Source organism: Garra rufa, chromosome 13 (genome assembly GCF_049309525.1).
Source record: "Garra rufa chromosome 13, GarRuf1.0, whole genome shotgun sequence".
Taxonomy (NCBI): domain Eukaryota; kingdom Metazoa; phylum Chordata; class Actinopteri; order Cypriniformes; family Cyprinidae; genus Garra; species Garra rufa.
The window spans coordinates 6,648,203-6,720,291 of NC_133373.1; the positions used below are offsets into that span (position 1 = coordinate 6,648,203).

The 72,089-nt window shown below is 35.2% G+C and overlaps 2 protein-coding genes across 3 annotated transcripts in view; both read right to left on the minus strand.

Annotated features, from left to right (window-relative positions):
- The window catches only part of rd3l (RD3 like), a 7,177-nt gene extending 5,714 nt beyond the window's left edge, over positions 1–1,463 (minus strand). The window contains exon 1 of the mRNA XM_073816814.1: positions 1,158–1,463. Coding sequence (XP_073672915.1) covers positions 1,158–1,201 — 44 coding nt within the window. The 5' untranslated portion in view covers positions 1,202–1,463. The remainder of the gene's footprint in view (positions 1–1,157) is intronic.
- Positions 1,464–14,941: 13,478 nt separating this feature from the next.
- On the minus strand, positions 14,942–60,098 carry rtn1b (reticulon 1b). Of its 2 annotated transcripts, XM_073852919.1 has the most exons (9): positions 59,601–60,098; positions 41,767–42,498; positions 38,956–39,744; positions 20,141–20,348; positions 19,926–20,064; positions 18,031–18,100; positions 17,858–17,904; positions 17,702–17,760; positions 14,942–15,994 (listed from the first exon to the last, which is right to left on the minus strand). In XM_073852919.1, the coding sequence occupies exons 1-9, from the start codon at positions 59,821–59,823 to the stop codon at positions 15,952–15,954; spliced, it is 2,310 nt and encodes a 769-aa protein (XP_073709020.1). In that variant the 5' UTR covers positions 59,824–60,098; the 3' UTR covers positions 14,942–15,951. The 2 variants fall into 2 exon arrangements, with proteins under 2 accessions (XP_073709020.1, XP_073709021.1); XM_073852920.1 differs by lacking the exons at positions 38,956–39,744; positions 41,767–42,498; positions 59,601–60,098 and adding an exon at positions 31,333–31,533.
- Positions 60,099–72,089: the final 11,991 nt, after the last annotated feature.

Consider the following 72,089-nt stretch of genomic DNA (forward strand, 5'->3'; position numbering starts at 1 on the left):
GTTTTTATATATTTACGGTAGGAAATTTACAACATATCTTAATGGGACATGATCTTTACTTAATATCCTAATGATTTTTGGCATAAAAGAAAAAATAATTATTTTGACCCATACAGTGTATTTTTGGTTGTTGTTACAAATGTACCTGTGCTACTTAAGACTGGTTTTGTGGTCCAGGGTCACAAATAAACTAAGTTGCATTTTGGAAAATGGTAGATGGTTTCAAGCTGGGCTGTTCATTAAAGGTAAGGCTAAAAAAAAGTAAGGTTAGCTGACTGACCAGTCATCTTATTTCAAAAACAAGCTTAACCAAGGTGGTTTGACCAACTGTAGATGATTTGTTGGTGGTCCAAGATATTTTAAGATATTTTGTAAATTTCCTACCACAAATCTATCGAAACACAATTTTTGATTAGTAATATGCTTTGATAAGAACTTCATTTGGACAACTTTAAAGGCAATTTTCTCAGTATTTAGATGTTTTTGCACCTTTGATGTTTTTGATTCCAGAGGATTTTTCAGAAAAATCTGAAAGTTTGTTTATTCAGCGTTCATAAATAAAAAAATAAAATAAATAAATAAAAGAAAACTGACCCTTATGACTACTTTTGTGGTCCAGGGTCACATATACACTACCAGTCAAAAGTTTTTGAACAGTAAGATTATTTTTAAAAAAAAATCTCTTTTGGTTACCAAGCCTGCATTTATTTGATCCAAAGTACAGCAAACACTGTACATTTTCTAAATATTTATACTATTTATTAAAATAGTTTAACAAATCGCTGCTCAAGAAACATCAAAAGTGATGATAAAGATATTTATTATGTTACAAAAGATTTCCGTTTCAGATAAATGCTGTTCTTCAAACTTAATATTCATAAAAGAAACCTGAAAAAATTCTGGCATATCAGCTAGATTTAACCAACTAAATGAAATGAGAAAAGTCAAAATGGACAGATATAGACCGAAATGGTGCTCTGAGGAAAAAAGCTGGGCAAATTGAAAATAGAAACAGCAGGAGACAGACAGAGAGGTGATGGATAGAGCAGAATTTAAAGGAAATGATTCACCACAAAAGGATATAGGTAAAGTTTGGCAACAGAGGTGAATAATACAATGGAAATTACGAAAACAGACATTTAAAAGGACAGTTTTACCTTGTGGGTCTTAGAGGTCGAGGTCCATGATGCCTTGACTCCATCTGGTATCACCAAATTGCATTAGGTTATGCAAATAAAATACGTAAATAAAGCCAGACTGTCAGACGTAGAATGAAAGATGGAAAATGCAACCTAAAGAAACATCTATTCTGCTAGAAGAGATTAAGAGAGACTAAAATAAGGTTTTCAAACTAGAAGAATGAATGAAGAAAAGCAAACAATAAAAGTAGAGAGAGTGTGTGCCAGTGACTGCGATGGGCAAAGTTGAGATGAAGAATGTGATTTCCTCCCCTGTCCACCGCAAACTGCCTTCTGTCTCTCTGCTCTGATAACCCAGCCCACTCTGACTCGCATGCCCTCAAACATGCATTTACACACACACACACGCACACACACACACACACACACACACACACACACACACACACACACACACACACACACACACACACACACACACACACACACACACACACACACACACACACACAGAGCATTTCAGCTCATATAACCGAAATAACACTCAACACTAACACTGACAGATATGGTTTGAAGTATGCATTCTGCTTTCCATCTTTCAATACACTGTCACACATCCTACAGTCTTAAATTCAGCTTAAATTTCATGCTTCAAAATCTGCCTAGGGTAAATCAGTCTGGGGTTCTTGTTGTCTACAGTAAATGCTTAATGCAGTGTGGCAGTCTGAGTAAAATTATCTCAAAAAATGCACCCTGTGTCAGCGTGTAATGTGACCCAGTGCCAAGGGGAATTATGTCAGGATACAAGAGAACAAAATGAGAGTTCCTGGTTTGCTCAACAATGTGATGTGCAGATGAATACTTGCGCACTTGCATCAAAGAAAAATCTTTATAGCCTAGGATAAATAAACATATGAATCCCAACTGTATTAACTACATTTGGTACAAGCATGGTATGTGGTTGAAAAGTGATTGTGCTCATAAGCATTTGTCACAGATTGCAGTTGGTGTCCATATGGAGGCCTCTGGGAAGGCTGCAGGCTGGACGGTCTTCTGAGACTCATAATCACAGCCCAGCACCTGGTTCTGCTTCTGGGTCAGGTCAGGGTAAAGCACCAGACTGCTGGTCATGCCACCTGCCCTATGAACATGCCATAATCCCAAAACACATCAAGATTACGTGTGTAATACTAAAGTAGTCAAACATAAGCAACACTGTTGGCAGCAAGTACAATCACAGATACAGTGCTTTGTATTCATACCCCTAATTTTTTTCACATTTTGTTTTGTTGCAGCATTATGTTAAACTGCTTTAAATTATTTTTCCCCACATCAGTTTACACTCCATACACCATAATAATGACAAAGCAAAAACCAGATTTGCAAATTTTGCAAATTTATTAAAAATAAAACACTGAAATAAGTACATTGCATAAGTATGCATACCCTTAACTCAGTAGTTGAAGCACCTTTACAGCCTCAAGTCTTTTTGGGTATGATGTGACAAGCTTTGCGCATCTGCATTTGGCAATTATCTGCCATTCTTTGCCTCACCTTTTCACCTCTCAAGCTCTGTCAGCTTGGATGGGGGCTGGCAGACATTTTCTAGAGTCCTAGTTGTTCCAGTCGTCTTCCATTATGGATAATGGAGGCTACATGCTTCTGTGATCCTTCAATGCAGCTGATTTTTTTCTGAACTCTTCCCTAGATCATTGCCTTAATGCAAGTCTGTCACTGAGCTCTACAGGCAGTTATCTTGACCTCTGCTCTGATATGCATTTTCAGCTGTTAGACCTTTTCTGAGAGGTGTGTGCCTTTCTAAATCATACTCATTCATTTGCCACAGTTGAACTCCACTCGAAGTGTAGTAACATCTAGAAGCAATATGAATGCTCCTGAGCTAAATTTCGAGTGTCCCAGAAAAGGGTATGAATACTTATGCAACGGGATCTTTTCAATTTTTTATTTTTAATAAATTTGCACAAATGCTAAAATTTTTTTTGCTTTGCCATTATGGAGTAGGGAGTGTAGATTGATATGGGGGGAAAAGTAATTTAAAGTAGTTTAACATAAGGCAACAACATAACAAAATGTGAAAAAAAAAATGAAGGGGTATGAATAATTTCGCAAGGCACTGTATTTTGACTCATTTTGCAAAGTGCTTCGAAAATGCATGTGAGAAATGATTCCAGTTTTTTCCAGAATAAAACAATGATAAATAAACAAACTGTTCAATCAGATTTATTATATATGTGACCCTGGACCACAAAACCAGTCTTAAGTAGCATGGGTATATTTACATTGTATAGGTCAAAATTATAGATTTTTCTTTTATGCCAAAATTCCATGTTCCATGAAGATATTTTGTACATTTCCTACCATAAATATATTAAAACGTAATGTTTGATTAGTAATATGCATTAAGAACTTAATTTGGGCAACTTTAAAGGTGATTTTCTTTATTTTGAATTTTTTGCACCCTCAGATTCTAGATTTTAATAAATAAGAAAGATTATTTAGTCAGCTTTCATATGATGTATACACCTCAATTTCAAAAAAATGACTCCTGTAAATGGTTTTGTGGTCCTACCAGTCAAAGATTTTTAATGTTTTTTTTTTTTTTAAAGAAGTCCGTTCTGCTCACCAAGCCAAATGAATTTATTTCAGTAAGTTTTGAAATATGTTTACTATTTAAAACTGATTTCTATTTGAATATATTATAAAATTTAATTTATTCCTGTGATCTGATTTTTTAGCATCATTACTCCAGTCTTTAGTGTCACATGATCCTTCAGAAATCATTCTAGTCTGATTTGCTGCTCAAGAAACAATTATTAATTATAATAATTATTATAATAGAAGCTTAGAGTTGTTTGTTTTTTGGGGAGAAAAATGATACAAACTAGTACTGTTATTTAGCAAGGATCCTTTAAATTAATCAAAAGTGATGATAAAGACATTTATGTTACAAAAGATTTCCATTTCAGATAAATGCTGTTCTTCTGAACTTTTTATTCATCAAAGAAACCTTACAAAATTCTACTCAGCTGTTTTCAACATAATGATAATAATAAATGTTTTTTGAGGAGCAGAATATTAAAATGATTTCTGAAGAATAATGTGACTAGAGTAACGGTGCTACAAATTCATCTTTGAAATCACAGGAATAAATTACATTTTAAAATATAACCAAATAAAAAACAGTTATATTAAATAGTAAAAATATTTCAGAATTTTGCAGTTTTTGCTGTTCTTTAAATCAAATAAATGCAGGCTTGGTGAGAAGAAGAGACTTCTTTAAAAACATAAAACATCTTGACTGGTATTTTAAATTCATTTTTAAATATATATCATTTGTTTATTTTTATTTTTGCAGGTAAATATGGCACAATATCCTACACTGCTACAAATAGTTGTTTGCTATACTTCAACATTCCCACTCCTAAGATGTGCACATGTGTGAGTTGCAATGCAATTTGTAGCTCTTCCTCACAGCCTAAGTATGAAAAAGTAGTCCATGCAGGCAAAACACTTCATATCGGATCATTGTCCAGTTATTCCTCTACTGCAGACTCAGACCTTAAGACATGACATCACCTGATGTCCAATTATTTCTGTCCACTGTGTCATGTTGTATTATTTTCATGGAGCGTAGGACTCACAGGCTTTCTTTATTTCACTTTGTTCCTCTGTCTTGCAACAAAACACACGGGCCGAGTTTTGGAATAGCTAGAAACTCACTGTACATGAACTTTCAAAGACATTTTTGCGGCATTGTTTGAACAATTCCCAACTGTGTATCTTCCCTTAGTACAAATGGAGAAAGAAATTCACTGGAAATGGCACAGGACCTTTCACTGCCCTCTCTAAAAAACCCTCTGTACCCAGAGGAGATTCAGGCCATCGTTGCAGTCAGACAGTCTCAAGTCGTCAGATGGAGTGAATGTAGCAGCCCTGTCACACATACCCACATAGAACGAGGCTAATTGTGAGTGTCAGTCTGTGTTTTGAGGTGGGTGATGTCATTGCCACTGGCAGGGCGCCTGTTCAGGGACAGGGATGATTTGGGACGTGACTGGTGTGCACACATCCATACACCAGAGGGCAGTGCGCATGCTTACATAAAAAGCTTTATATTCTTTTATATTTGATGAAATTTCTTTATTTCATAATTTACAAACATTCAGTGAAAACACCTCAAACATGCATCTACAAACCACAGTGTAACATAAATATTAATCAAAGAATCCTGATAAGAATGTATCATACACTGTAAAAAGTTTTCACCAGATTCAACTTAAAACGTAAGTCATTTGAACTCAAATTAAATAAAATGAGTTGATTTAACTTATGAGCTGAAATGACTTAAGTTGATTTAACTTAAATTTTTAAGTTAAAACTGGTAAAAACTTTTTACAGTGTAGCTTCCACGAAAATATTACGAAACAACTGTTTTAAACATTTATAATAAGAAGAAATGTTTTATGAGCAGCAAATCAGCATTTTAATGATTTCTGAAGGGGAATTTGGGATTTCTGAAGGGGAAAATTATAATTTAAAATATATTTAAATGGAAAACAGCTATTTGAAATTGTAGTAATATTCCACAACATTGCTGTTTTTACTGTGTTTTCAACCAAATGAATGCAGCCTCTGTGAGCATTAGAGACTTCTTTCAAAAACATTTAGATCTTACTGACCCCAAACCTTTGAATGCTCTTTTGTAGGCTCAACTGTCTTGCTAAAAGGCCGCAAGTCTCTTTTTCATCTCAATCTAATCAGTGTTTTGACAGTGATGGAGTTCGCACTAAATCATTAGCCAAAAAGCGTTAGGATATTAAGTAAAGATCATGTTCCATGAAAATATCTACTGTTAATATATCCAAACTTAATTTTGGATTAGTAATATGCATTGCTAAGAACTTCATTTGGGCAACTTTAAAGGTGATTTTCTCAATATTTGATTTCTCTGATTTCAGATTTTCAAATAGTTGTATCTTGGGCCAAATATTGTCCTATACTAACAAACCATACATCAATGGAAGCTTATTTATTTAGCTTTTAGATGATGTATAGATCTCAATTCAAAAGAATTTACCCTTATGACTGGCTTTGTGGTTTAGGGTCACAATTAAGCCTTTCTATAAACGTGCAAACCAGACTTAAAACTAGCTCAGACACTTAAAAAGAATTAATTTTAGCTTGATTTTTACACATTTTACTCACTAGCGAGGGGTTAAAAGAAAGGGTGTCAAATTGAAGTACTTTTGTGATATGTCCTGCAAGTTTGTCATTTTATCAAAAAGACAGGATGTTACAGTCAGATAAACTAATTATTACCACAAAACCGTGCAGAATGAAATATATTCATTGCTAACACTTACTAATGTTTGTGCTGCTGTTTTCCTTCCAAAGTAATGTCACTTCCTGAAGGACGACATGAAATGCAATAGTGATTCTTGAAATATCTATAATTGTTCCTCAAAAGCCTGATTTATCACTGATACTCACATTTTAATATTATTTTTCTACAAATAATTAGGGATGCACCGGTTGACCGGCCATAAATCGAAACCGGCCGGTTTTTGCATCTAACGCGCGATCGGCAACCGGCCGGTTTTCGTTTTTATCCCGGCCGGTTTTTTTCCGGGAGTGTGTACGCGGGCCGCGGCATTCGATTCATTCAGAAACATGTCACTTGTGTGGAGGTTTTTCGAAATCTGTGAGCAGGACGTGAAGATTGCAATCTGCAATGTCTGCAAAGGACAGCCGCTTTTCTGTGCTCGCTGAAGTTGCGCGAGCGTACCTGTCCTCGCCCTGCACAAGCGCAGACAGCGAACGTTTGTTCAGCTCAGCTTCTCACGTGACAGATGAAAAAAGAAACAGACTCACTTGTGACAAAGCTGAGATGCTTATTTTTGTAAAAACAAAAAAAAAAACAAGCATTACTTTACTTTTGAAAAGCCAAAAATAAAAGTCTGTTCTGTTAAGAATGATTATTATTATTTTACATTAAAATGCCTGTTGGCTTACTGTTTTACTTTACTAAAAGCATGTTTTGCTTATTAAACTGTATTTAATTTCATATTTTTTATTTATTATTTAATTTCAGATGTCAGATGCTATTGATTCAATAGCCAAAGCCAGTTTGGCCTGTTAAATACTAAATAAACATGTTGTTTATGTTGTTTACTTGCATAACTTCTTGTTTTTGAAAAAATCGGAAATCGGTATCGGAATCGGCCAGCTTGCTTGTAAAAAATCGGTATCGGAATCGGCCATGAAAAATCATGATCGGTGCATCCCTACAAATAATGTCAAGTTACTTCATTCCAGTATGTGTTCATCTTGAAATATGTGACCTTTGACCACAAAACCAGTCATAAAGGTCAATTTTTGAAATCGAGATTTATACGTTATCTGAAAACTCAATAAATAAGCTTTCCATTGATATATGGTTTGTAAGGATAGGAAAATATTCTGGGATAAACAACTATTTAAAATTCTGGAATCTGAGGATGCAAAAAAATCTAAATATTGAGAAAATCGCCTTTAAAGTTGTCCAAATGAAGTTCTAGTAATGCATATATTACCAAAGACTATAGAATACCCAGAGCCATATAAAAAGAGAGTTGCGACACGCTTTGATCTCGCCGCCGCACGGTCACGTGGTTCATGGAGCTCTCAATAGTTCCAAACAGCTCCGCGCTGTCAATGTGTTTGAATGGAGTTAAATAGGATAGACAGCAGTTTTACTATATTTGCAGCAATTTCGAGTAATTATTAACACATAATGTGCATTGATTGTGTATTGATAACTTCTCTGAATACGCTTTACAATCGCATTTTATTCTGGGGAGTGATAAAGAGACATAATTAATATGTTCTCATACTCTTTGGCAGTCAAATGTGACCAAACACCTTAAGTGTAACTTTTATTCAATTAAATAACTGTAATATATATAGTTAAGTTCTATTTAGTAAATATTTTGAGGAGGTTTTTTGTACTTAATATGTGCAATAATGATCCTGACCATTTAAAAGATAACATTTTCTAATATAGTATTTAGATTACAGTTAGTGTAATATTTAAGGTTAAATACATCTGCATGTGTATTTGGACATGATCAAACACTCTTTTTTTATACAGTATGTTTCGATTTAATTATTTAATGTTAAATTAAAAAAAAAGTAATTTACTCTTGTTTTATGATATTCAAATATACAACATAAGTGAATATTATAAAAGGCAAGCAAAAATGGCATTTAACATAATAGAAAATATGAAAATAATGTTTAAAAAAACACAAGGCAACGAATTGCATTCAGCATACATTTTTATCGTGTTTCTTGAATGCAGTCTTTACTGAAACTCATTCAACCTCCTACAGGGAGAGAAAGATTGCAGAAAGACTAAAAACATAAAAATATGACAACTAGTATCTGGTTATGGTCGCTATTACGGTGTTTCTCACGTTATCCAGCTGCATTTACAGTTTAACTGTTTATTTTTTAACGATAAAGTGGTCAGAGAGAGGTCAACTGATGCGTTAAAATGTAAAGAAATGCAGTAATTTCTTCAATATACTTGCGACTGTGCTTGAGAAGCGCTGAAATGAATGGGCTTCAATGGAGGAGCTATTGGTTGTTTGGAACTATTGACCGCTCCATGACACGCTTTACTTCCGCATTCCTCAGTTCCTATGGAAGCCTATGGGAGTGTCGCAACTCTCTTTTTATATGGCTCTGAGAATACCCAAGACATGTCACTCGTATAGTTTTGAATGGGGAAAAATGCAACGCTCATTATGGCCGCGAAGCCCCGCCTTCTTAATGAAAGAGCCAATCGTTGATTAGTAAAGTCAGCGCGTCACTGCAGCTGCCGTTAGAAGTCCCGGTTGCTATAGAAACGATCGGCGCTCTAAGACGTGCGCTCAGTACTGCGCATGCGCACTGGCTCATTTAGCAGGAAAAATAAGCGTTTTTTAACGCTATTGGAGCTCAAGGAACCATATTTATGAGGCAGTTCTTGTTGGATTTCGTTGGAGATTTAAAATATGAAATTTAATCGTAAGCTTGGTGAACAGTTTTGGAGAATTTGATGTTTCCCCATTCAAACAGATAGGAGCTGCACTTGAATGCCCGAGAGGCGTTTCAAAGATGGCCGCCGAGTGACATGACTTGCCTTAAAGCAAAGAACTTAAAGGGACTTTGATATTACTAATCAAAAATTAAGTTTTGATATATTTATGATAGGAAATTTACAAAATATCTTCCTGGAACATAATCTTTGATTTTGGCATAAAAGAAAAATCAATAATTTTGACCCATACAATATATTTATGACTATTGCTACAAATATACCTGTGCTACTTAAGACTGGTTTTGTGGTCCAGGGTCACTCACTTTGATAATTTGGAGGCCTTAGTAATCTGTATATCAAATTTATTGTATTCTTATGCTTTTCAAAATCTTTTGGTTTGTGAAAGGCACAAAAGAAACCAAATCTACTCTTATTGCTATTGGAATGGGCAGTGGTCATTTAGACAGAGAGAGCCAGAGGGTGTGCGTGAGTGAGACAGAGTGAATCCATTAGGCCTGTCTGACTGACTGACAGCCGCATGTCCTCAGGTGAACAGGGAGGTAAGAATGTGCATTAAGAGTTTTATCTCTGACATCTCCGCTGGCTCTTTTATGATTACTAACTATTATGCCCAACATTTTTCACTTCAAAGTTTCTTTCAAACAGCCCTTTATTTCTACCTTTCTCTAGCCATTTCTGTTTAAAATAGTTTTAAATCTAATTGAAACTAACTAACCAAAGAAATACACTATTTTTACACTATACAAAGTTACAGATGAATGTTAAATGTTACTCTGACTCTGCTACATTTTTAAGCACTTTAGAATAGTTTTAGGCACTGTTGTTTTTTTCACCCTGTCTTAGGGTGTTTCTGACAAGGAGACATTGGTCAGTCATGTCAGCTTTTGGCAGTTTGTGTTTATGAGGGCACAGTTGACCTTTGCTGAGGTAGAATGTGTTCCTGACATACAGGCAGGCACCTCAAGGCCGTCTCGCTAAACGTCACTGCAACGCACTGTGAGCAAGGTGAGAGAAAGGTCTTGAGATTTTAGACATGAAAATAAAACCAAATAAATATGGATTGTTTATTTATTTAGCAAATACAGTAGCTCCAAAGGCCACATGGAATTTCATCTTTAATTTGTCGACTTTAAATTTGGTTAAAATCTGAAAGCATGTTGTTGAACCCTAGTAAAAAAGTAATATATTTAAAATACAAGTACGGTTCAAATCTATTAACATATTAACTGACATATAGCTCAAGACTTACTGATATAAAAAAACTGATTTAAACTTTATTTGGAGTACTATTTGTGCACAATGCACATTTATTAATATTAAGCCTAAAATGTGTTTATCTCTGAATAATATTGGTCTCTAAATGCATATTTAAATCGTTCCTAAAGCATACTTGCAATAGTTCCACTAAAGCACAATCAAACATACTTTAGCATATCTTTAGTTATACTTAAGTGCTACTTCCGCACAATTAATGTGCATTAAGTACAAAATTAGTTCCAATTTAGCAGACTTTAAGTGTACCAGTTTAGTACACCAAAAGTATGAACGGAACTCTTGCTGCTGAAAATGAAAATAGAAATCAAATTAATTTTAACATTTACCAGTATTATTATTGATTTTGGTGTATTTTTGATTAAATAAATAAAAGACATGTTTCATAAAAATATTTCAATACTTTTAAATTGACTTTTACATTTAAATTGACTTGAACTCTCAGAAATCATGTAGTAAATACATTTTTTTTTTCCACCAAATTGCTTTTTGAAATAATCCAGAAATGCCCCTATAAATATCACTTTCACATATTGGGCAGCAGAGGGCACCCCTTGCTCAGATTAGTCTTTTCACTTCTCAATTATGTGCATTTATAGGACCTTTAACATCTTTTGGCTTCTATGTTTCTCAAATTAATGAACTATAGACCCAATTGGGGCAGCACTGGACTGCAAAATGAAAAATCTCTTCCTCAGTATATTGTATACTATTTTGTATATGTATAGTATTGTAAATGTATAGTAGTTTTTATAGTATATTCAGGTGAAGAGTTCGTTTGCAAAAACAGATAACACCGTTTTTAACAGTTTTCAAAAATTATGTTTTTTTCATTGTGCATTCCTGTTAATCTCCATCAAACTGCAGTAAGGTATTTTTATATATATATATATATAAAAACACAGCTAACCCAATAAACACATGACAACATAAACACAATTTTGAAAATTAAAAGTCTGTTTTATCTGTTTTTGCAAATAAACTCGTAAAGTACAAATAAATAAAAAGACATAGGCTTACTAGAAAAGAAAAATGCGAACATGTAATCTTGTTTTCCGCGATATTTCTGTATTCAAAAATTAAGTGAGTTCTTGCTTAAAGCAACTGTATTTACGATTTTTTTTTTTTACCTTCACATATTAGTTTCAAAGACATTCTGATGGCTTCTGTTGACTCAATTGGTAGGCTAGATTTGATTTTTTTCGTACATAAAATACGAAAAGATTACTAATGATAGGCTAATTTATATTCTCATAAATAGCCTTGATATATTTATAAGAAAACAAGACTTAATAAATCTTATGTCATCTTGCTTGTCAAGTAGTTAAATGTGTTAAATGTTAAGAAAATCCCATTTAGCAAAATATTGATCTTGTCTACATTGTCTTGTTTTATAAACCCAGTGTATATGTACTGAAATGTATAATTAGAGAAACATATTAACTATTTACTAACGTTATATGATGATATGTCAACCGTTAATAGGTTTTTATCAGATTTGCACATTATTTACAAACAAAGAACCCATTGAAAAGCAATAATTTACTGTTTTGGTAATCACAAGTCTTCGGATGCTGAGCACCACACCCACTGTCAGCAAATTCACAATGGTCCTCCTACCTCACCCTCCCGTTTCGCCTTTATTTCCGAGTGCGACACTGCCTCCTCTGAGCTGCAGTTCTCTGTCTCACCAGAAGAGGGCGAGGTGAGTACGCGCATGTATCAACAAAGCCTCAAACTCATCTTTACTCCATCAGCTGTTATTGTTCTCCTGAGTAATTCAGAATCAACCGCACAAGACAGAATTGTGGATAATAATGATTTTTAAAGTATTAAGAAAATCGTGTATTTTCTAAGTATTAACTAAATCTCCCTAAAATGTTCCTAAATTTCCCTTTTAGGGTCGTCCTCATTTGTAAAAACAATTATAAAGTTTTTTTTACTGTAAAAATGTTCTGCTAGCGTTAGCTTACTGTATTTATAATTAGCTTATAAAAACATAAGTCTATGCAGTGTCTCTTAGATAGCAAAAGCATTTGTGTGTGTGTTGCAAGTCATCATGCCTGCGAGCGGAAACAGCGCTGTTGTCCAAGTCCATCCCACCTGTTCCTGGGGCGAAAATGCTGCATTTGGACAATAGACAGGTACACTGGACACACCCAACGGTGCCCGCTGACAGATGGGGAGCGTCCTAATTTAACACATTCATTATTCATATATCATATACGTAACACAACAAACATCACTGACTGGTACATTTTTCACTTCTTACCTCTTCCTTGGCTTTATATGTTCCATATATTTCCTGTTTTTACATATATATTTATGTATGTGTGTGTGTGTATGTAATCCTTTTACTTTAATTAGATGGAAAAAATTCAGAGCGTTGGTATTAGTAGTAGCATTCATAATGTTGATTCTGGCCTGATATAAAAACTTTGTAAAAAAAAAATGCTATTTAATAATATAGCTATTACCGGGGCGGGGTTTAAGCACTTAAAGGAGTAGTTCACATTCAGAACAAAGATGTACAGATAATGTACTCACCCTCTTGTCATCCAAGATGTTCATATCTTTCTTTCTTCAGTCTTAAAGAAATGGTGTTTTCTGAGGAAAACATTTCAGGATTTCTCTTCATATAATGGACTTCTAGGGCGCCCCAGAGTTTGAACTTCCAAAATGCAGTAGTTTTCATCGGCTTCATTATTTAGAGCCCTTTGACGCTGCATTTTGGAAGTTCAAACTCGGGGGCACCATAGAAGTCCATTATATGGAGAGAAATCCTGAAATGTTTTTCTCAAAAAACATCATTTCTTTACAACTGAAGAAAGAAAGACATGAACATCTTGGATGACAAGGGGGTGAGTAATTTATCTGTAAACTACTACTTTAAGGTATTTAAGCACATAAGGAAAAAGACATTGTGCTAACATGGCTTTAACCACCTAAATCAATTATGTAAAAAAGACTTTTTGGCAAATCCAATATTTTTTGATAATTATGTATCTAGGGTCCAGAGAATTGTACTGAGATTGAGCAAAAAACCTAGGACTAGTTCGCAGTAGCCTTTTTAAATAATGTTGAATATATAATGAACAGTTTGATTGACACCAGTGGTCTTAGAGGCAAAGTAGTTAAGAATGAGGAGATGTATCACATGATATGACGATTTAGTGTATATGTGAACATATGAACATTTTATTGCAATTTGAGGTCATTTAAAATAGAAATATGAGGTTTCTGACACCTTTTTAACTGTTATAGTGAAGTTTTTAGTTTTTGCACAGGGTTTATAAGGTTTTAGGTATCCTTGGCCACTCCCCTTTTATAAATAACCCTGTTATAGCTACCCAAAGGACAAAATTCAACATCTTTTTGATAATTATTGATCTAGAGGGTCCAGAGAATTGCGCCCTAGTGGTTTGATCGAGATTGAGCGAAAAACCTTAGACTAGATCGCAAAAGTAGGTTTTTTTTTAACATAATTGTGAAAATTTCATGAATGGGTTGATTGACAGCAATGGTTCTTGAAGCAAGGTTTCTCAGTATAAGCAAATCTATCAAATGCTATGCATATTATGTGGATGTGTGAAACACCACGTGATTACAAAGGCATAAAACTCGTTAGCGCCAACTAGTGGCCAATTTCTTTAAAAATTCTTACAGACCTTTAGGGCCATGAGTCGAACATGCCCAGTGAGTTTCTTTCCGATTTGCCTCCATTAAGGTTGTCTAATAGGTGCTAAAAATTCTTTGGCCAATGGCGTCCATGATTTTTGAGATACGCAAATGTCCTCATAGACAATTGTGACACTTTGGACAAAGACACTGCATACAAATTTTCAAGTTGTTCAGAACAGATAGCTGTTTTTATGTTTTTTTCTATATTATAGCGAAAACCAAGTGGTAAAGCTTTGCATTTTTTTAATTGACCAAAGATTAAGTCTATACACATGTGTACCAAGTTTGGTGAAGATATCCCATTCTGTCCAAAAGTTATAGCCATTTTAGTAAAATTGGTCCTGCCTATGTTCTTCAGATGTTAAAGGTTCTTTATGGAACCATTTAGACAAAAAAGGTTCTTCTATAGCATCGTGAAGCACCTTTATTTTTAAGAGTGTATGCGACAGCGAAATTCTCTTTTCTTTGATAATTATTGATATTCATTGCCCAGGGAACATTTCTGCACTGGTTTAGTTCCAATTGGGTGAAAAACCTAGGACTAGTTAGCAATAGTAAGTTGAAACTGAACGGACTTCGTAGAGCGAGTCCGTCGGAAGGCCGTTTTTTCCAAAAATATAAAATATTTAAAACACTGTGTGCTTGAACCTCTACTTATTTACAAATGCAATCATACTATTTTGTAATGTCATTAATATGGTTGGTTATGACAATATTAGAAGGTAAAAGATGAGCAATGCAGAAGTACATTTAAGAACATTTATTTTCGCATTCAGTATTGAGTACATCTTAAGTGCAAATAGTTAAGAGTCAATGGCTAAAAGAATGAACAACACTAAACATAGCACAAAGATCGACAGATTCTAGCTGGCAATCACTCACTGACGCTTCCTTCTCCTCCCTCTCTTTTGTTTTGTATCATTTTCAAAAAAAAAAAAAAAGATCAATGACAGCCCCTAAAAACATGAATCTCTGTAGCGGAGTCCTACGAAAAAGAAACATACTGTAATGCTACGAGTGAGCTGACCATATCTAATCAGAACATCGCTAAATAGTTGCGTTTGTGCCCAGATATCATGAACCTCAGCAGATCCATGCGTATAGCTGACAATGAGTTATGTTAATTGTGTTGTGTACTTGTACAGATATAGTGATGAAAGAGGAAAAGCCCCACCCAACGCCCAATACACAAAAAAGCTTTTTTTTCTTTTTTTTTTTTTCCCAAGAAGAGAGTGTCACTGGAGAGCAATAAAGCTGGAGAGATCCTTCACAAACTACAGAGATTTTCAGCACAGCTGAGAAAGCACACAAACTTAAAAGATAAAAAGAGAATTCATCAGCACTTAAGACTCTTGACTTCATGCACTTTTTGAGCAACACATACAAAAAAAAAAATCACATCTAGTCATCTTGCCAGATTTGAATAATATGTTTCAAGGTTACTTCTACAATTCATTGAGTAGTTGTACTTTTGACTAGATCCTGATTTGAGAGACAGCACACTTTGCTTTTTTTCTTTATTTTTTTTCTATGGTTACAAGGCGCGGATGGGACTTCTCCTGCACAGCTCGGCCATTGCTCTAGACGTCACAATGTGTACAAAGTGGAACTATGTTCCAGTGATGTTTATTTGTGTCTGATGTCAGTGTGTGTGTGTATGTGAGTGCACAAAGAGGAACCTTCGCTCATCATTCAGCTCTCTCTGTAATAAGACGTTCAGGAGCTCACAACCTCCTCCAGTGGGCCCTGTGAGGCCTATTCAGCCTTTCGTTTGGCCCCAGGAATCTTCTCCTGGATTCTATATCAAAACACACATTCATATTATACAGTATGTCACAAAAGTAAGTATACACCTCTTACATTTCAGCAGCCATTTTAGTATATCTTCTCAAGGGACAATACTATAGAAATGAAACTTCGATATATTTTAGAGTAGTCAATGTGCTGCTTGTATAGCAGTATAGATTTACTGTCCTCTGAAAATAACTCAACATACAGCCATTATTGTCAAAAAAGCTGGCAACAAAAGTGAGTACACCCTAAGTGAACTTGTCCAAAGTGTCAGTATATTGTGTTAGCACCATTGTTATCTGGCACTGCCTTAATTATCCTGGGCATGGAATTGACCAGAGCTTCACTGGTTGTTGCTGGGATCCTCTTCCACTCCTCACGGAGCTGCTGGACGTTAGACACATGGTGCTTCTCCACCTTACGCTTGAGGATGCCTCACAGGTGCTTAATAGGGTTCAGGTCTGGAGACATACTTGACCACCCCATCACCTTCAGCTTCAGCTTCCTCAGCAAGGCAGTTGTCATCTTGGTGGTGTGTTTGGGGTCGTTATCATGTTGGAAAACTGCCTAGTTTCTGGAGGGAAGGCATGTTCTACTTCAGAATGTACAGTACATAATGGAATCCATGTTTCCCTCAATGAACTGCAGCCCAGTACCAGCAGCACTCATGCAGCCCCAGACCTTGATGCTACCACCACCATGCTTGACTGTAGGCAAGACACATTTTCTTGGTACTCCTCACTAGGGCATCGCCACACATGCTGGACACCATCTGAGCCAATCAAGTTTATCTTATAGTCTCATCAGACCACAGGACATGGTTCCAGTAATTCATGCTCTTGGATTGGTTGTCTTCAGCAAACTGTTTGCGGGCTTTCTTGTGAGCCAGCTTCAAATGAGGCTTCCTATTGGGATGACACCTATGTAAACCGACTTGTTGCAGTGTGCGGCGTATGGTCTGAGCACTGACAAGCTGACCTTCTACTTCTGCAACCTTTAAAGCAATGCTGGCAGCACTCATGCATCTGTTTTTTTAAGCCAGGTTCTGCACCTGACACACAGAGCGAGGGCTCAACTTCGTTGATCGACCCTTGCTAGGTCTGTTTCGAATGGAACCCATCTTGGAAAACCTTCGTATGACCCTGACCACTGTAGTGTAACTCGGTTTCAGGGTGTTACTGAACCTCTAATAGGCCATTTTTGTGGAGACCAACAATTCTAATTCTCTAATCCTCAGAGAGTTATTTGCCATGAGATGCCATGTTGAACATCCAGTGGTCAGTATAAGAGAATTGTACTTAAAGCACCTAATTTTAACTGCTCTAATACAAGATACACAACATTGTTTGGTCCTGTCAAGCAGACAAAACCATAAACATGATGAGTAGGACATGTGGCTTTGCATGGTTAAACAACATACTGCTGTTATCACTTAGGGTGTACTCACTTTTGTTGCCAGCTATTTTGACAATAACGGCTGTATGTTGAGTAATTTTCAGGGGACAATAAATCTATACCGCTATACAAGCTGCATATTGACTACTCTAAAATATATCCAAGTTTCATTTCTATAGTATTGTCCATTGAGAAAATATACTAAAATGGTTGCTGAAATATGAGGGGTGTACTTACTTTTGTGAAATTCTGTATATTATCACATTATAAATTATTATATTATATGATATTATAATAAATGCTTAAAGGGAGTACTTACTTTCCTACCACAGAGTTGACTTGGGTTCTTATTAGGTCCACATACTGATCAATCTGTGCCTAGAGATGTAAATGTAAAATGTAAAAAGTGAGTCATCGTAGTCATAGTGCTTATGAATTATACATGTAGTCATGGTTACAACTGTATCACTCTGACCTGGTATTTCTCATAGACCACAGGCATCGAGAACATGGACACCACCACTGAAACAGAATGAGATGCAAATTGCAGTAAATAATCAGTACATGCAGTAGCCTGCCATTCAGAAAGCATACGTTCATCTGCATGTCAAATTACAGGTGCATATGGAACCTAAAAAAGATGCTCACCCATAATAAGAAGAGTTAGACCATTGAAGAGAGCTCCCACATAGGTCAGCAACCACATTAGCACTGCAAACTGCAGTCAAACAAACACACACAAGAAGTTCATACACACACATATACCATATGCAGGTATCATATGATTTATGCATTTCTGTGCCAGGACTGTGACAAGCTAAACTGTGACCCTGGAAGTTTTTCATTTATGTATGGTTTCTTAGGATAGGACAATATTTGAAAATCTGGAATCTGAGGGTGCAAAAAATCTAAATATTGAGAAAATCGCCTTTACATTTGTCCAAATAAAGTTCTTAGCAATGCACATTACTAATCAAAAATAAAGTTTTGATATATTTACAGAAATTTACAAAATACCTGGAACATGGAATGGAACATGACCTTTACCTAATATCCTAATGATTTTTGGCATAAAAGAAAAAGCAACAATTTCGACCCATTCAATGCATTGATGGCTATTGCTACAAATATACCTGTGCTACTTAAGTAGTCTGGTTTTGTGGTCCAAGGTCACAATTAAACTAAAAGATAAACTGGAGCATTGTAGAAGTTCATAAAGTGTTAAACTGCCCTAAATTTCTGTATATTAATTATTGTTTATGCAGATCATAGGTCACCAATAAGCAATTCATTATGCACTCTTATACTCACGATGATGCATTTCATACTTAAACAAAATTTTGTAAATGACAACCTGAAAATTTAAGTAGCACAACTGTGCTAATAGAAAATAAGCAATTCTTGAGCAAATCGTCATATTAGAGTGATTTCTGAAGGATTATGTGACACTGAAGACTGGAGTAATGATGCTGGAAATTTAGCTTTGCCATTACAGGTATAAATTACATTTTTAAATAATTATTATTGGTTAAATTTAATTTAAATAATTTGAAATAATACTATAATAATTCACAATATTATTGTGATTATTTATTGTATTTTTGATCAAATAAATGCAGACTGAGTGATCTTTAAAATTAATAAATAGCCTAGAAAGTAGTGTAAATGCTTTGTCATGTGTGCTGGCATCTGTTCAAATCTCTTTAAAGTATTTTCTTGATCACCTCTCATCATTTCTTTACTGTCCTACTAATTATCAATTTAAGGAAAAATTGACAGACAACCATGAAAGCCTGTTTCTGCCACTGAATAAAAAGTTTAAAAAGTTTGTGACTTTTTATCTCACAATTTGCCTTTTTTCAGAATTGCAAGATATAAACTCACAATTCTGACTTTTCCTCAAATTTGCTTGATACAAACTTGCAATTCTGACCTTTTTTCTCTGAATTGTAAAACATAAACTTGCAATTGCAAGTTATAAAGTCAGAATTGCAATTGACTTTCTAGCAATTGTGAGTTTGCATCTAACTATTCTGACTTTTTTTTTATATATATTACGATTCAGATTTTTTCACAATTGCTATTTTGAGGGGGGGGGGGGGGACTGTTATGTTCTCAGAATATAATATATATCTCACAGTTCTTCCTTAACTCACAATTCTGCCACACTTGCGAGATATAAACTCACAACTCTGAGAAAAAAAGTCAGAATTGTGAGTTTATCTCACAATTCTGACTTTATTTCTCATGATTGCTATTTTGTTTTTCAGAATTATTTGGCAGAATTGCAAGTTTGTCATGCAATTCTTACAATATAATTTGCAATTGTGAGTTTATATCACGCAATTCTGAGAGAAAATGTCAGATTTGTGAGTTTATATCTCGTAATTCTGACTTTATAACTCACGATTCAGAGTTTATATCTCACAATTGTGAGATAAAAAGTTGCTATTACCTTTTGTTATTATTTATTTAGTGGCAGAAACAGGCTTCCATAGATAACTAAATGACCCTGCTGTAGATTAAATGGAACAAAGGGTCACCTTTAGTGAGTCCACCAGATCCTGCACCAGAAACAGTCTGCGCAGTTCTTTCAGTGTGGTGTTGATATAGCGCTGGGCGTTTTCTGCGTACTTCTGCATCTGATCATGGGACAGTGACATCTCCACCTCCAGATATGATCTGCATCCGCAATAAAACATTGTTAGTAACTCACTAAGTGACACCCACAGTCTGTGCACACACAGAGCAGGCTTACTTGAAGGGATGTCCCTCGTCTGTTTTCTGCACAGCCTGCAGCACAGACTTGTAGACTCTGAAGCTGATGGTGGCGGAGAGGGAAGCCAGGGCCAGATAGGCCACCACGCTGACCACACTGAACTGCGTCAGAGAGAAAAGCAGCAGCAGTAAACTGCCAAACACCAGCCCACTCTGCTTCAGGTCCCGCCAGTACAGCAACTGCATCACTGGGTGAACAAAGAGAAAGAAGATCAGGTGAGGTCAAAATCATGCATAGTGGTTTAGAGTATGCCATTAATCTGTTTGTCATTGATTGTTTTAGCATCCACAATTCAGAATCTACTGCATGACCTACTGTGATGTAACAACTACTGAATCACTCTGAGTCAGCGCTGAGTCAGAGATAACACAATTAGAAATGATTACACAAACAGACAGGAGTGCATTCAAAAATATGCCTGGATTCATCCTGCTGAAAAAGACAGAAGGCCTATGTCCAAATATGCGTATGTTGCCGTTTCATAATATGGAAAAAGAAGTCAAATGAGCAGAATGTTTGAATACTGATTATCTGCGACAGAACAGGCAAAAATATATAGTATTTGCTTTAGATTCTAAAGTGTAAAATGTAGCTTCATAACACTATGGTTGGATCACTGATGTCACATGGACTATTTTAACGATGCCCTTACTGCCTTTCTGGGCCTTGAACGTGTCAGTTGCATTGCTGTCTATGTAGGATCAGAAAGATCTCAGATTCCATCAAAAATATCTAAATTTGTGTTCTGAAGATAAACGAAAGACTATGTGTTTGGAATGACATGAGGGTGAGTAATTAATGACACAATTTTCATTTTTGGGTGAACTATCCCTTAAATCTCTTTTTTATTTAACAATAATTGTATTTCAAACTTATATCAAATTCACTATGAAAGTAGTCCTAGTAGCAGGAGTCATAAGTAGAAAATGGTTTTTCATCATCTACTAGAGAATATGATATCAATATTAAAATCTCACGATGTGATAATGTCGCGGCATGAAGCCCACAATACGATATTTATTGTGATATTTTAAAAAACACAAACGAAGACTTGGAAAAAAGGAACATTTTGTACATTTTAGAGTTAAATTATTCTAATGCACTTGAGAGTTCAAAATTAAGAGCTCCAACCCATTTTCTTAACTGAGAAAACTTCAGAAAAATGTTGTACTTGTACCCGAACTTTAAAGGGGACTCAGCCATCGTTTTTTTGTGATATACCGTCTCACACTGGTGTTTTAGGAAGCCAAACAAATTAGAATATAATAATAATGATAAAAACAATGAAAGTAATAGCCATGTATTGTTAAACAATTGCACTGTAAAATAAATGAAAATTAATAATACAATACTTCTTTCCTAATATCTACACTTTTGAGATATTTTGAAGTACCGTGCCATTCATACCGAGGTATTACCGTACCGTGAAGTTTTGATACCGTTACATCCCTATTATTCAGTATTACTTTTATATTTATGAAGTAAAAATGACAGAGTATTTTAAGAGTGACTGCACTGGTGCCTCCATCTGTCATGCAGTGAGCGCGCTACTATTCAGCTTCCACACTCTACACACTTGAATAGCGCACATTTTTCTAGGTTAACATTAAATTGAGCAGCCATGTAAAGTTGTGGCTACTGACATGTTTCAGATGAATGAGGTCGATGAATGATAGGCGAGCGTTTGGATGTCCTGCCCGATGTACTATTTTACCACATAGACCAGCCGTTAACAATCTGTCCGTCACGGACTGAGTGACTTTGCCACTTCCTGTAGATTTTTGTCGACCAAGCCTCTTCTTGTCAGCTAACGATTAGTCAACTATTAGGGTGCAGCACTAGTCCTTACTACCTTTCTGGGCCTTGAACCTGGTAGTTTCAGTGTTGTCTATGAAGGGTCAAAATGTAATTATGTTGGTTACATGATTACTTTTTGCATGATTACATTAGAGCTCGTATTGGCATCTTACGGATTGTTTTATCAGAGAATATTTGTTTTTGACATTATTTATTTAAAAGTAGACATTTCAAGCCTTCTATACATATTTCTCATGTCTGAGAGGCAAGTATTTAGAGATTCAGATTGTTTTATTTATGTGTCTGTGAAGAGAGTTGACGGAGACCGAGATGGCAAAGTGCGCATCCTGTTTCTTTTCTTTATTTTACAAAAGCACATTGTTTTCTTGTTATTTGCAGTTTCAAAATGACAAAATGATTGTGGAGACGCTGTGTGTTTCGTTGCGAAAGTGAAACCACTTTGTTTGGCCTTCCAAATAAGTACACAACAAGAAATCAGTGGTAACGTTGTATTTACAACACTGTTCCAGAACAGTACAATGCAAATATTCGCATGTGCAGCGCATTTTTCATAGGACTGTTTCCTGAACATGGGGAGAGTAGCCTACAATGCTGGCTGATAAAACACTATAAAGTGGGGCAATTCCAACTTTGCAAGGACAGTCTGGCGCATCTGGCTCACAGCCTGTAAGTACATTTTCCTATACTGGCTATTCAAACGCGAGTTTTGAGCAGCATATAGTAGTGCTGCTTGTTTGTCGTTTCTACGATCACAAATGCAGACGTGGTGTTATGTTTCCATGCCGCAATGTAAAAACACGTAAAAAGACAGTATGAGTCATTATAATCAGTAATTATGTCCTCACTGGATGCAACAAATGCCTTATTTATAATGGGTTACTATGCTTTTGTCTCGTCCCGTCAGGACATGGCATCACAACATGGTAATGAGCGTAACATTTACATCACACACTTGAGGTATTCGGCCAATCACAATGCACCAGATAGCTGGCTAATCAGAGCACACCTTGCAGAAAGGCGGGGCAGAGAGTACAGTATATGGGAAAAAACTGTTTTTGAACCTCAAACCACGTAATTGCATTGCACCATATACACAAAATAATGTTCTTTTTAGCAACATCATATAACCCCTTTAATGTAACATGCCCAACACCGCTTTTTATATTTGCATCTTGCAAAAAAGAGATCAGGTAGGACTGATGATATGTGATTTAATCAATTTGCAATATCTAACTGACATGCCAACAAACAACTGGAGCCAAGGATACTGCTGTAGTCGCATAGCATCAATCCACTGTTTCACCACACCTATTCCAAAGCTTTTCCCTCTGCTCTTTGTTTTCCACCCAATTTACCATGATGCAACATAGAGACTAAACTCAAGGGATTAAAAATTAAGCAGCTTATCTAGCTCATAATTATAACCTAATAGCAGCAGTTCGCTCTAATCACAGGTATCTATCTGAGCTAAGTAGAGCTTCATGCTCCACACAGAGTCCTGTGATCATTTCCATGGACGGCTGCCTGTCAAACTCAATTCCCGAAAACTAGAGCATTATTTTGAGCTGTGCTGTTACAGTTTTTCCTAAACTAGCAGTATGGATCCCAACAACACCTCAGTGGGATTCTTTGTTTGCGTTAGGTGTGACAGACACAGCTCCAAGTGTCATGTATTATTCATAGCCGCTGTCATAGTACAGCTCATTATAGCCAATGATCAATATTCAGTCATTTTCTATACATCACAATGGAATAACAAACGCATCTCTATTTATTTTCATGTGGAAATCAACACACAATAGGACACTTGCTCATTTGCGCCCACTCTTTCCCAGCATGCACCGACACACGTTTTTTTTTATGGGGTCATTATGGTGAGCTTTGTATAAAATGTGTCGGCGTGAAGTTGGCAGTTGAGCTCTCAGATGAAGGGAGCGTGGTCGCCACGGAAACTGGAGAGATGGGTGCAGTGGAGTGAGCAGTGATGCAGTTGCCATAGCGATGGAGCTTGCCCTCCCCTCACCAAGCGCTGGCTGCCAGACAGAGTAATAAGGTGCTGATGAAATGATGGGGGAGGGGAGCAGGAGGTAACGCTGCTATGACAGACACACAAGCAAAGACCCTCTTGGTTAATCGCCCCACTGCTGACTACAACATGCTCCTCGTTCATGCAAGACCTTTGCTTTTTATCAAGCTAAAGGACAACAGCTAACAAGAGTCCGGTCCTCGGGAGCAAGAATGGCTAAAAATAGCTATCGCTGTGTGACTGCACTGCAAATCATTCCTCAATTCATTTTTGATGTTGTTTTCAGGTATATGCTAGAGAAGTAAAATTTTGTAAGATATAAAGACTTGTTTTTAGAGAATATATAGTGAATTCATTTTTTTTTTGTTGCATAAAGTATTGGCAAATTTTTTCGTTGTTTTAGGTAAATGTAATCATTTACGCTATAAATTTTGCTTCTTAAGTAAATTTATCTATTTTCAAGAATGCTTTTTAGAGTTCTTAAACTGTAAAAAAGACAAAAATACTGATGATGATGGTAATGATTAATACTTGTTATTATTATAAATAGATCTAACATTTTACACCCAATTTTGTTTTTCAAGTAAATTTATCTTAAATTTTAAGTCTTATCTTATGTATTTTAATGGGGAAAGATTGAAAATACAGACACTGTCAAACAAAATAAGTGCATTATTATTGTTTTAAGGCTGTTTAGATATTTTTAGTGTATACAAAACACTTATTAAAAATGATTAAAATACAAGATTATTATTATTGTTTATATTATGGAGGGTTAAGTTTACTTTCTTTTGTTTATCAATAAAATGTATCTTAAGATATTAAATTATATAATTATACATAAACACATTTTAAAATCTATTTAAATGTAATTTAAATTACATTTTGGGTAGGAAAAAGTAGAAGTAAGTAGAAGTAGAAGTTTTAGTAAAAAAAGAAAAAAAATATTTTTCTTCTTCTTATTATTATTATTATTTTGCATTGTAGTAAATAAATTAAATAAATCTGACATTTTACCCAATTTAAGTCTTATCTTATGTAGTTTACTGGAAAAAGATTAAAAATACAGACACTTTCAAACTAAATAAGTACATTAATATTGTTTTAAGGATGTTTAGATATTTTAGTGTATAAAAGTACAAAAATACTTATTTAAAATATTTTTTAAATAATAATAGATGATTATTTTTTTATTAATATTCTGTAATAATATGCAGTGTTATGTAAATTAAACAAAAGTTTAAAAAAGTACACTAAGTGATGCTTATGCTTAAAACAAATTTTAATATCAGATCCAATTTTGTTTCTCAATAAAACGTATCATAAGGTATTTTACTGACCAAAAAAAGACAAAAATACTGATGTTATAAAATAAAATAAATACATAAAAATTTGATGTATCTAATTTTAATTACATTTTGGGTAAATATATGAAAACAAGACAAACACAGATTTGAAATTACATTTTATGAGAAATATTCTCTAGAAAGAAGAAGAAAAAAAAAAACATGATCTAACCTTGTATAACTTCATAAATAGGCCTAACAAAGCATGCTGTAAAATATACATACTTTACCATTAAAAAATATTTACAGACGCACATAAACAATTTATGGCTGATATGTATATATACCACAAGCCTAAATGCAGATTGTTTAGTTCTTTCAAAGGCATAGTTCACCCAAAAAATGAAAATTCTGTCATTAATTACTCGTCCTCATGTCGTTCAAAACCTGTAAGACCTTCGTTCATCTTCAAAACAAAAATTAAGATATTTCTTACATGAGGGTAAGTAATTAATGACAGAATTTTCATTTTTGAGTGAACTATCTCTTTAAGGTCATGCTCCATTGTAGACACATACCCTGCTCTTGACATCAGTGATCACACTTCTAAAACAAAGAGATCACTTCAGACAGCCTATGACTAACATTATTACACACTAGACGCTAATCTGGATGACAACGATCTTGGCATGGGACAAGGAGCTCCAGAAAGACAGAAGGCAAAAAACATTTCTCTGCTAGCAATAATGAAAGCTCTTTCAAAGAAGAGTCACATGCTGTGACATCCCAAACAGCCCCCAGATAAACATAAAAAACAGGCCAGGATAAAACAGTGAAGAAAACTGTATGGATGCCACAATGAGACAGAAAGAGACTCAAAAGTCAGCAGTAATTAATGGCTGGGTTTAATCACTCCTTCAGACTGGTTCATCATACTGACCTATATGGGACAGCATAAGCCTATTATAGGGCATACATGTGTACTCTTACAACCGTAATACAGGTTAGACTTGAGATGTTAGGCAAACTTAGAGATGTAATGTATATTATTTCTTAAAGAATTAGTTCACTTTCAGAACAACAATTTAGAGACAATGTACTCACCCCCTTGTCATCCAAGGTGTTCATGTCTTTCTTTCTTCAGTCTTAAAGAAACTAGGTTATTGTGGAAAACATTTCAAGATTTCTCTCAATATAGTGGATATGTATGGTGCCTCCAAGTTTGAACTTCCAAAATGCAGTTAAAATGCAGCTTACTTGAGGTTAAAAAGTATATAAATTGTCAATTTGAAAATAACCGATCGTTTTGCTAGATAAGACCCTTCTTCCTCGGCTGGGATCATTTAGAGCCCTTTGAAGCTGCATTTAAACTGCATTTTGAAAGTTCAAACTTGGGGGCACTATATATATCCATTATATGGAGAAAAATCCTGAAATGTTTTCCTCAAAAAACATAATTTCTTTAAGACTGAAGAAAGAAAGAAAGAAAGATATGAACATCTTGGATGACAAGGGGGTGAGTCAATTATCTGTAAATTTTTGCTCTGGAAGTGAACTAATCCTTTAAAGAAGACCTATTATGCCTATTTGTACAATTTATGCTTGCAAAAAAAAAAGTTACTGGGTTGTCTGTTTTACATTTTATGGGTTGGTAGGTTCACTGGGGCCTTGGTTATAGCTTAAACACTGAAAAATCTGATTTTCATGATATGTCACCTTTAAGAAACTTACAGTAAGATGAAAATCTGCTGTGAACCTGGACCACAAAACCAGTCATAAGGGTCAATTTTTTAAAATTGAAATTTATACATCATCTGAAAGCTGAATAAATAAGCTTTCCACTAGATTTCCACTGGAAAATTTGAAAATCTGCAATCTGAGGGTGCAAAAAGAATCTAAATACTTAGAAAATCAGCTTTAAAGTTCTAAGCATTGCATATTACTAATAAAAATTACGTTTTTATATATTTACGGTAGGACATTTACTAAATATTTTCATGGAACATGATCTTTTCTTAATATCGTAATGATTTTTGGCATTAAAGAAAAATCTATAATTTTAAACCAAACAATGTATTTTTGGCTATTGCTACAAATATACCTGTGCTACTTAAGCCTCTTTTTGTGGTCCAGAGTCACATATAGGATCCTGTCCCAAATGATGCCCTAAACCTTTTAGTCCCCTTCTGAATCCACTTTGCTGACGGGCACTTAGGGGGCACTCTTGAGCTCTTTCTGAAATCTAAAATGTCAAAAGAGATGCTAACACCCACTTAGATATCAAAACAAGAAGACCACAAGTACATGACATTTGGGATGTGGATATGCATATGATGAACTGGCCTGTACGTCTTTCACTCTTCTGTAGAACACAAATTAAGATATTTTGAAAAATGTCTTTATATGCAATGAAAAGTAACATTTTTGGACCCATACAATGAAAATCAATGGGGTTCTTCAAAATGAGTTCCACAGAAGAAAGTCACATGTGTTTGAAAACAATATAAGAGTGAGTAAAAGAGTAAAAGTAAAAGCGCTGTTGCTAAGAGACAAAGTACCACACATGTATCTTAAATGGGTCATCGGATGCCCATTTTCCACATGTTGATATGATTATTTAGGGTCTTTATGAGAAGTCTATAACATACTTTGGTTAAAAATGTTCAATGGTAGTGTAAAAAACACTTTTTTTACTTTGTCAAAATCAGCCCTTTTTAGAGTGAACTATTCTGTTGCATGTTCCTTTAAATGCTAATGAGCTCTGCTCACCCTGCCCCTCTCTGCTGTGGGATGAAGAGCCGTAATGTTTTCGATAACCGCATTTAGCCAAGTTTAGCTGCAAAACTTGCTAACCAACACATTATTAAGAAAGGCCATTTGCAAAGATGCATAAAAAAACCCTTATACTCACTTCTTCTGTGGGTGAAGCTGAATCAGAAATAATTCACACGAACATAGATGCATATGTAGATCGGGATCAGTGCTTTCCTTTCAAAAGCGAATGTAATGTTAATCTTCTGTGTCTTCAGCAGCTCAGATGTCGGGAGTAAATGACTACTGTTATGTTCATTATTACATCCAACAACAGAACACATCAATCACTCAATCAGAGACATTCTTGTTTTCCCCTGCACCTGAGTCACACAATGGCGATCAGAGTCGGACTGTTTCAGCTCGGTAAGGGTGGGTCTAAGGTCAGTGTGTCATCAAGAAGCTGAGAATGAGCTGATTTTAAAAAGGGGATATTACTTTTAAAGATAAAAAAACACTGGGTGGATTTTCATCATTGTAGGGTGGTTGTGTGCACAAACTGCCAACACACATTAATGTTTCAAACAACATGTAAAAGTGAGTTTTGCATCCGATGACCCCTTTAAACAATTTGCTTCTGTATTATTATGGGATTTGCCATGACAGTGTGTTTGATGTGGATATTCTGACCCACAGCAAGGTCCACAACAAACAGCTGACGAATCAACACCTACAGCTTTTCACAAATTTAATTACCACATACTGATGGTTCATCAAGAAAACTGGGTTAAAAGGGGATGAAAACTCAAAAATAGACCTTCGACCTACATTACACTGTCGTTGTAGTGTCACCTTACAAAAATGACTGCTAAACAGCATTTCCTGCAACATCCTGCTCTGATCACGATCTAAAAGGCGATATGGATCCAGGATCTGTTAGATCATACGACACTGTGATAAGACTGGCTGACAAATGCCTCTGATATCCTCTATTGAATAACCACTAGTGTTAACGACATCTTAAAGGAATAGTTCATTAGTCAATAGTCATTAATTACTCATCCTCATGTCATTCCAAACCCATAAGACCTTCGTTCATCTTCGCAACATGAAGGTATTTTTGATGAAATCCGAGAGCTTTGTGACCCTGCATAGACAGCAATGTAACTGACGTATTCTATATCAATGTCCTTACTACCTTCCTGGGCCTTGAATGAGTCAGTTGAGTTGCTGTCTATAGGGTCAGAAAGCTCTCGGATTTCATCAAAAATATCTTATTTTGGTTTTGGAACGACATGAAGGTGAGTATTTAATGACAGAACTTTCATTTTTGGGTGAACTATACCTTTAAAAATTCTGCTAGAACTAACATGTTTTTCAGTGTGAAGTAATGAAATCTGTTTTATGATTTGCAGTTAATGGAAGAACTGGCAGAGACTATTTTGGCCTAGTACCAACTGACCATCAAGATGGCCAATGTGGCGACTCACGCCACAGTTTTGACTAAACCGCATACTTGAGAGAAGACTGTGAGGAGAAACAGAAACTGCTGACTTAAGACAAGCCAGCACCTTTGCTGCGGTTTGACTTTATAGCGTTGAATCGATTCCTAGAGGACACAGATATTAGCAATCCTGAGCCAACAAGCATTACTAAAGGCAGAGATGACAACTGAATACACAACGCTGTGCTGCTGACACAGGCACACCCTCATCAAACACAACATATTTAGTGTTTTTGATATTGGAAAAGTGAGAAAGCTTTGTTTTTATTATGTTTAGTATCTGTTTTAATTATTGCAATGGCTTAGTGTTGCAGTGCCAACAGAGCACTTTAACAAAATGCGCACACAAGAGTCTTCTCCATTCTAAGGAGGAAATCAATCTAGAAATAAAAGAAAGAATTAAGACCTATATTATCTTAATTTAAGTGTGCATTAGTGATAAAAAGTACTTAAATGATACAATATATATAATGATGGATGGATGGATGGATAGACAGATAGATAGATAGATAGATAGATAGATAGATAGATAGATAGATAGATAGATAGATAGATAGTGAATGATAGTAAATTTATAAATTAACTTTACATTAATAAAAATGTGTTTTTTGCTAGTTCATGATATCTAATGGATTAAGTAACTGAACCTTATTGTACACTGCAAAAAAGACTTACTTAGTATTTTTGTCTTGTTTCTATTCGAAATATCTCAAAATTCTTAAAGATGCATGTACTAGATAAGCAAAATGACTTTTGATATTTAGTCTTGTTTCCAAGGGAAAAAAACTAAATTAAGTGCATTTTGCTTAAAACAAGACTAAACACCTCATGTAATTTTGCTTATCTAGTAAAAGCATTTTAATTTGAGAATTTTTAGACAAAAATACTAAGATAATCCTTTTTTTTTGCAGTGTAAAATATTTCCATAACTCCTAATTATAAGGTAAAAAGTCAGAATGCCGTAAATATTTAACTACTCTCACATAAAGACGCATAACATTCATTGAAATGTTCTATGTGTTTATAAGCCCTTGAACTGTCAGAGATGCAAAATGCTCAATATATAAATAGCTACTACCAGAAAGCCTCCCTCTTAAATCGTTCTAGTTTTCTTCCTTCAGCACAAGTCCCTCTAATGTAATCTAGGTATTGCATTGATTAAAATGATAGATGCATCCAGTGTATATTAAATGAAACTCACTGTAATTATATACGTAAAGACAGATGCACATCCACATCCATTCTTTCAAAGAATATGCAATTTTCAGGACTATACAGACAGGTAGCCACACCCCACGTCTTTCTTTCGTCTTCTGACGCTTTCTGCACCCGATGCAGCCTGAAGGCCTTTATGATCAATATGTCAAGTGAAGACACTTGGAAAGGCATTTATGCAACGATCTAACTATCTGCATCCAACTACGCATTTGACCTGAAAATGAGGCATGCATGCACATCAATGCCTATTAATTCTAATCAAACACCCAGAGTTTATGAATTCAGGATTGACCCCCTAAGTACAACAAGGAGGGAGGAGAGAAAGGGCGTGCCCAGCTGTCTCAAATCCCCCCAGTCTAGCTCTCATACGCCCATGATGGCGACGGCCCCGATGCATAAAAAAAAAGATGCGGGCGTGTGTCTGAGCATCTTCCAGAATCCCAAATCCCACATGCACCTCCCATAAAAAAAATCCAGCAGGCTTAATAAATCAGCCCCAGACATGCACATGCATCCTCTCCATCCCACCACATCCAGCTCCATCTCCATGGTCCCCTTTTCCTCCTACCCTGGCACTTCCAGTTGCTCCAGAAACCTTCCATCTTGGTTGAGTCTGCGGCTGCCATGGTGCTGGCCTGCATGCTAGGCTGGGTGAGGGGAAAGACTGCAAATCGCTCTCTGCTAACGCTACTGCTACAGCCTTTCTGCTGCTTGCGCCGTATCTGTCGTTTTCCCTCTCTCTCTTTCTCTCTCGCTCACCGGTTCACACCAGTGCATGAATGACCCATAGGAGGAGGAGGAGACAGATAGGGGAGGGGAGGCAGTGATGGAGGAGAGGAGGACTAGGAGACGTGGTGATAGTGCTGCCCACTGGTGGATGAAATGAGGAAATGAGAATCGATTTTGTGAAAAGCGGACATTTGGGGGACGGGCAAAGCATCATGATTCACACCTTTAAAGGAAAACAAAAATAATGTTTTTTAAAGTACATTTATAATACAGTTTTCAAGTTTTGACTTTAACTGTATGGAAGCGCGGACGTACTACTAAGTGTCTCTTTTTGCGTTTTACGTGTAAAAGAAAAACATACAGGTTTGGAAATATATACATGAGGTGAATAAATTATGACAACATTATGTTTTATGGGTTAACTGTCTCTTTAAAACCCTGCAGATAGATTCTAAAGTGGTAGGATGAATTATTTGTTGTTCATGATGGCAGACTAATCCTGATTAATCTTTTTGAGGAGGTTCAAATCTGGTGGTAAACATTGCGGCAGTCATTTTGCTCGTTCAGTGCAAAGGCTCATTCCGTACTCGATGCATCATCTCTGATAAATTTCACTCTAGACTGCTATAACAGTGAGTGTGAGTGTGTGTATGTGTGTGTGTGTGTGTGTGTGTGTGTGTGTGTGTGTGTGAGAAGAAGAAGACATCATGAGGCAAGCCTCTTGAGATATGAAGAATGACTCAGCGCTCTTGGTTAAAAGAAACGGGATGAGCTCACAGGCAAGCGGACAGTCTTGTATAAATATATACAGTACAATACATACAGGTTTGGGATCAGTAAGATTTTTAATCGGTCTTAAAGATGTTTCTTATGCTCATCAAGGCTGCATTTATTTGATCAAAAATACAGAAAAAAATGTAATATTGTGAAATATTATTTCAATTTTAAAATAACTGTTTTCTATGTGAATATATTTTAAAATGTAATTTATTCCTGTGATACAAAGCTGAATTTTTTAGCATCATTACTCCAGTCTTCAGTGTCACATGATCCTTCTGAAACCATTCTAATATGCTGATTTATTATCAATGTTGAAAACAGTTGTGCTGCTTAATATTTTGTTCCCCAGGATTCTTTAACAAAGAACTGCGTTTATTTAAAATCGGAATCTTTTGTAACAATATAAACTACCATCTAAAAGTTTGGGGTCAGTAAATTTTTATTCTTTGTAAGTAATTAATACTTTTATTCACCAAGTATGTGTTCAATTCATAAAAAGTGCTAGCAAAGACATATTGTTAGAAAAAATATAGATTTGGAATAAATGCTGTTCTTTTTACCGTTTATTCCTCAAGAATCCTGAAAAAGGATGCACGGGTTCCAAAAAAATATTAAGCAGCACAACTGTTTCCAACATTGATAATAACAATAATTAATCAGCAAATTAGAATGATTTTTGAAGGATCATGTGACACTGAAAACTGGAGTAATGGCTCATAAAACTTCAGCTTTGCATCACAGGAATAAATTATATTTTAACATATACTAATATAGAACACCATTATTTTAAAGTGTTACAATATTTTTTACAAATAAATTTATTTCTGTATTTAAGATCAAATAAGTGCAGCCTAGATGAGTATATAAGAATTCTTTTAAAAAACATTAAGACAACACAAAACCAGTCATAAGGGTCAATTTTTTTAAATTTAGATTTATACATCACCTGAAAGCTAAATAAATAAGCTTTCAATTGATGTATGGTTAGGATAGAACAATATTTGCAACTATTTGAAAATCTGGAATCTGAGGGTGCAAACTAATCAAAATATTGAGAAAATTACCTTTAAAGTTGTCCAAATGAACTTCTTAGCAATGCACATTACTAATCAAAAATATAGTTTTGATATATATCTATATATATCTATATGATAAATTAAAAAAAAATATCTTCATAGAATGTGATCTTTACTTAATATCTTTGGCATTATAGAAAAAACAACAATTTTGACCCATACAATGTATTTTTGGCTATTGCTACAAATATACCTGTGCTACTTAAGACTGGTTTTGTGGTCCAGGATCACATATATAATTCTTTAACATCTCTGACTACAAAGCATCAGCTATAAATCGCCTAATCATGGTCTCTGATTCTAGTCATGGCGGGATGACAGACTGTAATGAAACACTTCAGTGCACAGAGAACCTCCACCATGATCCCATATGTCATGTACTGTAAGAGATAACAGTAACTGCTCCCAGATAATTTATCATGCAAAAGAGCAGCAATTCACTGCGGATTTAAACTTTTATGTATACAAAAAAGGAAAACAAATGCACATGCAAACACTGGCAATTAGCATATGTGCAATGTCAGTGCATCGGCTTCCACTGACCTCAAGATGCATTAAATGCCAGGGTGCATTAAAAGATAAATGATTGATAGAGACAGAATGAACCATATTAGAAACTAGAAAGCCACAAATAATTAACTGCTTGTGTTTTCCATTCTATACATCATGAAAAGCTGAATAAATAAGCTTTTCATAGATGTATGGTTTGTAAGGATAGGACAATATTTGAGATTCAACTATTTGAAAATTTGGAATCATTTAACTATTTGAAAAATTAAAATATTGAGAAAATCACCTTTAAAGTTCTTAGCAATGCATATTACTAATCAAAAATTAAGTTTTGATATATTTACGATAGGATATTTACAAAATATCTTCATGGAACATAATCTTTACTTAATATCCTAATGATTTTTCGCATTAAAAACTGATCATTTTGACCCATACAATATATTTTCGGCTATTGCTACAAATATACCAGAACTACTTAAGACTGGTTTTGTGGTCCAGGGTCATATATTGCATAAACTAGAATAAAATTTTTGTTAAAGATAAAAAAAAAAAATGCTGATAATGATATAATTTAATAATGTGATGAATCTAAACCCAGTCTGGAGCTGTGGAGGAAATTGGAACATTTATATTTTTACAAAAAGTCCTGTGTAAAATATGGTTAAAAATTCAGAATTCTGAAACTTTTAGTCATCTAAAAATCTTGAAAAAAAAAAAAATATTTTAAGGTTTACACAAAAATATCAAGCAGAACGAATGAATTTCTGAAGAATGTACTAATATTTCACTAAATTGTCCTAATTTTTGATCATATGCAGACTTTTTTCAAAAACATTAAATGAATCTTACTAACCATAAACTTGTAAGCAGTAGTATAAACACAGCAAAAAATTAACACTGAAACAAATACGAGTAACAAGAAAACACAATTTTTGCTTCAAAACAGCTCAGTCAAAAACCTATATTTTACACACACACACACACACACACACACACACACACACACATGTTGGGTTTACATGTTTTATGGGGACATTCCATAGGCGTAATGGTTTTTATACTGTACAAACCGTATTTTCTATCGCCCTACACCTACCCTACACCTAAACCTAGCCCTCACAGGAGATTGTGCATACTTTTACTTCCTCAAAAAAACTCATTGTGCATGATTTATAAGCCTGTTTCCTCATGGGGACCTGAAAATTTCCCCACAAGGTCAAAATCTACTGGTATTCCTATCCTTGTGGGGACATTTGGTCCCCACAACGTGATGAATACCAGGTACACACACACACACACACACACACACACACACACACACACACACACACACACACACACACACACACACACACACACACACACACATACTGATAAAGCATTACAGACCCTCTCTAGTCTAGGTGCTGAAAGCAAGAACAGACAGCATGTGGTAAACTAAGCCCTCTGCTGGCAGAAAATTGCATTTTTGTTAATACCCATCCTCAGAATGTGTGTCCTTACAAAAGCCAACTCCTTTCTAGAGGCTTCGGTGAGACACTGAGCTGAAGAAAGGAGGGGGAGAGGAGATGCGGCCAGACACAGACTGTGGCACCATACCTAATTTGCAGACTGACACAGACACACAAACACGTAAACTGCTCAGCAAGCAATAGTAAAGCCAATCCGAATCTATAAACACTTATCCATAGTAGTAAAGAGGAATATATTGACTGGGAAGCATCCTATAAACATTGACTGACTGTATTTGATAACTGATTATTTTAAGTTCCTTTGTCAAATGTCCTGTTACATTACTAAATGACAAGATGTAGAGCTATCAGCCAGACACTTGCCAAGATATACTTTAATGTTTATCTGTCAAAATTGGAATTATGAATCCCAAATGAAATGATATCTGAGCCTTTTTATCTCACTATTATGCAATTTCTCCTCCTCTCATGTTGCAGTGTGGCTATGTAATCACAAGACGGCAGCACTTACTGGTCACAAACGTAGCAGACAGAAACTGACCTGAACCACAGGGGGATGCTTTGTTCTGAAATCTTCAAACAACAGGCCAGCCCGAAGCCAGAGCATTAATAAAAGATGGTGACTGCCTTCAACAGACACAAACAAATGACGTACCTATCTACTAATGCACAATGTGGCCAATAATAATTTATTTAGACAAATTGATTTAAAAAAGATTTGATTTTTAAATTGCTAACGCAATTTGTTTTGGTGAAAATACAGCAAAATAGTGATAAGGTCCATAAAAACATAGCAACACAGCCATATTATCTCTATTTTTCATTATTCATATCTCTTACTCACTACTGGGATGAGTTCCCATTACTGAAATAATGAAAATGTTTTTCATAAATCATAGGGTTTTACAATGCACAGACTGCTGTAGGTCAGCCAGATCTTCCATAATCATTTTTCACAGTTTGACACATGAGCTCTGCTGAATCCTGAAGACACAAACAGCAGATGTAGAGAGCAGTCAGGTGTGAAATAAAATCTAAAACATTAGCCGGCTATCTAAAGGCTCAAGGGATTGTGTGAGAAATGTGTCTTGTAAAATTGATATTTCATGTGCATGACCTTCTGGAGCTCTGGGATGATTAGAAACTTCATCTCACACTGTGTTGTATTTCTCGAGACCACTGCTGTTGGATGACGAAGAAAAGCATTGACACGTGCATTGAATATTTAAGCAGGAAATGCCTTTATGAAATCTGAGCTTTATCACTTTGATTAATTTGTATAAACTCTGTACAATCGTATTACCTAGGTCTGTTACTTTCAATGTGCATGCAAATGCACTAATATCTAGGAGAAATTGTATTAAATTCCACATTACCAATTACCGTGCCTTTATATAATATTAGGAAAATATTAGATGTAAGCCTGTGCATGCCCAGACTGATTCTCAAGGGACTGATGCATTGAAATGTGTTTTTTTCCTGCTGTTAAAGCCAAAGGGAGTTTCCAGGGTGAGGCCAACAAGTGTGAGTCAGGTTTTATTTTAATTTCTGTTATTACAGGCCTCTCACCTTAAAGGGATAGTTCACCAAAAATGAAAATTCTATCATAAATTATAACTGATTTTTTTTCTGCGAAACATAAAAAATTATATTTTGAGAATTGTCTGTTGTTTTTTTAATTTTTACTGGGAACTAAATCCATTACCAATAATTTTCAGAACATCACCTTTTATGTTTCACAGAAAAAAAAGAATATCAAACAGGTTTGGAATGACATAAGGATGAGTAAATGATAAAAGAATTAGAATTTTTGGGTGAACTTTAAATTTAAATAGTAGTTTATATTAGTAACAGTTGCCAGTTTTATATTTATTTGGGCCATAAGAGCACTTACATATTTACATGCATTCTACTGTATATGCATTAAAGTCCCCATGAAATAAAAAAATTGTATAAAAAAGTACGAATTTGTTAGACTTAAGGTTATCTATAAGCTAGTGTGCTCCAAAACGATGACAAAATTCGCATTTAGAAGAAGCATTCAGAAAAACTTACAGTCTCTAAATTCCACAAATAAGGATCAGCGATTTTGATGACATCACCCTGCACTTCTCATCAAACTTCCTGTCCAATTAAATGCTATCTAGAACATTATATAAATGCACTATATAAATATGCTCTCCATTAGAGCAAATGATGTCTGGTTTTGCGTTGTGTCAAGCAAATTGCACAGTCTGCTCTAGTTTAGAGACACGATAACATGGAGCATATCGTATGCGAAAATCGGCACAGATCAAAAAATGTATCAGACCCACTGAATTCTACACAGAATGCTATATTTTATAGCGATATGGATGAGATTGTGGCTATCAAACGCTTTACCTTGCTCAATGGTTCTGACTCAAGCTGTGAAATAAACTAAATGCAATTGGCTATTTAAAAAGGGGGCGGGACTTCTTGATATGTCCCTCCCTGTCTTCCTGTTTCAGTTTAAATTACGTCAAAACAGAATAACGCTGCATGTTACAAAGCACTTCAATGGGCTTTTAAGTTTAATTTCAGTTGGTATTTTTTTTAAATGTCATGTAAACCAAAAGTGCAATCATCTTTTAGTTTGAATTTCAGCAATATTTCTGCAAATTTAGTAGCTTTTATTGTATTGTTTACTATATTTATTAGCTTGGTCAGTGTTGCTAGGTGCATTTTTCATTACAGATTTGTGCAAAACATTTGCAATATTTTATAAATGTTAACAAAACCTATTGTTTCCATTAACCAATGTTATATGACTAAAACCTTTTTTTCTCTCTGATTAGTCAAGATGATTGATGTTGGTAGGTTTATGTAGGCTATATCGCAGCCATTGCACTAGCTATTATTTTTAATCGAAAGCAACGTAGACATGTATCTTTAGCAAAGCAGTGCGGAGAGCCGCTTCTGGGGCATTTCTGAAACTGGTATAAACACAAGTATTGATTAGAGTGGCCACGAACAGCTCCAGTTGCCTGGTCGGAGCCGTAATACAGTGTAAATAATGTTTCAAACATTAATGGCAAGGAAAGCCCCTTACACTTGAGAGCAGCCACATATGAAGTGTTTCTTGAAGGTTATAGTACATTAAAGAATGAGCATGTGACTTTTACGTGCACCAAGTGAGCTGTAAATGCGAAAAAAATCCTCTATTGCAGTTTTGCAAAATATTCATTTTTCAAATTGCCTGAAAAAGCACCTAATGCCAGCATAAAAACTTTTTTTGCCATATGTAGTTTTTGTGAAATTTACGCATTTCCAATGGGTGTATTTTCAAATCCCAATTTTAATTTGTGCAACTTAAGGGTAATTGAAAAGCTACTGTGAGATTTGGTTCTTCTGCTGTTTTAGGTTGTAAGGACCTTCAGATAACTGAAATCAAACAGCAAAGTGATATGGACATGTAATGTGGTCAAAACCTGCTTGGAACTACTTCAGTGGCGTGCTTCTCAAAAAATAACTGCACACCTTAGAATGTTCATCAGCCAATCAGATTTAAGCATTTGTCAATCCTGTAGTATAACTCTAGATTGTGACCATCAGAACTTGTGTCTTCAGGTGACTACTTGCTTTTGGGGAACATGTGTTTACCTTTGTCCCTGGTTAGACCCTGGAAGACGACAGGTGGTACAGTCATTCTTGCAGAGCCCCTGTGGGCTTGACTGGACCGTCTCCTTTCTTTCTGGTGCACCTCCCCAGCAGGATGTTCGACCTTCAGCTCTGGCAGGCTCGGGCTGGGGGTTCTGCTGCTGGGTTTGGGCTTCTCTTCCACAGTGGACGTCTTCTCTTTAGGAGCACTGGTTGATGCCGGAGCAGTCGGAGGAGGTGCAGTGGGCGTCACAACTGGTTCTTTAGTTGCAGAAGTCGGGGTTGTAGGTTTTTGGACTGGCTTTGGGCTCTCCATCAAACCCTTTGTGGTCAATCTTTTGGGACTTTCCTCTCCACAGGATTCCAGAGCCAGTTCACTATCCAGCTCTGCTTCACGTTCCTCTCTCAAGATGCTGTACTGCATTGCAGGGCTCGGGGGAAACGCAGGAAAAGACGGGACAGGCACTGTGGAAGGTACTGTGGTTGATGAAGTGGTGGTGGGACTCTTACTGAAACTCATGTAGCCAGTGCTTGGAGCTTGTGGCATAGGCTCTTCAGACACCAGCTCAATCTCAGAGTCGCCAGATTCTGCACTGCTACCCTCGGCATCCTGGGAGGAAGGAGGCAAGGTGGGTTTTGGTGGAGAAAACTTCATCTCCAGTGGGGAACTGTTCTGCTTGGAAGTAGGTTGAGAGGGTGAGATGGGAGATGTTTGAGTCTTGTCTTGGGTGGAGCTCATTGTTTTAGTTTCACCAGCCTGGATGTTTGGATCCAATGGAGAATCAGACTCTTCTATAAAGAAAGAGAAGGAGAGATAAAGGACAGTGAGTAAGGTAAGGCCATCTGCTCTGCCAGGGCATCCCACTGTGTAAGCATGTGTGTATTATTTTATTACTAAAAAGGTGTAATGTACAGACAGTGAAGTCGATGAGCTGCTGCTCTTAAATGGTTAGTTCACCCCCCCAAAAAAATTAGCCCATTATTTTCTCACCCTCAAGGCATATGGCTTCCTTCTTTCAGATGAATGCAATCGGAGTTATATTAAAAATTGTTCTGACTCTTCCAAGCTTTATAATGGCAATGGTCAGTTGTTTCTCTTCAACAGTCCAAAACAAATCAGATAAAGTGCATCCATCCATAATAAAAAGAGCCTCACACGGGGTGAATAAAAGGCCCCCTGTACCGAATCAACGTGTTTTTGTAAAAAAAAATATCCATATTTAAAATTTAATAATCACTCTTCTCTAGCTTGCACTAACAGTTGTACATGAAAGCCACTCCAGAAGGATGACGAAGTACGTCAGCACTGCGTATGCGGTTAGAAATACAAAACAAGGATTTGTAAAGTAAAATGTCAGAGGATTTCGATATAAGTCTAGAGAAGATTGGTTTTCCAGTAAGGAAAAAAGTAAGGAATACTTTGCTTCCTTTGCTCCTGTAAACAAAAGTTTTCACAAGACTCACAGGCACATGCGCAATGCATACGTCCTACGTCAACCGCCCGAGGCAGCTTCCGTTTAGCACAAGCTAAATTAAAGTGATTACGTTTTAGATATGATAATAATTTTCTCACAAAAACACATTCATTTGCTACAGGAGGCCTTTATTCACCCCCTGGAGCCGTGTGAGGCACTTTTTATTATTAATAGATGCACTTTTTTGACTTGTTTTGGACTGTTGATAAGAAACACCTGCCTATTGCCATTATTAAGCTTAGAGGAGTAGAACAATTTTTAATATAACTCTGATTGCATTCGTCTGAAAGAAGTAAGCCATTAAAACCTAGAAACCCTAGTAAATGTAAATAATGGGCTAATTTTCATTTTTAAGTGAACTAACCTTCAAATCTTGGGTGTTTTCTGAACTATGGGCACTTTTGACCTGGTGGATTTCTAGAAGATCAACTCCCAAACACACTTTGGGTCCGGGATAAATGTGACCTTGGACCACAAAACCAGTCTTAAGTCGCTGGGGTATATTTGTAGCAATAGCCAAAAATGCATAGTATGGGTCAAAATTATTGATTTTTCTTTTATGGCAAAAATTATTAGGAAATTAAGTAAAGATCATGTTCCATGAAGATTTTTTGAAAAATTCCTACTATAAATATATCAAAATGTAATTTTTGATTAGTAATATGCATTGTTAAGAACTTAATTTGGACAACGTTAAAGGTGATTTTCTCAGTATTTTGATTTTTTTTGCACCCTCAGATTCCAGATTTTCAAATAGATGTATCTCGGCCAAATATTATCCTATCCTAACAAACCATACATCAATAGAAACCTTATTTATTGAGCTTTCATATGATGTATACATCTCAGTTTTGTAATATTTAACCTTATGACTGGTTTTGTGGTCCAGGGTCACAAATGATAACAAGTTTCCAAGTTTTAATGTGAGCTTCTCATGATAAAAAAATTCCATTTGTTTTAAATAATCTATTCAATCCCTAGGGCATTTAGAAGTTGATGAATCACCATTTTATTGATTCTGAAAATTCTCACTTTTTTAGCTACCTCAATAGCTTAATGCTGTTTCGACTTGCCTCACCCATTCCTGTCCTAACTTGAACATTTCCAAAATGTTTGGAACTGGTTTTGCTGCTTTTTTTCACCAGTTCTGTCAGTATCATACCCTAGAACTGCTCATTTTTCAAATAAAAGTGAATCACATGAATACATTTAAATGTATGAAAGTTCCCAGGATGACAAATACACCTACACAGGAGAAAAAGGTCAGCTAGCAGAGGGATTAAAGATGGTGTAGTGTATACATTACATTGAAGTGCTTGTGTGGGAAGGTGATGCTCACCTGTAGGGGGTGTAGATGACTCAGGGCTTTCATCCTCAGGCTCTGAGAGGGTGACGGTTGGCACTCCCTCCAGCCCTAGACTCAGAATACTCTCCTTCTCTGCCACTGTAACTGTGGGGCTGTGCTGGACTGTGGTGGGTGATATAGATGTATCAGATGGCATTTCTGTCAGGGTGATTTTTACTGGGCTGGCACTGCTGCCGGTACCTGGAGACCGATAGGGCTGGTAGTCAGACAGCTCTTCATCAGATGGTTCCTCCACATATGGGAAGGTCTGAGAGTCCATAATTGCGGCAGAGCCAATATCTTCCATGTCTACTTCTACCGGTGATGGGCTCTTCTCCAGTTTAGTGTACTGGGTGGGCTCTGAGAGGCCGCTCATCCTCCAGTCCTCAAGGGGGCGCTGTGAGCTACAGGAGTCCTCTTTACGACTGATGTCCATGTAGTTATAAGAAGAGTCAAAAGCTTTCTCAGAGTCCTGTATCTTGTGGGAGCTGTCAGCCTGGTCTGCCTTGGGGTTTATCTTGATGTCGGAGTCCGAGGTCAACAGGGAATGGGATCCAGAGGTGAAGTCTTCTGTGCAGGATGTATTTTTGTCATCAGATCTGCCCAGGCTGCCAGAAAAGTAGGAGGTGTCTTCATGTGAGGCGTAGCTTTGATTGGACAAGAGGGAGGTGTACAGGTCATCCCTGTCATTAGTGGACGACTTTGGAAAGTTGAAATCTGGTTTATCTGCATGAGAGGAGAGGAACATAAGCAAGAATTTTAACATACTTAGAAAATTAGTGTTGTTATTCTGATACAAATCTAGGCAAAACAAATAAAAACACAGTTTAGTTTTACACCATTTTCCAGTATGACATTTTGAAGTCCATTAAGGGATGTAGTCAGGGGCGTTTCCTTTGAGGAGGCAAGGGAGACAGTGCCTCAAAATATTGAATGAGAAAAAGACTTTAGTACAAAAACAAAACAAAGCCAATATTACAAAATATAACATTAAAAAGTGTGGAGATCACTTGATTTTCTGAAGAAACATTGTCTAACCAACAGGTAAAGTTATAGGGGGAGTCCGTGTCTTTCTCGCCTCCCCTGAGCCCATTGAGTTTTAACAGACTCCCTAAAGCTTGCTGTGAGTTTGGTGGGGGGTAATTGAGAATGAATGGGGGAAAGTCACGTGAGAGGAGTTTGAACTTCCAAAATGCAGTTTAAGGGCTCTAAATCCCAATCCCAGCCAAGCAAGAAGGGTCTTATCTAGCAAAACAATCGGTTATTTTCTAAAAAAAAAAAACTGACAATTTATATACTATTCTGGTTCAATACAGTTAAGTACCGACCCAGTGTTTACAAAGTGAACGTACAAAGATGATCAAACACCATTTACAAAAAAGGTAAAAACAGCAATGTAGGATGATTTTGAATTAGATTTTTCAAGAGTTTTTCGACATACCCAGAATACACAAAGTTCACTCAGAGCTAGACAAGACGAGCCTTTGAGGTTAAAAAGTATATAAATTGTCTTTGTTTTTTTTTAGAAAATAACCCATCATTTCACTAGATAAGACCATTCTTCCTCAGCTGGGATCATTTAGAGCCCTCTGAAGCTGCATTTAAACTGCATTTTGGAAGTACAAACTCGCTGACACCATAGAAGTCCACTGTATGGAGAGAAATCCATTTCCTTACGACTGAAGAAAGAAAGACATCTTGAATGACAAGGGGGTGAGTACATTATCTGTACATTTTGTGAACTTTTTGTGAAAAGTGAACTTCTCATTTAATGGGAAGGCTAATTTTAAAAAGTAAGCTAACAACTCATACACTTAGATTAAACCACTTTGTTACATCAAAGACTTAAAATGCATGAAAACTTGATCTGTGGGAGTTTTTATTGAGTAATCAACATACTTAATTTAAAGTAAATCTCTGTGTCTGTGACCAATATTTACAGAACTTTGATGACTGTTGATCCAAAAATATGTTAAAACTACTCAAAAGAATAGCTGAACATAAGTTCACAAATAAAATATACTTTTTAAATTGTTACTGCCTTGAGTAATAATTTGGAATACATGTAAAATGCTTAAAAACACTAACTTGATGAGATTCATACTTGGCTTTAATAAATAGAATATTGATTACATTGTATATATAGAATAGTTTTTTTCTTCTCTTTTTATGGTAGTCTAAGTAATGTTTAACCAAGAAAATGTGACATGAATTTACATTAGATTAAATGCTCTTGCGTTCACTCACAAAACTGTTGCGTTCCCCTGATAAACTTAGCATTCACTTGCAAAATGTTTCACATTGTCTTGCAAGTGATTAGTGTCCTCTCACAAAATTTTCATGCTCACACGTAATACTGGAAATGAAAGCATAGTTACTCTTAGAATGCAATATTTTTTTTTGGACGGAAAATGTTTTCTAAAATGACACAAAGTTTGTCATTGAAAATTAAAACTTTTGAGAAGGAACACAAAAGCAATAAAACATAACTTTTCCTCCCATCTCAAATTTTTCTATGACCGAGTAAAGGGAGGTTTTTGTTGTGCTCAGTTAATAAACATTTTTCATATTACTTGTCTCAAATACAATGGATTATTTTTATATTTGTTTTTTGGATATTTTAATAAGCCATATTTTATGTCTCTACTAATATGATTATACATCATTGTACTGTTCTGTTGCATTATATTATAGCAATTTGACCTGATCTTTAACGACATGCTGTGCCTCACAAAGCTTCTTACATCAAGTGACCTTGGGGTGATTTCGACTGTGTGCATGTGTTCTTTGTTAAAGTCAGATGCTAGAAAGAAAATAAGTGTGTGTATTTCAGGGGGTCATTTTTTTGAAGTGTCCTCAAGAGGGCTTTATTGGGGTGTGGCAGTGACAGCTCTGATCAGCAGTTAGTGACGGCACACCGCCCTCCCCACCAATTCTCCTTGTCTCTAAGTCCTTCTCATCACATTGGCCACTACTCTTTGTCTCTTTGTCCTTTTCTCTATTACTGCGGCTATTTGTGGCGAATGACAGTTTTCCAGTTTAATGTTTATCCGAAGGTCGACTGCAGTGCTGTCACAAAAGGGCTTGAGAAGCACAAACACATACACACTCAGACATCAGAGATCAGAAAATGAGCAAATTGGTGGTGACACCCAAGTATCTCCCTGCCTCAGTCTACAAAACATACAGTAGTCACTGAAATGTCATTTTTTAAAATGTTAAAATACAGTATAAAAACAAATGTGTAACAGAAAATGTCTTTGTAGTGTTCATTCTATCCTGTATTATTATGATTTTAGTGACTCAGCAGATATCACAGTACCTCATAGCTGTCAGATTCACTGTTTCAAAGAGAGATTGTTGTTGAATGTCTTAGAAACTAAGGATTTTGAGGAAAACATTCCAGGATTTTTTCTATATAGTGGACTTCAATGGGTATCACTGGGTTGAAGGTCTACATAATTCTAGCCATAAAGGTCTTATCTAGTGAAACAATTGGTCATTAGCTAAAAAAATACACAGTTATATACTTTTTAACAATAAATACTCGTCTTGCACTAACTCTGCATTCACGACTTCACACATTACATAGTCATCTTGGAACATAAAAAAAGTCAAATACCCTTTACAAAAAAAGATAAAACAACGATGATGGATGATTTTGAATTTGGAGGAGAAAATGAGTTTTTTACCATACCCTACCTTTTTGAACCGAAGTACACAGATGAAGAACTAACCGTGTGTGACCGTTCCAACATTATTACTTAATAAATGAAGTTGTATACATGCATCGCAGAACTGGTGCAAGATGAGCATTTGTGGATAAAAAATTTTTTTTAATGTAATTTTGTAAAAAAAGGCCAACCGTTTTGCTACGCAAGACACTGCTGGGATTGTGTAGAGCCCTTTAAAGCTGCATTGAAACTGCAATTTGGACCTTCGACCCATTGATCCCCATTGAAGTCCACTATATGGAGAAAAATCCTGGAATGTTTTTCTCAAAAATCTTATTCCTTTTTGACTAAAGAAAGAAAGACATGAACATCTTGGATGACATGGGTGGCACATAACACACCATTTAAACACCCCAATAATTACAGTTTATTAAAAGGATTATCAAAAGATAGATATCACTTTGAAGGTTTGCTTATTGAAGGTGAAACTACTGATTAAATGTTTAAAATGAATGTCATGTACAGTGCCTAGAATTAGTTTCATATCTTTTAAAAGCTTTGCTGATTCTGATCATGCTGTAAGTGAATGGGTGAATGAACAGATGGAGAGGAGGAGAGAGCTTAGGAGATGGATGGATGAGCTGGTGAGTATTATTTTGTATTATAAATCAGTTTGTAATATCAGTTTCATTTCAGTTTGTTTTTAATACACTTGTTTGTTTTGAAAATGACTGAATTTCACTAGGCTAATTTTAGTTTTCCTTATAACAGTGCCACACGTTGTACCATCTGCTTGTAATGAATACATGCATTAAACAAAAACTGCATTACACTTGACAAATTACATTCAAAGTTTTGTTTTAGTTCAGTTATAAAGGAGACTACTTCCAGAACAAAAATTTACAGATAATTTACTCACCCTCTTCTCATCCAAGATGTTTATGTCTTTCTTTCTTCAGTTGATAAGTAATTATGTTTCTTGAGGAAAACATTTCAGGAATTATCTCCATATAATGGATGTCAATGGTGCCCCAAAGTTTGAACTTCCAAAATGCAGTTTAAATGCAGTTTCAAATGGTTCTAAATGATCCCAGCTGATGAAGAAGGGTCTTTTCTAGCAAAACAATTGATAATTTTCTAAACAAATGGACAATTTATATACTTTTTAACCACAAACGCTTGTCTTGTCTAAGTCTGTGTGAACTCTGTTTTTTTTTTCATTTTTTTTTTCAGCTAATACAGTCGAAAAACTCCCATATCATTTTCTTACACAACATTTTAAAATCATCCTAAATCACTGCATAAGTACCAAAAAAGGGTTTACAAAGTGAACATGCAAAGTAGATCAAAAGCACTTTAGGGAAACCAGCGATGTAGGACGATTTTGACTTTGAAGAAGAAAACGAGACGGGAATTTTTCGACATACCCTAACTGTATTGACTGTATTGAACTGAAAAAAAAAAAACACAGAGTTCACACAGACTTAGACAAGACAAGCGTTTGAGGTTAAAAAGTATAAAAAATGTCAATTTGTTTAGAAAATGATGTTAGAGCTATTTGAAGCTGCATTTTGAAGTTCAAACTTGGGGGCAGCATTGAAATCCATTGTATAGAGATAATTCCTGAAATGTTTTCATCAAGAAACATAATTTCTTATCGACTGAAGAAAGAAAGACATGAACATCTTGGATGACAAGTGGGTGAGTAAATTATCTGTATATTTTGTTCTAGAAGTGGACTTCTCCTTTAAGATAGCAAAAATAAGTTATCTTGTATTTTTCAAAGTCTGTTGTTGACTTCAGTATCAGGTGTGTTCCTGTCACACTACAGATGTACTATATGTCATGTGTAAATCGCCATACTAACGTGACCCCACTCCATCAGAGAGCCTGTGCCTCTGTCTCTGTACTGCCCTACATTCACTGGGCAAACTGACTCCATTGGGACTCTATTTTTAACCATCAGTAGCTAAGAAGTGTGAGGATCTATGAAAAAAGTAAAGAGTGCAGAGAGAGGAGAACCACTGATACTTAAAAAACAAATGTTAACTGATATTGTAACCTTAAAGGGATAGTTCGGCCAAAACTGAAAAGTTGATGTTTATCTGCTTACCCACAGGGCATGCAAGATGTAGGTGACTTTGTTTCTTCAGTAGAACACAAAAGGAAAATTTTAACTCAAACCGTTGCAGTCTGTCAGTCATTTAATGGCAGTCAATGGGACCCACGGCTTTGAGAGTCAGAAAAACATACACAGACAAAACCAAATTGAACCCTGTGGCTCGTGACAATACATTGAGGTCTTAACATACAAAACAATTGATCTGTACAAGAAACTGAACAGTATTTACATCCTTTTTACCTCTGATCCACTGCAATGTCCAACAGTTGGACATTGCGGTGGACCAGACCAATTATTTCGTTTGTTAAGACATCAATGTATCGTCACGAGCCACAGGGTTTAATTTGGTTTTGTCTGTGTATTTTTTTGATTCTCAAAGAGAGTCCATCATATGACTGACAGACTTCAACGGTTTGAGTTAAAGATCTTAGTTTGTGTTCTACTGAAGAAACAAAGTCACCTACATCTTGGATGCCCTGGGGGTAAACAGATAAACATCACATTTTCATTTTTGGGTGAACTATCCCTTTAAGTACCTGCAACCATATAGCAATTGAATCATCTCAGTGACTGTCACAGAACTGTGTCTGTATGTGAGGGACGATCCTGCATGTGCATCAGTTTTCACACCACACAATCTCCAGCCCACACCTCTAACCCTCAACATTTAAGCAGTGTGCAAGCTATGACTCATCCTCTCAAAAACACAGCCATAGCGAGAACACACAATGGCCTTAAGTGCTGATCTTTCATTTAGAGACCATGCTACTAAAATGTCTTTTACCTGAACAAAGACGGTTAGATTTAAAAAAAAAAAAAAAACCGGACATATGCGATTTGTTGCTTCTACCAAATCCTAATACACTGGTAATTCTCTAACGTGTACATTATAAGCAAATGTTTTCTTTCTGTTCTAAACTAGCCATGTACAGTTTTTCCAATGTGATCCTCTGACAAGGATATCATATTTTTAAAAACTCCATGAAATTAGTTTTTGTGGCATCTGTCCTTCTGTTAGCTCAGACTCAATGTCTTATGTCTCTTATACTCAAAAATTGAGTAAAAGCTGAAATATTGAGAAATATTATTACAATATAAAGTTGTAAACTGCTTAAACTGTTAATCTGTTATTAGTTTTAATATACTTTAATATGATGATTTTCTGCTCTAAAACATTTCATATTAATATAAATATTAAAAACAGTTGTGCTGCTTAATATTTTTGAGGAAACTATGCTACTTTTAATGGAAGCCCATTTCCGCCACTGAATAAAAAATGCAATTTCTTATCTCACAGTTCTGACTTTTTTCTTGTAAATGTGAGTTTGTACTTCGCAATGCTTTTTTTTTTAATTTCTGCAATATTTTGATTTTTCCAAATTTTGAGATATAAACTCACAACTGCTAATTATAAAGTCCAATTTTGAGAAGGAAAAAAGACTGATATTTTCAGAACTGCAAGTTTATATCTCGCAATTGCGTGTTACAAAGTCAGAAATGTGAGACATAAACTCGCAATTCTGAGAAAAAAGTCACAATTATGAGATATAAACTCGCAATTCTGAAAAAAAGTCACAATTTTTGCAATACTGATTTTATTGCTCAGAACTTTATTACTAAGAATTGCGAGTTTGTGAGTATTGACTTTATAACTTGCAATTCTGAGTTTATATCACACAATTCTGGCTTCATTTCTCAGTATTGTGAATTTACATCTCACAATTCTGATAAAAAAAGTCCGAATTGAGATTTTGTATCACAAATCGGATGAAAAAAAGTCAGAATTTTAAGATGTAAACTCGCAATTACAAGAAAAAAGTCAGAATTGTGTCAGAAAAGTCGCAATTAGTTTTTTTCATGTTATATTCAGTGGCAGAAATTTTGATGAATTTAAAGTTCACAAGAACAGCATTTATTCAAAATAGATATCTTCTGTAACAATGTATAAGCCTTTTACTTTACTGTCACTTTTTATACATGATGTAAGCAACCTGGCTGAATACAAATATCTAATAAAAAATTTGCACTGGCCTGCAAACTCTAGAACAGTGTTATATAAACTCAAGAGTTATGAAAAATTGTTGCAGTTGTAAGATAATAAGTCAAATTCCTGTTTCAAAAGAAAATATGTCAACGAAGGGAAGAAATCTGCATTCAAGCCATTGAAATTGGGCGTTTACTAAGCCAAAGGCACCAAGAAGGCATACATTTGTACAACCAAAGTGGCACAACAAGCTCTCAGTACAAAATGATATGGATGATGTGAAAACCACACCTGGATCAGGTGAAATGATAAGCCCTTAATAAAACTAGCTTTGTATGAGGAATATGTCTTCAGCTTCACTGAAGACTTCACTGGAGACCTGAAGCCAATAAACAGCTCAGATGGCTACAGAAAATGAACAAGGACATTTAAAAACATGTCCCTGCAGTGACTGAATGATATGAGAAAGACATATATTTCTCTTTTAGCCATTACCCACTACAAATAAAACCAAAATAAAAACATGGTTACTATAGTTAAACCATGGTAACCACAAATTAACTGTGGCTTTGCTACACTAACTGTGGTAAATGGTAATCAATACGCCAAAAAAATCATGGTTGCAACACTGTTTCTACAATAAAACCATGGTTAATTTTCCTAAGGGACTGGCTGTGTGAGTGTTTGGGTGTGTGTTTGTTGCATTGTTGGCACAGGTTCTGGAGCTCAGAGTAAAGCTCATGTTCTGGCGATGTGTTAGGTAAGAGTCAGGCATTATCCATGGCGCTAACACTAATGCACTAAAGCTAATCACTCCTCTGCTTAAACCTAAAGAACTTAGAAGAGAATTAGCAGGATCCACAGTAAGTTAATTATTAGATCTATACACGATACAGCTTCAGACTTGTCACTATTAGCCAAATATAACAAGCCTACCCTGCTGAAAAAAACAATACAAACCATCACAGGAATTATAATGAATTATATTATAATGCCATTAAAAACCATTAACTTTTAACTATCTGTAGTGTGTTTTAAGACATATTCCATTAGGATTTAGTGGGTTTAACAAGGCACCAATAGAAAGCAACCAATTACCAATAGAGACCAACAGGGTCCATTATACAATTCCCATTATAACCAGTAAAACCATTACAAATTCTGTGATGGTTTCTATTGTGTTTTTTTTCAGCAGGAATTAATTAAATAAAAAGCCACTCCAAAAAACTATTTAAGGGGTCATCGGATGCAAAACTAACTTTTACATGTTGTTTGAACATTAATGTGTGTTGGCAGTTTGTGTACACAACCACCCTACAATGATAAAAATCCACCCAGTGGTATTTTTTTAATATTTAAAAGTAATATCCCCTTTTTAAAATCAGGTCATTCTCAGCTTCTTGTCATTGTGATGAAACACCGAGCTGAAACAGTCTGAATACCACCGCCATTGTGTGGACTCTGCAGAGGAAGACTCTAATTAAGTGATTGAGGTGTTCTGTTGTTGGATGTAATAATAAACATAGCAGTCGTCATTTACTCCCAACATCTGAGCCACTAAGAGGCAGAGGACAACGTTACTTTCGTTTTTAAAAGGAAAGCACTGATCCCGATCTACATATGCGTCTATGTTCGTGTGAATCATTCGTGATGCAGCTTCACCCACAGCAGAAGTGAGTATAAGGGTTTTTTATGCATCTTTGCAAATGGCCTTTCTTAATAATGTGCTTGTTGGCAAGTTTCACCGATAAACACGACTAAATGCAGCTAAACGTGGCTAAATGCGACTAAAGTAAACATTACAGCTGGTAATCCCTCAGCACAGAGGGGCGGGGCGAGCAGAGCTCATTTGCATTTAAAGGGCCCATGCGATAAAATGAGCTGATATTTTGCAGAGCTGATTTTGACAAGGTAAAAGGGTGTTTTTTTACACTACTATTGAGAATTTTTAACCAAAGTATATTAGAGACCCCAAAGAATCATATGTACTTGTGGAAAATGGGCATCTGATGACCCCTTTAAAAAAATGTTGTCAGAACTACTTATTACTTATTGTTCAGCCCTGATCTTGCTCTTACACTACTTGTTGTTTTGGATGTACTATACTACGATATTGATTATGTTGGCCCTTTGACACACAAGTGTGTAATTTACTTTTGGCAAGAAGCGACTTTCTCTTTCCCTAGCTGTGCAGCTCTGACTGAGCTTAGAAAGATCAGTACATTGTGAGGACTTCCTTCCTCTAGTCTGTGTTATTTCTGGTCAGCGCCAGGTCTATCTTCACAGGAAGACACTGATGAAGCGACACTGCAAACTTTCCTTAACAAACAAGAGTGACAAAACGTGACCGGGAGGTAAATATAACAGGGGTTATGTTTTAAGGCAGCATAACTGTCTACCACAATTTCATATTTATTTTTTAGAGAAAAAGCTCTGTAAGCCACTAAGATGGGCTGTATTTTAGACACCCATCTCTGCTATGCCACCAGCACATATCTCTGCAGAAAAGTACATCTGACAGACTGATAAAATGAAGGGAAGATCAGAATGCCACTGACAGGTTTGTGGCACATGAGGAGGAGTTGGTGCCAACTTCAAGTCACTGCAGGCACATTTTCACATGGTTACTTTGTGTATGTGTATGAATGCACCAGATTTACTTCTTCATCAGAATAGATGGAGGTGGGGAGCCAGAGGCAGCTGTTGGAGGTACTTCTCTTGTTCCTGAAAAACAAACTGTTCTAGCATGCCAATGTCTTCAGGAATATTGGGTTTAGAGTGAAAATGGTACTAAAAGTACAAATTACCTGTAAACTAACTTAGTACCATAGTGACACTAACCACTGATAGTGGTTTTAAGAATCAGCAGCTTCTGAAATACATTAGGTTGTGAATTTATTTTCTTTACTTTTTTTAAACATAACTGTCATTTTCTGCATCACTGGGGTCAAATGCCATAGTGAACAATCTGTCAGGAAAAGAAGACAATAATCTATCTACCTTGTAAGGTTGGACAAATGAGCATATGTTTAGAGCATTTACATAATCGCTTTAGTCTGTGATGCAATATGCTCGCTGCATTGAAATTCATTCATCACAACAAACAGTGCATTGGCCATGCACACCTTATGTTTGGCCATTAAGCTTGTTTCTAGTATTTTTCCTACATGTTGAAAATGTTCCACAATGCTTAGTAAAGGATAGAAACAAAAGTAAAAGCAATAGCTAAAAATACATTTTATGGATCAAAATGATCGATTTTTCTTTTATGCCAAAAATCATTAAGGTAACAAATAAAGATCATGTTCCATGAAGATATTTTGTAAATTTCCTACTTTAAATATATCAAAACTTCATTTCTGATTAGTAATTTGCATTGCTAAGAATTCATCCGGACATATTTAAAAGTGAAATATGTTCAGTATTTTGATTTTTTTGCACCCTCAGATTCCAGATTTTCAAAAAGTTGTATCTCGACCAAATATTTATTAAAAATCAATTTAAAAGATCCTTATGACTGGTTTTGTGGTCCAGGGTCACAAATATGAAAACTAGACAAACAATATATTGTATTTAAATATGCTAATTAAGGTTGGGCTCTCTTTTTATTCTGCACTCATTTTCTTATGATGAAAACCATTTAATGCCTTTTCAATTTTCTTACAGTCAGTATTTTTAAATGGGAAAAAAATTTTACTGGCAATTTTTCTTGTTTTAAGCATAATCTGATGCCAATTCGCTTCTCAAGTAAATGTATCTTGTTTAGATGTTCATGTTTTAAATGTTCACAAAAAATGAATGTCAACAGCCTGGAGCACTGTAGAGTAACATTTTTAAAATGATACTATATAATGTGATTTTGACAGGGTAGTTCACCCAAAAATGACAATTCTGTCATTAATCACTCACCCTTATATCATTTCAAATGCTCGATTTTTCTTTTATGCCAGAAATCATTAAGGTATTAAAGAAAGATCATGGTCCATGAAGATATTTTGTACATTTCCTACCATAAATATATCAAAACTTAATTTTTGATTAGTAATGTGCATTGCTAAAAATTCATTTGGCCAAATTTAAAGGTGATTTTCTCAGTATTTTGATATTTTTGCAACCTCAGATTTTCAAATAGTTGTATCTCGACCAAATATTGATTAAAAATCAATAAAAAAGATCCTTATGACTGGTTTTTGGGTCAGGGTCACAAATATGAAAACTAGACAAACAATATTGTATTTAAATGCTAAATACTGGAGGTTGGGCTCTCTTTTTAGTCTGCACTCAATGAAGTACTATTTTCTTTTGATGAAACCTGAATGCCTTTTCAGTTTTCTTACAGTTAGTATTTTTAAATGTAAAATCTTCACTGGCAATGGTTTTTCTTGTTTTAAGCATGATGCTAATTCGCTTCTCAAGTAAATGTATCCTATTTAGATGTTGTTTAGACATGTTTAAAATGTTCACAAAAAATTTATGTCAACAGTCTGGAGCACTATAGAGTAACATTTTTAAAATTATACTATATAATGTGATTTTGAAGGGGTAGCTCACCCAAAAACTACAATTCTGTCATTAATTACTCACTCTTATATCATTTCAAACCCATTCCAAAGATCTTTGTTCATCTTCGGAATTCAAATTAAGATATTTTTGATGAAATCCAAGAGCTTAGACATAGTCCATGTGACATCAGTGGTTCAACTTGAATTTTATAAAGCTATGAGAATACTTTTTGTGTGTAAAAAAATAAAATAAAATAATAATAATAATGATTTTATTAAACAATTTCCTCTCTTTCGTGTCAGTCTTTGATGCTTGTTCACAAGAGTACTACGACGAATGTGCGTGGTGCTGCTGATGCAGAAGCCTGCAAAGACACGTATTCTGGTAGCTTCATAAAATGAAGGTTGAACCACTGATGTTACATGGAATATTTTAACAATGTCTTTACTATCTTTCTGGGCCTTGATTGTGTCAGTTGTGTTGCTGTCTATGCATGCTCAGAAAGCTTTTAGATTTCATCAAAAATACCTTAATTTGTGTTCTGAAGATGAACAAAGGTCTTACAGGTTTGGAACGACATGAGGGTGAGTAATTAATGACAGAATTTTAATTTTTGGGTCAACTATCCCTTTAATTACTTCACTGTAGAATATCAGTATAGAAAGCATTTTAAAATCTTCACAGCAAGTGCTGAGTCAATGCTAATGAGGCAAATGTATTACCGCAAATGGAAATAGATTCTTTCAATCTTGTTATGTTTCTTAGTAATTGATGCCCATGTGATAGCCTGCAACCAACAACATTTTCTGTATGTGTGTGAAGAAGAAAGTGAACTTGCATTCCAGTGTCCCTAATGAACCACGATTCACTGAAGCGAAGACATTAAAAACAATGCAGCCTGTCTGTATATAACTCAAAAGGCTTTCTGATTTCTGATCAGGGCACCACGAAAGACAACACAGTGGGGTCTCTCTAGTACACAACGTATACATGATATATAATTGCTCATTATATGCCTGAAATCAATAGTGTTGCCGGTAAGGAAGCTGTGAAAGATATTCTTTATATACTGTGGTTCAATACTGGTGAACTGTTTGTAGAGAAAACTGCTATATAAGAACAGGAGGAAAATACCAAGTTTGTCTTATGTAGCATGGGTATATTTGTAGCAATAGCCAAAAATACACTGTATGGGTCAAAATTATCGATTTTTCTTTCATGCCAAAATCATAAGGATATTAAGCAAAGATTATGTTCCATGAAGATATTTTGTATATTTCCTACTGTAAATATATCAAAGCTTAAATTTTTGATTAGTAATATGCATTGCTAAGGACTTCAATTGGACAACTTTAAAACCGATTTTCTCCGAATTTAGATGTTCTGCCACCTTCAGATTCCAGATTTTAAAATACTTGTATCTCGGCTAAATATTGCCCTATCCTACTAAACCATACATCAATGGAGAGCATATTATAAATCTTAATTTGAAAAAATTGGCCCTTATGATTGATTTTGTGGTCCAGGGTCAAATATGTTCATGATGAAAGACATAAGATTATCTGCATTGTAAAAATGAACAATACTCCTACAGCATTTATTAAAGGATAACTGTTGCCAAAATGCAAAATGGGCTGTTTTTTTTATTACTGTAAACGAGACAAACTTATATCTAAAAGCATAATTACGACAAACGAGCCGTTTTTGAGATTGACCGTGATTTCGTTTTGTGGTCAGTGGCCGGTAAATGGGAGTACTAGGGGCATACACTTGAGCGCATCAAAATCGATATTTTTACAACACTAAGAAGGCTCGACACACCATGAAACTTTGCTTGAAGTATCGCCTGGGTCTCTACACATGAACTCGAGTATTGAGAACATTGTTTGTGTACACAGAGTTTACTAAAAAGAAAGTTTTTGAACAACTCACTTTCACTGTTTGGGTTTCCGCTCGCAGCTGTCTTGCCAGTCAAGAGGTGTCGATCTCCGAATGCGAATGAATGGACTCCATAGGACGAAATTTTAGGCTTATATGAGGCTCTTTTTACAACTAGAAGTTTAATATTGTTTTTCACTTGCGACAAAACAACGAATTAGCCGTGCATTTATTTGGAAATATGCTTTAGGAGCTATCCATCCTCGCACTCGGAGATCGACACCTCTTGACTGGCAAGACAAATGTATGCCCCTAGTACTCCCATTCACCGGCCACTGACCACAAAACGAAATCACGGTCAATCTCAAAAACGGCTCGTTTGTCGTAATTATGCTTTTAGATATAAGTTTGTCTCGTTTACAGTAAAAAAAACAGCCCAGGTTGCATTTTGGCAAGAGTTATCCTTTAATCTTGATTAATGTTAATTTCAGCATTCACTAATGCATCATTAAAATCACAAGTTGTGTTTGTTAACATTAGTTAATGTCATGTGAACTAACATGAACAAACACTGAATAACAGTATTTTTTATTAACTAACATTAACAAAGATGAATAAATAGTATAATAAATCTATTGTTCGTTGTTAAATCATGTTAGTTAATACATTAACTAATGTTAACAAATGACACCCAAACACTTTACAATGTGTTTGCTCTGCTCCGACTTATCGGTTATCAAAAAGAGGATGCATTCACATTAAATGCATTCTGTCAGAGGTTATGTTTCATTTCTGTCCACTAAATTATACATGCATAAAAGTCTTGAAGTCAAATGCGTTGCAGAATCAGCCTCAAATCGTGTTCATGTCAACATTAAGAATGAGTTTTATTAACATTAACAATGTGTTCTAAATGTGATCCAAAAGGCCAAGTATCACATCCTCTAAGAGTCAGTACTGTGGTTCAATAAGCACAGGGATTGGCTGTCATTCAGCTAATGAGAGATTCAGTCTAAGAGGATTTTACCAGAGGACTCTAAATTTCATTCGCTTGTAAATGTAAATCTGGTGATTCAAATACACACATTTCTTCTACAAATCTTGATGCATGTAAAAAGAAAACGTTTACTAATTCAAGCTCGTTTATTAGTGCTTTAGTTGAGTAAATTTTACAGTGACCACAGGAAACCTCACTGAACCTCGTATCCAGTAGTTCTGAATCTGGGCAAGCAGTCTCTGATATTGAAAAGGGTATTACTCAAGTGAAAATGTACCAAATCTCCTTCTGTTTGGTCAATCAAAAACAAAAAGCTTGCAGTTGAACCATTTTATTGCTGTTTTACTCCTGCACTATATGATGATTTGATCAGCTAATACCATTTCCACATTAGCTTACTGTTTTATAGCTCCTAATTAGGTTATTTGTTTGTTACTTACTGATAACCCTTTCCATCTTTCTGAGATCCACGTGAAAGACTATTACATAATATCACTTTCACTCACTAGTCTACAGCTTTGAGATCAAACACATCAAACACACAAAGGCAGTCTTGTCTAACACTACAATTGAAATAGAAAACATTTCTAATGTCACAACAAAGATCTAAAGGTTTAAGAGACGTGCAAACCTGAAAAAGCTTCTTACTGCATATAGTATACTTATTTCTTATATTTTTGTCTGGTTGTAAAGACTAATCTTAGACTGGTGTTTTATAGAAATGGGGCTACAATCTCATCTCACTAAGAGAAAAAAATCGACCACAACCACGACTAGTCTAAATAGCTCTGTCTATCTACAGTAGTAGCATAATGTCATATAACAGAGTTTCGATCCAAGCCTGTGAGATGTTCAAATGGCAATGTCAAGTATTGATCTCTATGCAGTAAAGAACCTGTAAAGGTTACTGTAAAGTGTCTGGTCTGAAAAGCAGCAGAGACACAATGAAAAAATGACAACAGCAGTTGAAGGGGAAAGAGCTAGTTATACAATATCTCACTTACACAGTATTTTGCATTTGCAGTTTCTTTATGATATGTTGTAATGTATGACTATGAATTATGGTAACACTTTATTTACATCATTATCAGAAATCGAAATCAACCAAAAACGGTTACCCTTGCTTATCCATACAGTTGAGGTCAAAAGTTTACATCCCCCTTTCAGAATCTGCAAAACGGTAATTATTTTACCGAAAATAAGAGGGATCATACAAAATGCATGTTGTTGTTTATTTAGTACTGACCTGAATAAGATATTTCACATGAAAGATGTTTACATATGGTCCACAAGAGAAAACAATAGTTGAATTTATAAAAATGACCCGGTTCAAAAGTTTACATCCCCTTGATTTTTAATACTGTTGTTACCTGAATGATCCACAGCTGTGTTTTTTCGTTTAGTGATAGTTGTTCATGAGTCCCTAGTTTGTCCTGAACGGTTAAACTGCCTGCTATTCTTCAGAAAAATCCTTCAGGTCCCACAAATTCTTTGGTTTTCCAGCATTTTTGTGTATTTGAACTTTTTCAACAATGACTGTATGATTTAGATCCATCTTTTCACACTGAGGACATCAAAGAGACTCATATGCAACTATTACAGAAGGTTCAAACGCTCACTGATGCTCCAGAAGGAAAAACCATGCATCAAGAGCTGAGGGTGAAAACTTTTCAGCAGAATGGAGATGTACATTTTTCTTATTTTGCCTAAATATAATATTTTTTCATTTAGTACTGCCAATCAGAAGCTACAGAAGATAGTTACATATTTCCCTGAAGTCAAAATAAGTTAAATTTACCCTGATCCTCACATTCAAAAAGTTTCACCCCTCAGCTCTTAATGCATGGTTTTTCCTTCTGGAGCATCAGTGAGCGTTTCAACCTTCTGTAATCGTTGCATATGAGTCCCTCAGTTGTCCTCAGTGTCATAGTTGGAAAGGGTATAAATACACAAAAATGCTGGAAAACCAAATAATTTGTGAGACCTAAATGATATACAGCTGTGGATCATTCAGGTAAACACACAGTATTAAGAATCAAGGGGATGTAAACTTTTAGTAATTTTAAAAAATTCAACTGTTTTCTCTTGTTGACTATATGTAAACATCTTTTATGTTTAGTATCTTATTCAGGTCAGTACTAAATAAACAACATGCATTTTGTATGACCCCTCTTATTTTGGTAAAATAACATTTTGCAGATTCTGAAAGGGGGATGTAATTTTTGACCTCAACTGCAAGCCAATTACAAATCCTGACTGGTTGTTATACATATGTATAAGACATTATTGCCAATATTGTGTAGAAAATATGTTTTTAATGTATCATATTTATTATAATCAGTAATGTTTTGTTTATTAATCAATAATATAGTTAGAAAATAACATTTGCTACCTCTAGAAAGTCTTTTTAAATAAATTAATTTCTTGTGTCTTACTGAAATTTGATTTTTTTTTTATTTCTTTCTCGAAAGTACTAAAAGAATCGAGAAGAATTAAATTCCGTACGATGTCCATCCCTAATTTCAATAAAACTTCCACTCCAGGCAGAGCGAGCCACTGAGGCAAGGTAGCTGCTACCTGATATAACCAGGCCCTGGTCGAAAGAGAAGTTAAGCACCGATGTATTTCAAAGCATTACATATATGACGCCGTACATAAAAACCATCTTACCTGTGGACGCAGTTTCCATGACAACAGGGAGCGGTTGCCGGTCGCTTTCGGGATGGCTGGAAAACTGTTTCTCCTCACTTGATTCGTCCTCCCAGTCTCTCATCTGCCGCTTCTCTCCCAAGTCATCCCGCCGTGCGGTGGTGGTAATCCCTAAGCAGTCAATCTTCTCAAAATCGTCTCCGTACCAGCTGCCCTCCGAATCTGCCTCCGGCTTCTCGGACATTTTTGAGCGTTCCGTCTGTGTGCGATGCTCTTCAGAGAGACTCGGTCAGTGACAGAAGAACAGCGAGTAAAGCGCTCAGGATCAGTCGCTGGGTAACTATCAGAAGTGGTCAGGGCAGGCCGAGCGCTCCGTCAGAGGCTCACGCTGCTGAAAATGGCTTGTTTAGTTCTGTGTTTCGGCGCTGACGTCACCGTGTCTCGAGCTCATAATGGCACGCAGCATTTAAACACACAGAGCTGGAACTGGGCTTAAAATACGGCTTTCGGTACCTTGTAGCAAATTAGGATGGGGAATGGTTCAAATCGTTTGAGATAATAAACTTGCTCTATTATATTCAGATTAAATTAAAAATGAACTTCAGTGATAATATAAAGTAGCTAGCGTAAACACAACTAAATTCACTATAGGTGGATCCGAGCATTGTCCTGAAAGTTGCACTCGACTGTTAGTGCGTAGTCATGAATATTATTATTATTTTTTTTAGGAAATAGTGTCATCTTGTGGTTTCAAAGGTAACTACAGCAAGGGCTGTAGACCTTTTTCAGGTAAAAATCTTTGGGACATAAATGTGACCCTGGAGCACAAAACCTTAAGTAGCACAGGTATATTTCTAGCAATAGCCACAAATACATTGTCAATTTTTCTTTAATGCCAAAAATCATTAGGATATTGAGTAAAGATCATGTTCCATGATGATATTTTGTAAATTTCCTACCGTAAATATATCAAAACTTAATTTTTGATTAGTAATATGCATTGCTAAGAACTTAATTTGGACAACTTTAAAGGTGATTTTCTCAATATTTAAATTTTTTTTGCACCCTCAGATTCCAGATATTAAAATAGTTGTATTTTGGCCAAATATTGTCCCATCCTAACAAACCATACATCAATGGGAAGCTTATTTATTCATATTAGTATAATATTAAAAACTGTCCCTTGTGACTGGTTTTGTGCTCCAGGGTCACAAATGTGCCTCAAGTTAAAGGAAACACCCTGTTGTATAAAACCTAGTTTTACAGTGCTACAATTCTTAACTAAATAAATTGCATGGATACTAAAAATAAAGAAACCTTCTTTTCATTTACTCTTCTTTTATTCAGTTTTTGACTTTCATTGCCATCTAGTTGTTTAGTCCACAAACTACTTAGTCACCATACTGCATATGGGCCGTGCAAAATGCTGTGCCACAACCAAAAGACACATTTAAAAAGCATTTAAGTACTCAAATCATAGATGTTTAGATCCTTTTATTATCTATTGAAACTCACAATAATATTTAAAATATCAGCTTAATATATATAAAATTGTAATTTATTGGGTATTTTCTAATGGGGGGTGGCTGTCCCAAACACTAACCCCTAAATTTCAACTTATTAAAATAATATTGAATTCATTTTTGCTTTTAATTCCATTGTTGTTTTTAAAAGTATCTTTTGAATTAATTAATTATTTTTTTTAAGTGAAGTTAATTATATATTAGTAGTTAAATTATATATTAGCCTATTGTGTTTCAGTAGTGACACATTTGGGGAGAAGACAAATATTCCAAAACTTTATGAAAATACAATATGAGAATTAACTGCACAATTAGAAATGTGTACAATTTGTCAAAAAAGACCAATTCTATAGAATGTTCCAAATATGAACTATAATCCATAAACTTTCAGTTATTAATGTTGATAACAAGAGCATTTCATTTAGTGTGCAAATAAAAGTGAATGGCAATTAAATTAGCAGAAAATCTGTCCTCTTCAGTGATAAATCTATAATTACTGTGTAATGTATGGATATGTGGCTATAGGATACTTAGGTGTAATTTCTTATCATATTGGAAAATATCCATTGCTCTTTACAACGATATTTTCATTTTTCTATCACATAAATAGAGTTCTTCATTGTGTCACATTGTATTTCATAGACAGTTCAGTGCTCTTGAAATGTTTTCTGTTTATTGTTACTACAGTGCACATTTTACTTGTGAAAGAAATATGAAATCTGAAGAAAAAAAACGAAAGCTATCTTGGTCACAAATAAATGGATAACCAGAATAGAAAAAAACAACAGCAACAATATAGCATGCTCTGCACTTAGTCTAGCATGCAGTGACCTTCCTCTCCATCCCTCCTGAGCAAATGAGAAGTGGATGCTATATTATGTCTTTGGACCATTATGGATTTTTTTCACTTGCCCTCATGTCATTAAATGCCCCTGGAAATAACAATTCATTATAACTGCTCTCTTGCCGATGAATTCAATGATTTATTTCTTTCTGCATTGTGTTTCATTAAACCATCTTTCTGACCCTGACCAGATCCACTTGAAAACTCAGCATAACTTTTAAATTATGGAGAAAAGAAATGATGATCCTTTGTACCTGAACTATTATTAAAGCTAGAACATTTTTGTTGCATTTTTTATATTTATCCATAATTAAAAAAAACCTATTGTTATTCTTATTAGACAAGTTATTTAATTCAATATTAAAAAGTATTTGATGTAAAGTGTACACAAATATTCATTTTATTTATTTTATATATTCACATTTTCTCTATATATTAAATATATATATAACTATTTTGTATGTGTATTGAATTATTTATTTAATTTAGAAATCATGCATTTTACATAATTTATTTTTTAGAAAGATTATTATTATTATACATAAGTAATAATCATTTCAATTATAAAAAAAGACTGTTTTTAGAGGGATTGCATTTAGTAGTTGCCACCACATCGTCACTAGATGGCACCCTTTAAAATAAAATCGTAATTTGGCGCTCATGATCAGTGTAGTCAAAATAACAATTGCTAAAAATAGAGGAATTTTCACATTTGTTCAAGAATTTAATTAATGTGCAATGTCATGCAGTTAATCATGCACAAATGCATTAACAAAAATACAGCATTTGTCGATTTTAATACACAGAAATAGCACTTAATAATACGGGCAGGTCAGCCATATGCATCAGTAATAATTTCAGTAATAAGTGCACTGCATTAGTGGCTGCCTATGCAAACTGCAGTGTGAGTCAAGCCTCCTGATTTGTTCACCATTCTGATTATGCAGCCTCACATCAGAGGAAGCAGATGGCCAATCAATTGAGAGAGTCTAAAATTAATTCACATATGCATGCCTGCACATATGCAGTGCCAAGCTGACTATATCAACAGTCACTGAGCTACTGCTTTACACTAATTTGAATTTGCATAAAGGCTCTGTTTCTTATGCATTGCACACATTGTTACTTATTTCTCTCTTTTATTGCTTTCTCTCATCTCCCTTCTGTGCATGGATCATGAGCTATTCAATGGGATGGAATATGAAGTGTGGACCGTTACATATATTATATATACAGTGGTGTGATTTTTTTTGCATTTTTTGGTCACACTTTAGTGTTTCAGATCATCAAACAAATTTAAATATTAATCAAAGATAACACAAGTAAACACAACATGCAGTTTTTGAATGAAGTTTTTTATTATGAAGGGAAAACAAAATCCAAACCCACATGGCCCTGTGTGAAAAAGTGTTTGCCCCCTAAACTTAATAACTGGTTTGGCCACCCTTAGCAGCAACAACTGCAATCAAGCGTTTGCGATAACTTGCAATGAATAACTTGCTTTGGCCCACTCATCTTGCTGTAATTCAGCCACATTGGAGGGTTTTCGAGCATGAAACACCTTTTTAAGGTCATGCCACAGCATCTCAATAGGATTCAGGTCAGGACTTTGACTAGGACACTTCAAAGTCTTCATTTTGTTTTTCTTCAGCCATTCAGAGGTGGATTTGATGGTGTGTTTTGGATTATTGTCCTGCTGCAGAACCCAAGTACGCTTCAGCTTGAGGTCACGAACAGATGGCCGGACATTGTCCTTCAGGATTTTTTAGTAGACAACAGAATTCATGGTTCCATTTATCACAGCAAGTCTTCCAGGTCCAGAAGCAGCAAAACAGCCCCAGACCATCACACTACCACCACCAGATTTTACTGTTGGTATGATGTTCTTTTTCTGAAATGCTGTGTTACTTTTACGCCAGATGTAATGGGACACACACCTTCCAAAAAGTTCAACTTTTGTCTCGTCAGTCCACAGAGTATTTTCCCAAAAGTCTTGGGGATCATCAAGATGTGTTCTGGCAAAACTGAGACGAGCCTTTATGTTCTTTTTGCTCGGCAGCGGTTTTCGTCTTGAAACTCTGCCATGCAGGCCATTTTTGCCCAGTCTCTTTCTTATGGTGGAGTCATGAACACTGACCTTATCTGAGGCCTGCAGTTCTTTAGATGTTGCTGTGGGGTGTTTTGTGACCTCTTTTGTGGCCAACACTTTTTCACACCACTGTATGTATATAAAAGAAACATGAGAAGAAAAATTTGCAATTTTTAATTTAAACTTTCTCAACATTCCAGTTGAGGAAATCATACAAAGAATGTATAAAGTTGACCTGATTGCTGTGATAGTGTAGTCGAAGAAATTTTAATGCTACAGCATTGCGATAGAATTGCAATATGGTATTTTCAGTAGTTTTTTCCTTTTGTTTTATGGAGGGAGAAAAAACATAAACACTGCTCTTGATGTTAAAATTTGTGTCAAAAATTATTATAAGGTGAAATTAAAAAAAAAATCTAAATATTTTGGTCTTATTTTTGTTTATTTATTTTATTTTATTTTTTACTTTACACATGTATTTAATTATTCATTCATTTATTTATTACATTTATTTATTTTTTTGTGTATTTTTTATACTTATGATGAATTCAGGTAAAGTTCAGGGGAATTAACTTTTTGTAAAATGTGTCATTTAAATGTTTATTTTTCTTTATTACTTTTGTTATACCTTTAATGTCCAGCTTTAATATTTGATTTTGAATACAGTTCATATAAAGTGTTATTTGCAAGACAATATAGCAATAAACATTTTGGGGTCATATACTCCAGGCACTTTTATTTTCAGGTAAAGTGGGCCATTCCTTATTTATCAAAATTATTCTGCATCTTAATTAAAAAACACATTATTTATTAACACACATGATCAGACAAACATATTTAACAAACAACAAAAATATTTAACTTACAGGTTATGAGTAAATCAAGTGTAAATCCACATCTCAATTCATGTATGAAATTTCAAACAACTAAAAGAACAACATAAAAAATGACCTCTAAAGTATATTAGAGATGTGACTGTAACACAACAAGCAAAAACAAATAGGCTAAAAATCAACAATAGGAACATTTAAAATGATAACCGTATGTTGTATATGCTGTCTCTACTTTGAACAATTTATTTGTCCATAGTTTAAAGCTTTATATTCTACATCTATATGTTTCTCCTCTCATCTTGTCTTAACTTCACAGATTGAACTTCATGCATTTCCTTGTTGCTCTTTCTTTCCATTTTTTTCAATTTCTGACTTAAATTTCCAGACTTCAGTCTCATTTTTGTTTTCTAAAAATGTAAATGATACATGTCATCTATAAAACAACCAGTTTCCTGAATCCCACATTCAGCAAAAGTGGGCCAGCAAAATTTAAACACCTTAAGAATATATATAGTATGTATTGAATTTTATTCCCTGTTGTTTTGAATACAACCAGAAGTTCATAGTAGATAAATAAGTGTTTTTATTTTGTGTATTTGCAGTTTTCACTTATTTCACTTACTTATTTCAAATGGATGCAATTATTAAAAATATGTAATTATTAAATATAAATTACAATTCAATTTCAAATAACATTAAAATGTACATATCCTAATAGCATTCTAGTGAAATTAAAGTAATGTGCAGTTTATGAAAGACACTTTACCAATCACAGTATAGTCAACCAGAGAAAGAGAAGCAATTTGATTTACACAAAGACAGGAACAAAGGGAGTTAATCCAAAGAATTTATTGTTTTGTTGTTATCATCTTCACATAGAAATAAACTCAGCTGCTGTCAACAGCAAGGTCAGTGGCACTGCTCAAAGCACCAACCATCAGAACTCTCTGTGTCAGATTAGAATTACAGCAAATAAGCAAGTGTAAAAATTAGGCCATGGATTTGTGTGTGCCATTTCACTTGGACCGTATTACAGCGGAGCTCAGCTGGTATTGATAATCCACAGTGTCTTTAGATTGTAATCCCTTGTTGGAATTGAGGACACTGGAAAGGATTTTTACACAGGAATAAGACCAAAAATTATCTTATGTCATTACTAGATCTAATATTGTAGCTGTTCATTTGGCTGATGTCCATTTGGTCGGTCTCACCGGGGTTCAACAACAAAAAGAGCTTAGATGTCTCCTTTTGTTGTTCAAGCAATAGTGAGATGTCATGTGAAGATTGAATATGGAACATTAATCTCTAATCTTAATGTTAGTTTTGCAATATTAGCAAAACACTTTAATATAATTGTTTTGGGTTTTTTGTATCAGTGATCATCTGGATTTTATATTTTTAATAAAATAAAGCATCTTATTACATGCAAATGTTGATCCTAAATACAGACAGAACAATTGTTTGTTGAGAATTTATGAGGAGCCAAAAGATAGACAATTGAAAAATAATAAAATAATAATGCAAAAACAATAAAAGTTCATATCTAAAATGTCAAAACATGGCCATGAGACAGAAAAAGTGTGTCATTTTTTTAGGGGCCACTTCTTGTGTCCATTAGATTTTTTATTGTTCTGTTTCTTCAGCTTTTGACTTTATGGCAGCCCACAGAACCACAGGAAATTAGTGTAATTTGGCACACAGATAGAGGATAGTCTCAACATTAACCATAGCAAGTTTGGAGTCTCTAACTCAAACTCTCTAGTGTCACCACTTGTCCAAAATTTCACTCATGTTTATGTCTAAAAGAAGGTCTAGAATGCTTTTTCCCTCTAATTATCACTATTTCTAATAGTTTGAGAAAACAGCTTTTTCAAACTCCCCCTAGATGGTTTGTCTGATTTTTACCAAACTTGGCTAAGATCATCTTTAGACGATGCCAAATCAAACCATACCTATAAAATGCTATAGTTTATGGACGCATTGCCATTACGAAACTCGCTATGTGTCTTCGGCATCATGCTCTGATTGTACTCAAAAAGTTTCGTGGTCACCTTGTGGTCAAAAGTTATAAAGTAATTTGCAAAAATGTATTGAATGTATTACCCTATTATAATGAAACTTGTCTCATTATATTCTTTTGTTCATGTCAAGAACTACCAATTTTTCCATAGTCAACCAAACTTCCTGTCCGGCATTTTGTTTTATGTTGAAAACATACTTTTTCGAACTCCTCTTAGAGTGTTGGTCCGATTTTCACCAAATTTGGCTCAGATCATCTTTAAGCCATGCTGGCAAAAAGGTATGGATTTAGTATTGATATACAAAATGATTATTGTGTAACACATCAACAAATTTACCTGAATCATGCCAAACTGAGTCTGAGGCTGTATCTCTGTAACCCCCAATTTCCACCAGATGCGTAACGGCTGCGTAACGGCTCCGGCACGGCGGCGGAGTCAATAGGTTTCCATTAAAGTCAATGAGTGTATTTCCACTGAATGCGGTACAGCTGCGTTCCGACTCCGGCGATCCGCAGCCCTCCGGAGCAGATACGCAGAGCTTCTATTTTTGACGGATGCCGGAGCGCTCCGCAGCACTACAGGGCAGAGTACGCAGGACAGGAAGTCGAGTGACAAAACAGAACAGCCAGAAACAAAATAAAAGATCCGTTTAATTTTCAAAATAAAATACACCGCGCTCATATTTCCCTACACTACACCTTGAAAACATCATAATGGGCGGAGACAGGCTTGTTGAAGTTTTAACCCCGTTGACACGATGGATGAAGAAATGCTGATTATTGAGGTACAGAATCAACCCATCATCTATGACCCCTCACATCCTTTTTATAAGGACAACATTATCTACATATACTACATATCGCGCGATCACACCAGAATTCGCGAGATTACATGGGGCCTCGTGACGTCAGCTGTCAGTCATGACCGCAGCCGTTCCGCAACAAATCCGGACCTGGTGGGTATTGACGGACGACGGAACACGGAGCTGTCACGCAGCGGAGCCGTTACGCATCTGGTGGAAATTGGGGGTAAGTGTTTTGACACCAAACTTTCTGTGTGCCATTGTCACCTCACACTGAGCACGCCACATCAATTTGGTAACAGCGCCACCTATTGGTCACAAGTAATAAACCATTATCCGTTAATTAACCATTAATAATGAAATTTCCAAAACTTTTGACTGCATTTGCCTATTGTAATTAACCTGGTCTCCAAATATTCCTTGGTTCATGCAGAGAATAGGTACCAATTTTGCCTTAGAACTTTGTCTGCAATTTTGATTTATGTTGAAAAGCTACTTTTTGGAGCTCCTTCTAGACCGCTAATCCAATTTTCACCAAAATCGAGTCAGATCATCTTCAGACTGTTCTGACACAAAGTTATGGTTTATGTGTCAACAGACAAAACCGTTTTTTGAATAGCAATGCAACAAATTTGAGCCATGATGCCTAAATGACTCTGAGGCTGTATCTCTGCAAAGCTTTGACATATTGACACCAAACTTTGTGTGTATCATTTTCACCTGACACTAAACACACTACATCGATTTGATAACTGTGCCACCTATTGGTCAAAAGTGATAACCCATTAAAATATTACTAGTGATTGTTTTTATGATTTTTCACCCATTTTTACTAAAAATATCTTAAAATGGCTTCAGTTACTCATTGCTTCACTTGCTGCAATTGCAACTATATTTTTTTTGTCACACAAAAAATAATAGTATCTTTATTGAGAGCTTTTCAGTAAAAGGACAGCAATGTGGCTCCTTTGTCCTTGAGAAAAGGTGGAGATGAGAAAAGATGAAAGGGGGAGATTGGCAATAACATTTCAATTACTGTTTGGCAAAGAACATGGCAACAGCCCATCGCAGGTGCAGTTTTCATGATCTAAATGAAAATCAGAGCTTGGAAGAAAACAAGACTCAGACAGAGATAAAGTTATGTATTAACTAGGGATAAACTGACATGTGTCATATTATCGACTGTACTGAAAATGACCTCCAAGAACGTCAGGATTAATAATATATAATATTGCAGTGTCCTTTTTTTCTAGGCTGATGTTTGTAGCTATATCAATTTCTTCAGGTGTTACTGTGTTTGTATGATCTCCTGAGACAAAAGATGTTGATGACAGTAAACTGTGAGTCACTTGGTTTTGCCTCACACATTTCCACTTTCTCTGCAGCTGTTGTTGTTATTGCTTTAGACAACAGAGTCCAAATACACGGTCTGGAATTTGGAAAGAGGGCGTCATTGTTGTGGCACGTTGCTCTGGATACTTCACCTGCGGTTGCCAATTTAGTAGGCAGTCTGAAAATTCATGCATCTCTTCCTCTGTCATTCATCCAAATCATTCTGTACATAACCTTCATACTTGTTTCATATCTGACATACTTCAAATGATGAGAGAGTCAAAGAGTGGCATTTTCATAGCTTATTCCAGTGGACCTTTACTGGTCGGTCACATCCCAAAAATTGGTTGCAGCAGGTCTGTTCTGATAAAATGCTGCTTATCATAGTTATAATTGCAACCCAAAAATATTTTGTGCAGTGAATTATTGGTTGCCAAGATCATGAAACATTTAGAAATTCAGTGGATGTTTAGAAACCAAATCTGGTCAGCCTATAAAGGGTTTGCTCTTATGACACGATTTGGTCAGTTACCCAGATGCACGGCCATATTGGAGATACTCAGATGTAAACTACAGCATTGATTGCATTGTTAATGTACTACTGACTACGTTGTTCTTCTAATTTCTGCTGTCTAAACCATGGAAAAAATGTGTGTAACCTGCTAAGTCATATAGAGAAGACTTAGTAAGCAAGACAGGATGCAATAGTTTCACAAACTAAAGTTAATAAGTGGTGAACATACAAGCAGTATTAATTTAGATATTATCTTAATATTTCACCTACCTGACTAGAAATGATAAGAACAGACACAAATGTTGTCAAGATTCTTGCATTGGAAATCCTGGTTCATTTTGGCCAACCACAAATGTCTTTTGTTCCTCAGCACTTTTTTTGCACTCTAGTTATAACTTTTGTCAGTCTATAGTATTCCAAATGTTTTTCCCAGTCCGACCAATTAGTATAGCCCAAAACATGACAATAATTGACCATTTTTAGCAGCAAAATATGCAAGTTACGTTCGGTTCGGTGGCATCGTTTACGTTCAGTGCCGCCAATATTGTCGATTGATGAAGCGTCGTAAAAACCCTCTATCCACCTGATTTTTCCTTAAGAGTGGGCATGGCCATTTGTGTTGAAGTACAATATACGATTTGGGTCCTGAAGCCAAATAAGTTAAGAACCACTGTATTATTTTATAGCTACAATATAATTCAGCATAACCATTAACAGACAGTGGAAAAGCCTGGTAATAGCTTTAGGGCTTTTTTGTTTTGATATATATTAGAAACAGTGCAATTCAGCATCACAATGCCAATCTAACTGGAGGTTACCTCATTCAGGTCAAATGCTTTTGGCATTTAGAGCAAGAAGCTACTTACCCTAAGTGCACATTGCATTATGAGCAACACACATAAGTCATCCTGCAGACAGCATATCTTTAATGTAAGAAGCTTTTAATTTGGACTCACATGAATTATTTACCTCCAGTCATCAGCATTATAGAGAGTGCAGCCTTGTATATATCATGATACAAAAGCATGGTGACACTATACATTCTGTGGAATCCATTAATGTTCATGGGTGGCCATAAATGACATGTTAACATTGGCTAAAAAATGTCCTTGCTCTCTATAGTGCACTTTGTGTTGCAGGTACAGTCACATTACATAATAAAGGCTGTAATCACATTACAGTCAATTGAATTTCAGTCAGAGTTGTTTTAATGGATACCATAGGAATGAAAGAGTAGTGCCGTAAGCTGAAGCCCATCTGTTGCAAAAAGTCAGAGACTTCTCTTAAGACGGCATTTTTTTTCAGTGTAACTCTAAAAATAGTTGAGTCCAAAAGTATTGATTAGTGTAAAACATGTTGAAGATTAGCCGATAGGCTGTGGATTCATTAAATGATGAGCTGTTTTCTCTAAAAAGCAGTTTATTTAGCGTAGTGAAGCCTCTATGTCCTCTATTGACATCTAAAAATAAACAGCAGCAAAAGGGACATTCCTGGCATTCTATTTAAGTTGTCTTTGACATAAATAACACCTTTTGACCTTTAAGCATTTGTATTTTTTTTTTTTTTTATAATACTAAACATTCCTAGTCTAATATTAAGGGTTATATGGTAACGATTGGTTAGTTTTTATGTTTTTGTTTTTAAAGAATTCTTATATGCTCATCAAGGCTGCATTTACTTAATACAGACATACAATGCAATACAGAAAAAATAGAATATTGTGAAATATTATTACGGTTTGAAATAATTGTGTTCTATATTAATATATTTTAAAATATAATTTATTCCTATGATGCAAAGTTGATTTTTTTTATCAGCCATTACTTCAGTTTTCAATGTTACATGATTCTTCAAAAATCATTCTAATATGCTGATTAATTACTGTTATTATCAATGTTAGAAACAGTGCTGCTTAATATTTTGTATGGAACCTGTGATTTTTTTCAGGATTCTTGATGATAAAAGGTTTAAAAAGAACAGCATTTATTTAAAATATAAATCTTTTCTAACAATATAAGTCTTTGCTATTACTCTTTTTCAATTTAACACATTCTTGGTGAATAAAAGTACTAATTTCTTTCAAATAAAAAAGAAAGAATAAAAAATTACTGACTCCAAACTTTTAGATGGTAGTTTATACTGTTACAAAAGATTTTGATTTTAAATAAACACTGTTCTTTTAAACTTTTTATTTGTTAAAGAATCCTGGAAAAAAACACAGGTTCCAACAAAATATTAAGCAGCACAACTGTTTTCAACATTGATAATAAATCAGCATATTAGAATGATTTCTGAAGGATCACGTGACACTTAAGACTGGAGTAATGATGCTGAAAATGCATCACAGGAATAAATTACATTTTAAAATATATTCACATAGAACACAGTTATTTTAAATTGAAATAATATTTCACAATATTACAGTTTTTCTGTATTTTTGATTAAACAAATGCAGCCTTGATAAGCATAAGGAAAGTCTTTAAAAAACATTAAAAACACCAAACTTTTAAGCAGCAGTGTATTTTTGTATCATACATTTGTCACGTTTTCAA

What these genes read in the sequence shown, in the direction of transcription:
- rtn1b (XM_073852919.1), bottom strand. Translation starts at nt 59,823, where the DNA reads ATGTCCGAGAAGCCGGAGGCAGATTCGGAGGGCAGCTGGTACGGAGAC. An exon ending in CATGGAAACTGCGTCCACAG is followed by an intron (nt 42,499 to 59,600) that starts GTAAGATGGTTT and finishes CCTCTCATGCAG; the next exon opens with ATAAACCAGATTTCAACTTT. An exon ending in TCTAACTCTTCTTATTATGG is followed by an intron (nt 17,905 to 18,030) that starts GTGAGCATCTTT and finishes ATTCTGTTTCAG; the next exon opens with TGGTGGTGTCCATGTTCTCG.